This window comes from Psammomys obesus, unplaced genomic scaffold (assembly GCF_907164565.1).
Source record: "Psammomys obesus unplaced genomic scaffold, mPsaObe1.curated_primary_1811, whole genome shotgun sequence".
Lineage (NCBI taxonomy): Eukaryota > Metazoa > Chordata > Mammalia > Rodentia > Muridae > Psammomys > Psammomys obesus.
In genome coordinates this window covers 160,108-217,822 of record NW_026596125.1, presented here as the reverse complement: position 1 = coordinate 217,822, position 57,715 = coordinate 160,108, and the positions used below count along the sequence as shown (strand labels likewise).

At 38.6% G+C, this 57,715-nt stretch overlaps 1 protein-coding gene across 1 annotated transcript; it reads left to right on the top strand.

The window, feature by feature from the left end:
- Positions 1-11,791: 11,791 nt before the first annotated feature.
- LOC129665104 (cytochrome P450 2C70-like) lies at positions 11,792-48,863 on the top strand. The gene is made up of 9 exons (XM_055591628.1): positions 11,792-12,031; positions 24,335-24,497; positions 27,654-27,803; positions 29,793-29,953; positions 32,686-32,859; positions 34,712-34,853; positions 37,400-37,587; positions 45,980-46,121; positions 48,322-48,863. Exons 1-9 carry the CDS (start codon positions 11,864-11,866, stop codon positions 48,501-48,503), a joined length of 1,470 nt encoding a protein of 489 aa, XP_055447603.1. The 5' UTR covers positions 11,792-11,863; the 3' UTR covers positions 48,504-48,863.
- Positions 48,864-57,715: the final 8,852 nt, after the last annotated feature.

Below are 57,715 nucleotides of genomic sequence, written 5' to 3'. Positions count from 1 at the left end.
TATCTATCTATCTATCTATCTATCTATCTATCTATCTATCTATCTATTTATTTATTTTCATGTCACTATTTTTTCTTGGCAGAGGCAATTCTTTTTTTTTTTAATTTTATTTTTTTCTTATCAGTTACATTTTGTTAACTCTGTATCCCAGCCGTGTCCCACTCCCTCATTCCCTCCCACTCCCTCCCTCCATCATCTCCACTGTGCCCCTTTCCAAGTACACTGATGGGGGGACCTCCTCCCCATTCATCCGATCCTGTTTTATCAGGTATCTTCGGGACTGGCTGCAAAGCTCTCCTCTGTGGCCTAATAGGACTGCTCCTCCCTTGGGGGGTGGGGAGGCCAAAGAGCCAGTCATTGAGTTCCTGTTAGAAATAGTCCTTGTTCCCCTCACTATGGGAAACCAATTGGTTACTGAGCTACCACAGGCTACATCTGAGCAGAGGTTCTAGGTTATATCCATACATGGTCCTTGGTTGAATGTCAGTCTCAGAAAAGACCCTGTGCCCAGATATATTTGGTCCTTGTGGAGCTCCTATCCTTTCTCCATCAGACTAACTCCCCTTCTTTGTTATGATTCCCTGTACTCTGCCGAAGGTTTGGTCATGAGTCTTTGCTTTGAAAACACTGCTAGTTAGAGTCTTTCAGATGCGCTCAGTAGACTCCTGTCATACGTTCAATGCACATCCCATCTGTCTTTCTAAATGAGGATTGATAATCTTACCCCATGTCTGCTCTCTTGATTACCTTTTTTGGGTGTACAGATTTCATTATGTTTATCATATCTTATAGGTCTATATAAGTGAGTATATACCGTGTTTGTCTTTCTCCTTCTGGGATATTTCACTCAGGATGATCTTTTCTAGATCCCACCATTTGCTTGCAAATTTCATGATTTCCTCCTTTTTGATTGCTGAGTAGTATTCCATTGTGTAAAAATACCACAATTTCTGTACCCATTCCTCCGTTGATGGACATCTGGGTTGTTTCCAGGTTCTGGCTATTACTAATAAAGCTGCTATAAACATGGTTGAGCAAATATCCCTTTTGTGTACTTGAGCAAACTTTGGGTATAAACCTAGCAGTGGTATAGCTGGGTCTTGAGGAAGCACTATTCCTAATTGTCTTAGAAAGCGCCAGATAGATTTCCAGAGTGGTTGTACCAGTTTACATTCCCACCAAGAGTGGAGGAGGGTTCCCCTTTCTCCACAACCTCTCCAGCATGTGTTGTCCCTTGAGTTTTTCATCTTGGCCATTCTGATGGGTGTAAGGTGATATCTCAGGGTCGTTTTGATTTGCATTTCCCTGATGGCTAAGGATGTTGAGCATTTCTTTAAGTGTTTCTCTGCCATTCGATATCCTCTACAGAGAATTCTCTGTTTAGCTCTGTTCCCCATTTTTTAATTGGATTACTTGGTTTGCTGCTTTTCAGCTTCTTTAGTTCTTTGTATATACTGGATATGAGTCCTCTGTCAGATAAAGGGTTAGTGAAGATTCTTTCCCAATCTGTAGGCAGTCGTTTTGTTTTGATGACAGTGTCCTTTGCTTTACAGAAGCTTTTCAGTTTCATGAGGTCCCATTTATTGATTGTTGCTCTTAGAGTCTGTGCTGTTGGTGTTCTGTTCAGGAAGTTGTCTCCTGTGCCAATGAGTTCTAGGCTGTTCCCCACTTTTTCTTCTAACAGATTTAGAGTATCTGGTTTTATGTTGAGGTCTTTGATCCGCTTGGACTTTAGTTTTATGCAGGGTGATAAATATAGATCTATTTTCATTTTTCTGCATGTGGACATCCATTTGGACCAGCACCATTTGTTGAAGATGCTGTCTTTTTTCCACTGAATGGATTTGGCTTCTTTGTCAAAAATCGAGTATTCATAGGTGTGTGGGTTTATTTCTGGGTCTTTTATGTGGTTCCATTGATCCTCCTTTCTGTTTTTATGCCAATACCATGCAGTTTTTATTACTATTGCTCTGTAGTACAACTTGAGATCGGGGATGGAGATACCTCCAGATGATCTGTTGTTGTACAGGATTGTTTTGGAGATTCTGGGTTTTTTGTTTCTCCATATGAAGCTGAGAATCTTTTTCTCAAGGTCTGTAAAGAATTGAGTTGGTATTTTGATGGGAATTGCATTGAATCTATGATTGCTTTTGGCAGGATGGCCATTTTTACAACGTTAATCCTACCAATCCATGAGTATGGGAGATCTTTCCATCTTCTGAGATCTTCTTCAATTTCTTTCTTCAGAGACTTGAAGTTTTTCTCAAACAGGTCTTTCACTTGCTTGGTTAGTGTCACCCCAAGGTACTTTATGTTATTAGTGGCTATTGTGAAAGGTGTTGTTTCCCTAATATTTTTCTCGGCACTTTTGTCTTTGGTATACAGGAGGGCTTCTGATTTTTTTTGAGTTTATTTTGTATCCTGCCACTTTGCTGAAGGTGTTTATCAGCTGGAGGAGTTCTCTGGTTGAATTTTTGGGGTCGCTCATATATACTATCATATCATCTGCGAATAGTGACACTTTGACCTCTTCCTTTCTGATTTGTATCCCCTTGATCTCCTTCAACTGTCTTATTGCTCTGGCTAGGATTTCAAGTACTATGTTGAAGAGGTATGGAGAGAGTGGGCAGCTTTGTCTTGTCCCTGATTTTTTCAGTGGGATTGATTTAAGTTTCTCTCCATTGAGTTTGATGTTGGCTATAGGCTTGCTGTATATTGCCTTTACTATCTTTAGGTATGTGCCTTGTATCCCTGATCTCTCCAAGACTTTAAACATGAATGGGTGTTGGACTTTGTCAAATGCTTTTTCAGCATCTAAGGAGATGATCATGTGGTTTTTCTCCTTCAGTTTGTTTATGTGGTGGATTACATTGATGGATTTCCGTATGTTGAACCACCCATGCATGCCTGGGATGAAGCCTACTTGGTCATGTTGGATGATATCTTTGATGTGTTCTTGGATTCGGTTTGCAAGTATTTTATTGAGTATTTTTGTGTCAATGTTCATAAGAGAGATAGGTCTGAAGTTCTCTTTTTTTGTTGGGTCTTTGTGTGGTTTAGGTATCAGGGTGACTGTTGCTTCATAGAATGAGTTTGGTATTGTACCTTCTGTTTCTATTTTGTGGAATAGTTTGAGGAGAATTGGTGTGAGCACTTCTTTGTAGGTCTGGTAGAATTCTGCACTGAAACCATCTGGCCCAGGGCTTTTTTTGGAGGGGAGACTGTGAATGACTGCTTCAATTTCCTTGGGGGATATAGGGCTGTTCAGTCTTTCTACCTGATCTTGACTTAATGTTGGAAGATGGAATCTATCAAGAAAATTGTCCATTTCATTTAGGTTTTCAAATTTTGTGGCATATAGGCTTTTGTAGTATGACCTAATGATTGTTTGAATTTCCTCAGTGTCTGTAGTTATGTCACCCTTTTCATCTCTGATTTTGTTGATTTGGATAGATTCTCTCTGCTTTTTAGTTAGTTTGGCTAAGGGTTTGTCTATCTTGTTGATTTTCTCAAAGAACCAGCTTTTTGTTTCATTGATTCTTTGATTAGTTTTATTTGTTTGTAATTGATTGATTTTAGGCCTGAGTTTGATTATTTCCAGGCGTCTGCTCCTCTTGGGTGTATCTGCTTCTTCTTCTTCTTTTTTTTTTTTAGGGTTTTCAGTAGGGCCATTAAGTTGTTTGTATGTGATGTTATGAATTTCTTCTTGCAGGCACTTAGTGCTATAAATTTTCCCCTGAGCACTGTTTTCAATGTGTCCCATAAATTTGGGTATGTTGTGCCTTCATTTTCATTGAATTCTAGGAAGTTCTTAATTTCTTTCTTTATTTCTTCCTTAATCCAGCTGTCATTGAGTAACAAGTTGTTCAGTTTCCATGTGGGTGTAGGCTGTTTGTTATTTCTGTTGTTGTTCAGGTCCAGCTTAAGTCCATGGTGGTCAGATAGAATACAAGGGATTATTTCAATCTTTTTGTATCGGTTGAGGCTTGCTTTTTGACCAACTATATGGTCTATTTTGGAGAAGGTTCCATGTGGTGCTGAAAAGAAGGTATACTCTTTTGAGTTTGGATGAAAAGATCTGTAGACGTCTATTAGGTCCATTTGATTTAGGGTCTCTGTAAGTGTTTTTATTTCTATTTGTTTTCTGTCTAGTTGATCTGTCCCTTGGTGAGAGTGGAGTGTTGAAGTCTCCCACTATTAGGGTATTAGGATCAATGTGTGATTTAAGCTTTAATATTGTTTCATTTACAAATGTAGGTGCTCTTGTATTTGGGGCATAGATATTCAAAATTGTGATGTCTCTTGGTGGATTTTTCATTTGATGAGAATGTAGTGGCCCTCCTTATCTTTTTTGATTAACTTGGGTTGAAAGTCTATTTTATTAGATATTAGGATGGCTCCTCCAGCTTGTTTTCTGGAACCATTTGCTTGAAAAACATTTTTGCAGCCTTTTACTCTGAGGTAGTGTTTATCTTTGTTGCATAGGTGTGTTTCTTGGATGCAACAGAATGATGGATCCTGTTTCTGCAACCATTCTGTTAGTCTGTGTCTTTTATTGGGGAGTCGAGTTCGTTGATGTTGATAGAAACTAGGGACCAACAATTGTTACTTACTTTAGATGTGGTGTTGGTGGTGTCACTGAGTTTCATTGCTTGTATTCTTTTGTTTTTTTGTTGTATAGTTATCTATTTCCTCTGTTTCCTTAGATGTAGTTGTTTTCTTTGGTTTGGAGTTTCCCTTCTAGTAACTTCTGTAGAGCTGGGCTACTATGTAGATATTGTTTAAATTTGGTTTTGTCATGGAATATTTTGAATTCTTTGTCTATGTTGATTGAAAGTTTTGCTGGGTATAGTAGTCTGGGTTGGAATCTGTGGTCCCTTAAGGACTGTATGATTTCTGTCCAAGCCCTTCTGGCTTTCATAGTTTCTGTTGAGAAATCTGGTGTGATTCTGATAGGTCTACCTTCATATGTTACTTGGCCTTTTTATCTTGCTGCTTTTAGAATTTTTTATTTGTTTTGTAGGTTCAGTGTTTTGACTATGATGTGACGTGAAGAATTTCTTTTCTGGTCTAGTCTACTTGGTGTTCTGTAGGCCTCTTGTATGTTTATGGCCATCTCCTTCTTTAAGTTGGGAACGTTTTCTTCTATAATTTTCTTGAAAATATTTTCCGGACCTTTGAGCCTGATGTCTTCTTTTTCTTCTACTCCTATTATTCTTAGGTTTTGTCTTTTCATGGTGTCCTTGATTTCTTAGATGTTTTGTGTTTGGAACTTTTCTGATTTTATTTTTTCTTTGAGAGACATGTCAATTTCCGCAAGTGTATCTTCAGCTCCTGAGATTCTTTCTTCCATCTCTTGTATTCTGTTGGTGATGCTTACCTTTGTAGTTCCTGATCTTTTCTTTATGTTCTCTAGCTCCTGGTTTTTCTCTATTTGTGTTTTCTTTATTGATTCTAATTCTGTTTTCATGTCTTGCACCATTTCCTTCATCTGTTTGAATGTGGAGTCCTGCTTTTCAATGATAGCTTCTATTTTTCTCTCCGTTTCCTCTCTATGTATCACTAATTGTGCTTCTACTTCTTTGGCTATAATTGCCTGTATTTCTATGAGAGCTTTGTTTATTTCTTCTTTATTTGCCTTCATTTGTGTGGACATTTCTTTGAGAGCTTTGTGCATTTCTTCTCTGTTTGCCTCAATTTTCGTGGTCATTTCTCTGAGAGCTCGATTTGTTTCCTCTTGGTTAGTCTCGATTTCTTTGGCTATTTCTCTGAGGGCTTTGTTCATTTCATCTTTATGGGCCTCTAATAGCTGGAGAAACATAGTTTTGCGGTCGTTTTCTTTTATATCTAGTGAATTGAAGTGTCCATTGTTTTGTGGGGTTGCTGGTGAGGTCATTATGTCCTGATTTTTGTTGGGAGTGTTCTTACGTCTGCCTCTAGTCATCATGTTATTTATAATCCTCACTGTTTGTTCCTCGAGATTGTCGTTCGGGCTATGATCCTCTCTTTCTGTTTTCTGGACTGTTTTTTCAGGAAGATGAGAGAGGTTCACAGGTTTGGATTGTGCCCTGTGGTTTCAGTTTTGCCTAAGTAAGGAATGTGACACTGGCGCTATTCGCGTGCGCCTTTAGTGGGCGCAGTGTGCATGTGCTGATTCTCTGACTATTGCAGTGGCATGCAAGTCACTATTACACAGTTCTGTCTGAGATCCAGGGATTGTTTGCCTGGATTACACTGGTGGACCCACAAGGCAGAGGCTTCAATGTTGGGGTTGCTATCCCAAGAATCCCTATGATGCCCACACTAGGGGTGTGGGTGGCAGGGATCTCATCTGGTTGCTTCTGTGGAGAGGCCCTGGGTCTGGGGCAAAGTCTCCCTAGAAGGCTCACTCACTCTCTTGCAGGAGCAGTTGGAATGCACAGGGGTTCCCCTTGCTTACTACTCTCTGATTTGGTCCTGCTGCAGAAGTGCACTGGTAGGCTAACAGTCAGCTCTGTGACACTGTGGCCGCAGGACTCGGTGTCCACCTTTCCTGTGTTCTGCCTCTTTGTCCTTTTTCTCTGCCAGGAGGGGTTATGTTGACTGGTCCCTGGGTGGTGCGGGAAAGAGTTAGGTTGAGTGTACTCAATCACAGATCCCGGGCCCAGATCTCTCTGCCAGAAGCAGCCTGGCAGTAGAATATATGTTTGCTGATCCCAAGAGAGTACCAGGTAGGGTTGAGTGTCCTCAGATCCAGAGCTTGGGTTTCTCTGCTAGGGGCCACTGGGTGAGCTGCAGAGAGGGTGCTGTGTCCTTGGCAGGTTGCCTCTCTGTCCTTCCCCTCTGCTAGAACAAGCTTATGGAGGTGCTCTCAGGGGATTGCCAGCAGGGGTTGGGGCTTCTCAGTCAGATTCTGAGCCGGCGTTTCGGCAGAGGCAATTCTAAAGGCTTCCATTAAGCCTTTCCACCCACTATAGCCCCTACTCCACCGGTCAGGGAACCAATGTGAGAATTCTGCTAACTTCAAAGTATATCTGTCCCAATTACACATTCTGCGACTTAGGATGAGTTCATGGACCCAAGGGATCTACTGTGAGTCAGTCTTCAGTCAAAACTACATTAATCACCTGACCCCAATAAACCTCAACTTTAAATGGAGGGCCAGAAAATTTCATAAGATCTCCTGGAATCAGCACAAAGTCTCAACTAGTATTTATTAGGCCCTGGAAAGTTTTATTGTTTCTTTTCCCTCAGTATACAGTTACCCTTGTAAAAGACTATATAGTTTCCTCTGTGGAAGAACCTGAGAAAGACTAACAGTAAAACATTCAGGTATTTTCCTCAAGGGAACCTGACCACAACTTCATTCAAGGGGCTTGGAGGTCTGGAAACTATCTCAAGTCTGAAATTTGACTCACAGGCCAAGATTCCCTTTTGCCATGATCCAATGTAGCCTTTTGTTTGCTTGAGAATACTTCCACTTACTCAGATAAAAAAATATTCCAGTAAGCTTATCTATTCCATATTTCCATGTCTGGAAACATGATTGATTAAGCAGTACCGAAAGGCCATTCTGTTTTCTATTTCTAGGCAGTGTTTTAACAAAGGTCAAGTTGCTTCATATCATGTCAATATTTAATGTTATCATTTCCTGTAATTTTACTTCTTCTACTGACTAAATGTTTATAGAGGTTTAAAATTAAAATTTTCTGATGACTAATGATAAGTACCTTTCACATATGAATCAGACATACATTTCCTTTTGATATTAATAATTTTTAATTTTAAATTAATTAGCTTATTTATTTGCTTTACATCTTGATAATAGCCCCTTCCCTCCTCTTCTCCCAATCTCAACTTCTCTTCCTCTTCCCCCATTCCCTTTCCCATATTCCTCCGATAAGGGAAGTTCCCCCAACTACCCAGCCCAGCTCATTATGTTGCATCAGGACTGAGTACATCTTCCTCTGTGGCCTGGCGAGGCAGAGCCAACAAGCGTTAGTGATCAGAAAGCAGATAACAGAGACAGATTCCACTCCCCTTATTAGGGACCCACATGAAACCAGAGCTGCCCATTTGCTCCTCCCGAGGGAGGTGGGGAGGTCAAAGAGCTTGCCATTGAGTTCATGTCAGAAATAGTCCCTGTTCCCCTTACTAGGGAAAACCAGTTGGTTACTAAACTACCATGGGATACATCCGAGCAGAGGTTCTAGGTTATATCCATACTTGGTTCTTGGTTGAAGTATTGTTGACTCAGAAAAGACCCCTATGCCCAGGTATATTTGGTCCTTGTGGAGCTCCTATACTCTCCAGGTCACACTAACTCCCCTTTATTTCATATGATTCCCTGCACTCTGCCCAAGGTTTGGTTATGAGTCTTGGTATCTGCTTTGATATACTGCTAGGCAGAGTCTTTCAGAGGCCCTCTGTGGTAGGTTCCTGTCCTGTTACTTGTTTTCTCCTACGTCCAATGCACATCCCATTTGTCTTTCTAAGTGAGGATTGATCATCTAACATCGGGTCCTCCTTCCTGTTTATCTTCTTTAGGTGTATAGATTTTCATTATGTTTATCATATCTTACAGGTCTATATAAGTGAGTATATACTATGTGTGTCTTTCTCCTTCTGGGATAACTCACTCAGAATGATCTTTGTGTTATTTTGTTTATTGGTGCTTGATTTCTTGAGTTCATTATATATTTTGAATAGTAACTCTTTGTCTGATGTATGATTGGTGAAAATCTTTTCCCAGTCTGTAGACTGTTGTTTTGTTCTATTGACAGTGTCCTTTGCCTTACAGAAGCTTTTCAGTTGCAAGGGGTCCCATGTACTAATTGTTGATTTTAGAGCCTGAGCTGTTGGTGGTCTATTTAGAAAGTTATTTCCTGTGCCAATCACTTTGAGGTTCTTCCCCACTTTCTCTTCAAATATATTTTGCATATCTGGAGCTATATTGAGGTCTTTTGATCCACTTGGACTTGAGTTTTGTGCAGAGAAATAAATACACATGTATTTGCATTTTTCTACATGTAGATATCCAGTTAGATCAGCACCATTTGTTGAAAATGCTTTTTTGCATTGTATGGTTTTGGTTCTTTTCTCAAAAATCAATTGACCGTAGGTTTGTGGTTTTATTTCTGGGTCTTTGATTCAATTCCATTGATCAAGCAGTCTATTTCTATGAAAGTACGATACAGTTTTTATTACTATTGCTTTGTAGTATAGCTTGAAGTCAGGGATGGAGATACCTCCAGAAGTTCTTTTATTGTATAGGATTGCTTATCTAGTCTGTTTTTTTTTCTTTCATATGAAGTTTAGAATTGTTCTTTCTGTAAAGATCTGTGTTGGTAGTTTGATGAGAATTGTATCGAATCTGTTAATTACTTTTGGTAAGATGGTCATTTTTACTACATTATTCCTTCTTATCCACTAGTATGGGATATTTCCAGTTTTGGAGAGTGCCAACTCAACACTATAAACAATACTGTGCTAAAGTTGCCAACAGGAGCAGATAGACTTGTCCTCTGAGCAGCGCTACCCAGAACTACCTCAAAACAAATGTCAAGACTCACATCCAAACATTGGGTGAGGTGTAGGGAGTCTTATGGAAGAATGAGAAGAAATAGAAAAGGCCCTGGAGGTGACAGGAGCTCCACAAGAAGATCAACAGTGCCAACTAACCAGGGCTGAGAGGGCCTTGCTGAGACTAAGCATCAACCAAGGACCATGTAGGAACTGAACCCAGGCCCCCTACAAAGATTTAGTATATGGACAGCTTAAGCTTCCTGTGGGTCCTCTAGTAAGGGAAGTGGGGACTGCATCAGACATGGACTGACTTTCCAGCTTTGTAATCATTTTTCTCTGGTGGGACTGCCTTGCCAGGCCACAGTGGAAGAAGACAGCCTCATTCTTGAATCAACTTGATGAGCTGGGCTGGATGGGAAAGGGAGCTCCTTTTTCTTAGCAAAAGGGGAGGGGGGAATGTGAGGCAGGGAGAGAGGGACTGGAAGGGAAAAAAAGATGGGATTATAACAAGGATGTAAAGTGAATAAAAATAAAATAAAATAAAATAAAATCAGTAGCCCTCCTCTATAAATCTATAAAGGACTAAGAAATTGGGGGAAAACACCCTTCACAGTAGCCACATATAATATAAAATATCTTGATGTAACTATAACCACGCAAGTGAAAGACTCTTATGACAAGAACTTCAAGTCTTTGAAGAAATTGAAGACCCTATCAGAAGATGAAAAGACCTCCTATACTCATGGATCAGAAGAATTAACTTAATAAAAATGGCCATTTTACATATAGCAATCTACAGATTCAATGCAATTTCTGTAAAAATTTCAACATAATTCTTTACAAATATTAAAAGAACAATCTTTAACTTCATATAAAAAAAACCCAGGATAGTAAAAAATCCTCTGGAGGTATCATCAGCCCTGATTTCAAGCTGTACTACAGAACAATAGTAATAAAAACCTCATGGTATTGCATAAAAACAAACAGATTGATCAATAGAATCAAACTGAAGACCTAGAAATGAACCCAAACACCCAAGCACACCAGACTTTTGACAAAGAAACCAAAACAATACAATGGAATAAAGAAAGCATCTTCAAAAATTGGTGGTAGTGTAACTGGTTGTCTGCATGTAGAAGAATGCAAATAGATCCATATATGTCACTCTGCACAAAGTAAAGTTCCAGTGGATTGAAGACCTCAACATAAAACTGGATTCATTAAATCTAACAGAAGATAAAGTGGAGAATAGCCTTGAATGCATTGGTACAGGAGACAACTTTCTGAACAGAATACCAGCAGCCCAGGCAGTAAGATCAGTAATTAATAAATGGGACCTCATGAAATTGAAAAGCTTCTGTAAGGCAAAGGGCACTGTCAAAAGGACAAAATGACAGCTTACAGAATGAAAAAAGATCTTCACCAATCCTATATCTGACAGAGGGATAGTATCCAAAATACATAAAGAACTCAAGTATGTACCACAAAGATAATTATTAGTGCTTTAAATTATTAATGAACCCAGGAATAATGAGCACCCAAGGAATGCCTAATTAAATACAAATTTTGATGACAAAAATATGCACATCACAAGTTTCTCCTCTTTTCACCACACCTTTGAACTGGTTCCTCTTATGTTGAGCATGTTTTTGATCAGATGCTTAAGAAATTCTTAAGCTAAAAGGATCAAGATTGAACAAGAAGCCCTGGGAAGGAATGCAGATATAGATAATATGGAAGTGTCAGGGAACAAAGGGTAATGAGCAAGTCAAACACTATGAACATATGAAACCAAGACAAACCACTCACTTGTATGTCCTCCATTTTTGGATTTTGGTTAATTCCAGATTTAGTCAAGTTGACAATCAAGAATAGTCATAACCATCCCTCCCCCCATTGAGGGAGGAACAGTCTTGCTAGGCCATAGAGAAGGACATGTCAGCCAGTTTTGAAGATACCTGATAAGTTAGGGTCAGATGGAAGGGGAGGAGGACCTCCCCTAGCAGCGGACTTGGAAAGCAGCAGGGAGGAGATGAGGGAGGGAGGCTGAGATTGGGACGGAATGTGGGAGGGGGCTACGGCTGGAATACAAAGTAAATAACCTGTGATTAATATAAAAAATAAAAATTAATAAAAAATATAGCTATTCATGTTTCACTCTGAAGAATAAATGGTTATGTTGAAATGACAAACACATAGAAAAGTAATATTAGGAAACAGTCACTTTTGTTTATTCAGAGCAAAGTGTACTGAAGATAAAGGAGTCTCACTCAAAAGTACAAATACTGTGTATTTCTTTAGAGCTGCACTTGTGGACTCCTGGAGTGTAGGCTTTCCAGTGCATTTGTTTAGTGCATCAATGGCGCTCTTCATCTTCCTTGGGATTTGCCTTTCTTGTTTGATTTTTCTTTTTCTGTGGAATCAGCACCACGTCAAAAAGAAGCTCCCACCTGGACCCACTCCTTTACCAATTGTTGGAAATATTTTGCAAGTGGATATTAAAAATATCATCAAGTCTCTGAACCTAGTAAGTGTGATTAGCTTTCTTTTCTGTGGTTTTCAGTGTGTGAATGATACAGCTCCAGGATTATGTAGTTTGTGACCCCTGGGGAAAGACCATAGATTCACTCCAATTATAAGTAAAAGACTTAGTCTATCAGATCACATAGACTAAGATCAGAAGGAGGGAGAAGAGGACCTCCCCTATCAGTGGACTTGGGGAGGGGCATGCATGAAGAAGGGGGAGGAAGGGTGGAATCGGAAGGGGAGGAGGGAGGGGCTTATGGGGAGATACAAAGAGAATAAAGTGTAATTAATAATAAAAAATAATATATATATTGAATTAAAAAATAAGTAAAAGACTTACTGATCAGTGGCTAGTAGGATAACAACCTTAAAGCTGAATCCTGGGTATGTCATAAAGTAGGCCTATGGGAAAGAGTTTATTAACAGCAAAACCCCCAAAAGACCTTCACTATTTATGCAAGCAAGCAAAAACTGGTCTGCTCTGCCCAGGTGTGAAGGGTTAAGAAGACTCAAAACAGCGTTTGAGTATCTGCATAAGAAAGTTACAGAAGTGAAAAAGCAGTTAATAATTTCATAACAAGTAGATGGTCCTAAGTGTACACTTTTGGGGCGGTCACTCAGTGAAGGTTACTGGCAATTTGTCTTTGAGGGACTGGAGGCAGGCAAACAGCTAGTGGGTACCAAGAAGCATACCTAGCATAAAATGAAGTTTCTTCAGCCATTAAATTCCACAGTGGCTCTAGATCATATGAATCATATCACTGATTCACATTTATGTAGGGCTAAAGGTTAACATTTTAATTGTGTTGACTTTTTTATATATGTGCATAGCCAGTTTGTGACATTAAGACCTATATTAACATTCAGAAGTAACACAAGGAGGGGATTTTAGTCCATTACATTCTCCATTGGCTCTAGGAGAATGAGTTGGGGAATTTAATTTTAGAGCTCATTGTATCTACAGTGTTTGACACTGACATTTACAAATAATGAATAAAACAGTAGGACAGAGAAAACAAACATTTATTTTACCTAGGTGAAATTTGATAAGCATGAAGTAAACAATTTAATCAGATTCAAGTCCCCATCTCAAGTACCCCCACCTTTGTAAGTTTACATAACTCTCTGATTTTAACAGGTATTTGTAATACTAAAGATCCCGAAGGCTACCATGAGCTTTCGTAAGCTAATAGACACCATGGAGAGTAATTTGTCTCTTGACAAATGACACATTGACAGTGCTAGGGAAATGACTTCTTTTGTAGAGGGGAACTAGTTTCCTTTGGCCCCAATAATACTCCAGGCCGTTGTGGAGGATGAGGAATAAGGTGCTTTCTTCAGTAACTGCTTCTCCACTGAAAGTAAGATACTGTTGTCAGGGTACAGGAAGGTTAGAGTGCTGGTTAAAGGCCAGAACAGGGCAGGGTGCACCTTGTTTGCTGCCCGTTGGACCACCTGTGGCTACTGAAGTGCTGGTAACTTTGGAGAAATCTGGAATGCTGGTCCAACCTGGCAGAAAATTTCACCAGAAGCATCTGGTTTCTACTGGTTTTCAGCAAGTCCAGAACCTGCTGATTTCAAAGGAGTCCTGGAGGCTGGTGTGTTTGGAGCAGTTTGTAGACGTTAGTTGATTAAAATGCTGCTAGGACAGATACAGACTAAGGATAGAGACTTTATCTTGGGTGCACATTTAAAAGTTGCAGATTCGTGGTCCCAGTAGTTGGGGCCATGGAAGAAGTCCCAAGAGTAGGCTGAGGAGGTAGTTCACCCTCGGGAATAGGCGATAGATGGCAAAGTGTAGAGTGAAAGTAGGGTATTGTCGTCAGGGCACAGGGAGCCTGGAAGGATGGCTAATGGCCAGGACAGGGCAGGGTACATCTTGTTTGCTGCCCATGACTGACATGACAGGAGTACTTATCTGGAATATGTTTGACCTGAGATAGATCAAAGTTGTGATCCCCTGAATTTTATATGAATTTTTAAGATTACAAAAGGAGACAAAATTTTATATATATCAGTATTACCATTGTTTTTAATCTGTATTAAAATTCTCATTGTAAAATAAAACAAAACAGTTAACAAGTATCTGTAAACAGCTGGAGTAAACTCATGCCCGCAATTCATATTAAAAGCTTGGGGACCCAAAAACTTTTGGAGGATAAAATCATGAACATTCTTTCCTTTGTCTAGCGAGTTGGATGTATATAGATTGGACAAAGATGTTTTCAACATGAGTTCTTTTTTGTTTTGTTTTTTGTTTTTGTTTGTTTTATACTTCAAGACAGGGTTTCTCTGTGTAGCCTTGGCTTTCCTAGGCTTGCTTTGTGACTAGGCTCCCTCAAACTCACAGTGATCTGCCTGCCTCTGCAGAGATTAAAGACATATGCCATTACACCCAGCTTGTGACATATTTTTTCGAGTCTCTACTTAATAAACAACCAAAGGAAATGTACATTTTTGAGCTTTTGACTATGACAATTGTAGTTAGTGCTTTACCAGGACTAGATTAATAATTAACAGAATTCCATTGATTAATGTTAAAATTCTCAATATTTGAAGTCTTACCATAAAATACCATAGAGAAAGAAAGAAATTTGAAATTTTTAAATTTTTTTATGTATTTGTAAACTGCATTTACATATTTTAAATGATTTTAAACCCTTATAACTTATTTAAAATTTCATATCTTTAGATATTTTATAACCTTCATTTATACATTTTAATTTATTTTTCTTAGACCCTCATGGCTTACTTTTTAGACATTTACAACCTGCACATTTATGACTTATTTTTCTAGACCCTTTTAACTTTTAGAAATTTTAATATTTTATTTAATCACTTGTCATGAAACATAGGTCATTGATTACTGAGAGCAGTCATTAGAAAGCAAGATTGGTTTTGGTTGTTGTTTGTTTTTAAATAAAGGAATAATAAAAGCTACATTTAAACCTGTTTTGTGAGTTTATGTCATCTAGTGTGAAGCCTGTCAGCAAGGTAAACTGGGTCTGTCTTCTTTAGCCGAGGATCTAGTAGCTCTAAAAAGAAAGGCCAGATTTTTATGTATGCAATCACCTGATCAGATAGCTGACCAATAGGGAGAGGGGGATGCTGAGGACTTGCTGGTATTAAACAGATAAAGCTACAGACAGCCATCAACATCATCAGAGATCTGAGCAGAAAAAAAAATGAGCAGAAAGTATAATAGAAATGGCCTCTGTATCAATCAAAATGACAGAGACTTACCTAGGGCTTACTTGCCCTAGACAACTCCATGGTAATTTTCAAGGAAGAGAGCATCAGTCTTTGGCAGTCATGAAGGACAGCATTAAGAAAGTCAACAGAACAAAAAAAATCTGGGCAGAGAGGTCTTTTCTGAGACGGATACGCCAACCAAGGACCACGCATGGCCATAACCTAGAATCTTCATAGATGTAGCCCATGGCAGCTGTCTCCAAGTGGGTTCCCTAGTAATGGGAACAGGGGTTTTCTCTGAATGAACTCAGTGGGTCACTCTTTGATCACCTTCCCCTGAGGGGCGGGGCAGCTTTACCAGGCCATGGAAGAAGACAATGCAGACAGTCCTGATGAGAATTGATAGGCTAGGGTCAGATGGAAGGTGGGGAGGACTTCCCCTATCAGTAGACTGGGGAAGGGGCATGGGAAGAGAAGAGGGAGGGAGGGTAGAATTGGGTAGGGATGAGAGAGGGGGCTATAGCTGGGATACAAAGAGAATAAATTGTAATAAAAAGTTTTTCATCACCATGTAGGACAGCATTAGTTAGTGTTCAGCTACCAGATCCAGAAGATCTAAGAGACTTTCTGTAGAGACTTTCTGTAGATAAGGTACTCGAGAGACTGCCCAACTTGGTAGAGCAGAGGGGTTGTCAGTTCTCCAGTGACCTGCCTGTTCAGAGTTAGGGCATGGTCCTGGTAGAGAGTTGAGGCATGGGGCAGTTCCTTGCCCAGTGGAAAGAGTTGCCACAATTAAGGTATCCCATTGTCTTCTTTGGAGGAGACCTTAGGGCTACCACTAGTATCTGGTAGTTTTGTTTATCATGGGAAGATTTAAAAAAAAATATTTTACTTCCCAACCACAGTTTATCCTTCCTTCTCTCCTTCCATTTCTTTCCTCCCTCTTCATCTCCATTTACTTCTCCTCCCTTTCTCTTCAGAAAAGGGGAGGTTTCCCATGGATATCAATCAGCCTTGGCATATCAAGTTGCAGTAAGGCTAGGCACATTCTTCTCCCACTGAGGTTAGGTGAGGCAGCCCAGTTAGTGGAAAGGGTTCTAAAGTCAGGCAACAGAGTCAAAGACAACCCCTGGTCTCACTGTTAGGAGTCCCAAATAAAAACCAACTACACAACTGCTACATATATGCAGAGGGTCTAGGTCAGTCCAATGCATGTTTTTTGATTGGCTGTTCAGACTCTGTGAGCCCCTATAGGCCCAGGTTAGTTGATTCTGTAGGTTTTCCTATGGCATCCTTGACCCCTCTGGTACCTATAATCCCCCTCCATAGCATTTTCCTTGTTCTGCCTAATATTTGTCTTCTATCTCTGAATCTGTTTCCATCAGTTACTGGGTGAATCCTCAATGATGATGGTTATACTAGGCTCCTGTCTGCAAGTAAAGCAGAGTATCATCAGGGTATCAGGGCTAGGCTCCCTCTAATGGCATGCATCTAAAGCTAGACCAGTCAATAGTTGTCAATTCTGCTCCATCTTTACCACCACATATCTGGTAGGCAGAACAAATTGTAGGTCCAAGGTTTTGTGGCTGGGTTTGTGTCCCAATACCTCCATCCACAGGATTTCTTGCCAGGTTAGAGAAGATGCCTGGTTCAGACTCTCTTCAGACTCATAGATTCCTTGCAGTTTCCATTGCCTTGGGTTTCTAGCTCATCTTAGACATGACCCTGTCATGCCAGTTGGCTCTCCCTGTACTCTGTTTCTCTGTCCTCTCTCCACCTGGTCCCTTCTGTTCCTATCTCCCAGCCCTTCCCCTACTCTATTTTCCCTTCTCAGTGAGATTCAGTGTCCCCTTCCCTGAATCCTCTTTGTTGGTTTAGCTTCTTTATGTTGTAGCATAACTATCCTGTAATTTTTGGCTAATATCCACTTATAGGTGAGTATATACCATGTTTACCTTTCTGGGTCTGGGTTAGCTTACTTTGGTTGATTTTTTTTAGTTCCATCCATTTGCCACCAAATTACATGATGTCATTTTTTTTAAATGGATGATGAGTAATGTTCCATTCTCCATATTTTCTTTATTCATTCTTCAGATGAAGAACATCTAGATCATATACATTTTTTTTTGGTTATTATGAATAAAGTTTCTATGAACATAGTTTAACAAGTATCCTTATGGTATGGTGGATCCTTTGGGTATATGCCCAGGAGTGGTATAGCTGGGTCTTGAGGTATTCCCAAATTTCTGAAAAACCATCAAATGGATTTCCAAAGTGGCTGTACAAGTTTGAACTCCCACCAGCTGTGGAGGAGTATTCACCTTGTTCTACATCCTTGTCAGCATGAGCTGTCACTTGAGTTTTTGGTGTTAGCCATTCTGACAGGTGTAGGATGGAATCTCAGAGTCATTTTGATTTGTATTTCTGTGATGGTAAGGATGCAAAACATTTCTTTAAGTGCTTCTTGGCCATTTGAGATTCCTCTGTCTAGAAGCCATTTTGAAATGTAACCCATGTTTAATTGAGTTATTTGGTTTGTTGATTTTTAGTTTTTCAGGTTCTTTATATACTTTATATATTTTGGATATCAGCCCTCTGTCATATGTGGGTTTGGTGAAGATCTTTTATCATTCTGTAAGCTTCTGCTTTTTCCTTTTGAGAGTCTTTATTGCCTTACAAAGCTTCTCAGTCTCGAGAGGTCTGATTTATTAATTTTTGATCTCATTACCTGAGCTATTGTTATTTTGCTTAGGAAGATATCTCCTATGCCAATGCATTGAATGCTATTCCTCACTTCCTATTCTATCAGGTTCAGTGTATCTGGTTTTATGTTTATGTTCTTGATATGCTTGGACTTGAATTTTGTGCAGGGTGATAGATATGAAGAAATTTGCATTATTCTCCATGCAGACATCCAGTTACACCAGCACCATCTATGGAAGGTGTGTTCTTTTTCTATTGTATAATTTTAGCTTCTTCGTCAAAAATCAAGTGTCCATAAGAATATGGATTTACTTCTGGTTCTTTGATATTACATTGATCAACCTGTCTTATATTATACCGATACCACATAATTTTTTTTAATCACCATTGCTCTGTAGTACAGCATGAAATCAGAGGTGGTGTTATCTCCAGATGTTCTTTTATTGTACAGGATTTTATTTTTTAGCTCTCTGGAGTGTTTTTTTTTTTTATTAAGTAGAATATTGTTCTTTCAAGGTCTATAAAGAGTTGTGAGTTGTTACAAATGTAAAGGGGCTGTTGGGCTACATATCATTTATTAGTTGCCATATAATGGTTACTGTGATATTACTTAAACTGCTATCACATTAATAAAGCACAGACTCCTGTTAAAGTTTATAATTGCCTTGTTTACCTTGGGCTGGGCAGTTATTTTACCTATGCTGTCTCAGTAACCTCACCGTCCACTTCTCAGCCACCATCCAATGCCATCCTCCTTAACCATCCTCACCTGGGCTATCTTCCATTCATAACCTTATAACACTTGCGCTTATTCTTTATCTGGGCCATCCCATGCCATTGCTGGAGGCCTTCCTCCAGTTCTACATATTTCCTTCTCTATGCTAACCCATCATGGAATCTTCTTTCCTCTTCTTGTTTTTCTCTCTCCCATGATTCTCCTGTTTCCAAGCCTGGGAACCTTAGCCACACCTACCCCATTCTGCCCTGCTTAGGTTTTAGGCCTTTAATCAACCAATCAGGTATGTCTTAGGCAGGCTTATACAAGGATAACTGTATCCAGGCAGTAACCAGATCTTGAGGGCCAGTAATTAGCATCAAAATACAAGCGTCCCCCAACAATTGTGTTAAAATTTTGATGGGAATTGCATTGAATCTTTAGATTGCATTTGATAAAATGGCTGTTTTTACTATGTTAATCCTACTGTTCCGTGTGAGATCTTACCATCTTCTGATAGTTTTTCAATTTCTTTCTTTAAAGATGTCAAGTTCTTGACATACAAGTCTTTTACTTGCTTGGTTAGTATTACACCAGATATTTTATATTATTTGATTTATTTCTCAGCCCATTTATCATTTGTATAAAGGAGGACTACTGACTTTTTGAGTTAATTTGTATTCAGCCACTTTGCCAAATGTATTTATCAGCTGCAGGAGTTTCCCAGTAAAATTTTTGGGGACAGTTATGTATAATATCTTGCCATGTGCAAATAGTGATTCTTTGACTTCTTCCTTTCCAATTTGTATCCGGTTGGTTTTCTTTAATTGTCTTATTGCTCTAGATAAATCTTTAAGTACTATATTGAATAGATATGGAGAGAATATTCAACCTTCTCTTGTTGCTGATTTTAGTGGAATTTCTTTACTTTTTCTCTACATTAAATTTGATGTTGACTATTGCTTGCTGTATGTTGTCTTTATTATGTCTATGTATGTAGCTTGTATCCCTGACCTCAGAAAGACCTTTATCATAAAGTTAGCTCATTTTAATGAGGTGGCTGGTACCAGCAGCAGTAGAAACTTGGAGTTTTGAAGCCAAGGTGGCAATGATACTACAGTTACAACCTGTTGATCAAACTGACCTCGTAATGGCAGAGGGTGAGGGAAAATGCCCGTGACTGATCTTCTGATCACTAAAATGCTGGTTCTGGGGTTGAGCCAAGCAATGGAGCTCAGGCCTCCAGGAAGTCTAAGCTGACTCAGGTGAATCAAGCAACTGCCTTGCTGCTGGATGAGCTCCAGCAGACTCACAAACTGAAGCAGTTCTGCTATGGCTGTGTGGCCAGTAGTCAAGCTTGGAGGCCCACTGGACAAATTCTTCAGAGAGGAGGGAAGTCCTAATTTTCCAGAATAAACAAGCCTTAGATGATCTTTGATTAAACAGATGGTGTGTTTTAGTTTGTGAACAGGGAAATTATAAACCTTGGGCAGTGGTGAGGGGCTTGGAGGATGAATGCATCTGATTGGCTGGACTGGCGCTAGAATGCTGTTGATGCCCTGTTTACACAGGGAAGGATAACAGGTGACAACGTACATGACTGACCACCTGTGACCACTTGGAGGTTGTGTTGTGTGCTCCTGACACAGGCACTGGAAATAAGGAGGGAGCTTCATTCCACATCTTTGGTTCTCAGGATAAGATTTTAAGTCTCAAATTTGAGATTTCGGGGATTTGAACATGTTCCATCGCTGTGCCATGCCAGTTCCTCTGGAGACATGGTCCACAAGCCCAACAACTACTTCTTTTTGCTTTATACAGGAGAGGTGTCATTGCAGTCATTGCCTCCTCTACTGGGAATGGCTTGGTACCGAACCAGAACCTGACTGGCAGTGACCTTAACTTTATTGCTCATCTGCTGATTTCGAAATTGAATGAGGCAGAGTGCAAGCATCAAACTAAAACACAGCATTATCAGATAGCTAATAAAGGGCAGGGGTCAGGAACACAAGGGTTTACTGAACCAACTTAACTGCTTAGTGGGTTGACATCTCAAGGGCAGGTTTGTACAGAGTTTCTTTTTTATCTATCTATCTATCTATCTATCTATCTATCTATCTATCTATCTATCTATTCATTAATTTGTTTATTTTTTTATTATTATTAGTCACATTTTATTAACTCTGTATCCCAGCTGTATCCTGCTCCCTCATTCCCTCCCAATCCCGCCCTCCCTCCCTTTTCTCCTCCCTGTGCCTTTCCAAGTCCATTGATTGAGGAGGACCTCCTCCCCTTTCATCTGGCCCTGTTTTATCAGGTTTCTTCAGGACTGGCTGCAAAGTCCTCCTCTGTGGTCTAGCAGGACTGCTCCTCCCTTGGGGGGTGGGGAGTTTAAAGAGCCTGCCATTGAGTTCATGTCAGAAATAGTACCTGTTCCCCTTACTAGGGAAACCCACTTGGTTACTGAGTTACCACGGACTACATCCGAGCAGAGGTTCTAGGTTATATCAATACATGGTCCTTGGTGGAGTATCAGGCTCAGAAAAGACCCCTGTATAGAGTTTCTTGAGGGTATTAACGATGATTTCAAATAACATTTAATACATTTACATAGACAAAGCATTTCTTCAATACTATCCAAGTCCCCCCGTGTGTGGTAGTCATTAGGTCTAGTTTTCCTATTTTGGATCAGGACCTAGCAAGAAAGTTCATATATTGCTGGAGGAATTGAAGGCTTGTCAGCAGTGGATATCATTGCCTGATCAAGCTCCTCTTGGAAGTCTTCAGCCAGGTGTATGTGGACAATAGCTGCTATTGTGGTCCAAGCAGATCCAAGGGAGCTGGGAGGTGTGGAGAGGAATCTTTCCTCTCTGCCTGGGGTGTAGTAATTTCCTCTTCCACATAGAGATAGACCTGTGGAATAATAAAAAAGGGGCAAAGTTCTCTGGCAGCATTGGGTATCTATGCAGAAGGATATTTTTTACACCATAGCAAGAAACCAGAGAGAACAAAGGAGGCTTAGATAAAAAAAAAAATCTTAGTATAAGCCAGCTACAAAGTACAGAGAGCAGCAGAAACCCTCTAGGGTTACACATTCAGGGTACCTTCATTGCCCCAGCCTGGTAGCATTGGGAGTAGCAGCAGCCAGAGCTCCATGGTCACAGACAGGAGCCATCTTGGAGACAGAGCAAACAGGGCATAGGTATTGCCAGATGTACAGTTAGGACTTAAACAGCAGGCTGCAGCAAGTCAATGAGAAAGACACATACAGATACTCACTACACACACACACACACACACACACACACACACACACACACACACATACACACATGCATGCACGCACATACACACACAGAGAGAGGGAGGGGCAGAGAGATATGGAAGAGGATGGAAAAGGAGATGGAGGGGGGGTCCACAGAGAGATACAGCATGAAGGCATCCATGAACAGTCTGCCGCATGGAAATCTTGAAAATGTTGTAGCGTACAGCTCAGGGGTGATTTGGCTGTATTTAGTCTGACTGTCATCTATGTAAAATAATTGAAAACATAAGTCCAACAGACAAAAGATAACAACATGAAAATATAATAAAACAACACAATAGGGGAGGACCAAATGAACTCAAACATATGGTAGGCAATTTCCTTCATGTATCCAAGTCAGAACAATAGGAAGGCATCTCTCTGTCCTGGAGACTATGTCTATGATTTTGTCTATTCTCTCATTTTTCTCTCCAAATGTCTGGAATCCAAGAGTCACTTATCTGTCATAGCTTCAGAAGCATGTTGGTTGGCAATTCTTACTTCTGTTTTGCATATTTGAGGCAGTGGCAGTGTGGGCTCCCTGGGACTTACCAAGCCCACCTTGGGCTTACTCCCTCTGGGATCTATCTCCTACTAGTGACATTTAATTTGTGGCAGCCTTGTAGTCTGAACTCCCTGGACATGCAAGTCCACTGAGGCCTATCCCAAACCATGGGCATGAGTCTAGAGTCTCCTAAGGATCTTGCTGGGATCTCCAAATATTATGGAATTCTTGACCCCTGAAAAAAGGCTATCAACTCAATCAACTTATAATTAAAAGATTTATTGATTGGCCATTATTAGGGCAACAGCCTTAAAGCTGAATCTCAGGAATATTGTGAAGAAAGGTATGAGGAAGAGTTTGTTTGTTTATTTGTTTTTAAGATGAACCCGCAATGAGACTTTTAATATGTATGCAAGGAAGCAAAAACTGGTCTGTTCTAACAAGTTAAGAGGTTGAGGTTACTCAAAACAGTCTTTGGGTATCAGAGTAAGCAGGTTACAAAACTCTAAAAAGAAGTTAGTCCTATCATAAGAAATGGGTGGCTATGGCTGCATATTTCTGGGTGGTGGTAGCTGACTCATGGTTACTGGAAACTTGATTCAGGGACTGGAATGAGACACAAATGGTAGTGGAAACCAAGATGGTTGGCTAGCATGCAGTGGACTTTCTTTAGATGTTACACTTATTACTAAATAATATGTGGTCCTAGATTTTATGCAGATGTTATCAGGGGAGAAGAAGAAAAACCTAACACTTGGAGTCCCAACTGACTAGTTTTGGTCACTTGTCTTAAAAGAAGTGTTTGAATAAAAGTTAAAAGTACAGCAAGGAAAGGTATTTTAATTTCATGGTGGCCACTTGATAGAGAAAGATACAGAGACTTTCTTTGGGTTGACACCTGTATAAAGCCACCCAGAAATATAATAATAAATAATAAATAAAGAGGATGGACATCAGAAGAAGGAGAAAACAGGAAACAAGTTAGGATCCTGCCACAGAGGGCCTCTGAAAGGCTCTGCCCTGCAGACTATTAAAGCAGATGTTGAGACTTATGGCCAGCTGTTGGGCAGAGTGCATGGAACCTTGTGAAAGAAGTGGGAAATAGTAAGATCTGGAGAAGTGATTTTTGGCACTTATGAGAATTGTCTCTATTCATGTCTTGTTCTCAGTCCCTTTTCAGTACAGCAATTGTTCTCTGATGAATTGCAGTGAAGATAGAATTGTGTTCAGTTACTAAAATATCTATTGCCTTATGAGTTTTCAAGTCTACATTTTACTAGATAATATATTAATTTAAACTTAAGGACATAACTAAGAATTCAGAAATTCTGAGAGTTATTATACCATTTTCTGGACAATGAGTCAATGACTTCTCTTCATTGATTTACATGGCAGCCATTTCCCAAAGGCTGAAGGGATGGCCAGAAATCTATCTTTTCCCTGACACAGCCTCAGCCCAAAGATGATATGGAGAATGGATGGCAGGAGATAATTGTTAGTGTACAGTGAGGTGACTGGAAGAAATGTCCTGTCCTCATGAAGCTTATTATATTGTTTATTAAATAAACAATGTAATTAAATAAACAATTATTATAAATAAACAATTATTATAATAATGTAGTAGACTGGAAGAGAAATCTGATGCAAATATGGGTTTATCAGGAAAATGTTGAAGTGAAATTCGAACACGTATGTATCACATTTTCTGTTGTTGTGTAGAAGAAAAATAACAGCAATGTTGTCAAGGTCATAATTATAATGGCTGTTTAAATGTCATTACTTATTATACTGATGGGTTTAAAGTCAATGAGTGGGTGAATATTAAAATATCTCTTTGGTATTAATGAAATTATTCCCCTCACTGTTCACCTGGCTCCATTTTCAGCTAGCGAAAGAGTATGGCCCTGTGTTCACCGTGTACCTGGGCATGAAGCCCACTGTGGTGTTGTATGGATACGAAGCACTGAAGGAAGCTCTGATTGACCGTGGAGATGAGTTTTCTGGCAAAATGCAATCATCATTACTCAGTAAAGACAGTCAAGAGTTAGGTATGATCCTTTGTGGGGCACATCCAGGATTAAACAAGAGATAACAAAGCTAAATAGGGAAGAAAACTAAGAAAATAGAAGTACTTATGAGTCCATGAATAATTTTGTAAAACATTTGTAAAAATTGAAAATAATTTAATGACCACATACAAAACACATTTTTAATGTCATGTTAGTGCAATCTTAACTCAAAATTTTAATATCCCTACTGCTTTTTCCCTTCCTGTTCCTCTTACCAATTCCCCTACCCTTCCAATAGCCCCACCTCTTCTTTCATATATTATCTTTTCTTTGTAATCTCTCCTTTTTGATATCTTCTTCCTCTTTCATGGTCTTTCTTCTTTTATTCCCTGTAGATATAAACACATGTGCACATACACACACACACACACACACTCACACACACACACACTGTGAGGTTCTCCATAACAGAGAGAAATGTGGCATTTGTCTTTAAGGTTCTGGATTCTTTTACTTGTAATAATAATTTACTGTTTCTTCCATTTTCCTGTAAAAATGATTCATTTTTTAAATGTTTGGATAATTTTTTATCAAAATATATTAGATTTTAATGGCATTTCGTGTTGTATTTGATTACACAGACACAGTGTCCACTGCCCACTGAATAATCAGGCTCCTTTTTCTTACTTTTTAACATTTTCTCATTATCTCTAGTGGTCACTAAAAGAGTGTATTGCTTATAGGGGATCTTTAACCCATTTTTCTGAATGGGTTAATTTTCTGATTAACATTACAACATTACATCACAGCGTCCCCATCAAACATTAAGTTTGAACTTTTGACTAAGGAATACTCATATTTTATCCAGTAAACATAGCAAGAAAGATACTGAGACAAAAGAATAGAAAAGCAAAGTGACAAAATATCTGAGTCACTAAGTATTAGGCTTCATGGACTGTGGTATGGCTGTAGATGACATTAAAAGTGTGCACAGTGCGGAAACCAGCAGGATAGGAATATTTCATGGGCTGAGGTATGATGGATCGATATCAGTGGTTTTCAACCTTTGGTGGTCGAATGTCAGATATCCCACTTATCAGATATTTACATTACAATTCAGAACAGTAGCAAAATTGCAGTTATGAAGTAGCAATGAAATAATTTTATGGTTGGGGGCCACTACTACATGAGGAATGGTACTAAAGGGTTTCAGCATTAGGAAGGTTGAGAACCGTTTGTCTATTATTATTTTAAGAGTGTATAGAGTATGAGAACCAGTGTAGAAATGAATATTTACAGACTTCTATTCATTCTTTTACTTTTAAAAGAAATATTTTAGTATAGTGGAAACTGGATAAAACACAGCAATTCTTGTCTAAGAGAAAACCATAGGAATACTTGGTGTTTATGTGGTGCATTGATATTGAAAACATTTTTATTTCTTTTAAATTGTTTTATTTTTTATTTAAATTGTTTTTGAGATTACAATAATATAATTATATTTCTCCTTTCCCTTTCCTCCCTCCAAACCCTCTCATGTACCCCTTTGATTTTTTAATTTATGACATCTTTTTCATTAATTGTTATTGTATGCATATATGTATATGCATGTATGATGCACAGTATGTATAATGCTACTTGTATGTATGGGATGACTATGTGGTATTGGATAACCAATTAGTGCAGGGTTGTGGAGCCCAGTCCCAACGGATACATCTACAACAGATTCTTGCACTTATGGCTTAGGCAACATTGAGGAACAAGTGTGGCAGAAAGACTGTAACAGACAGAAGACTGGGTGTTTGCTGTGAGAGTGTGTCTCTTAATACGCTCAGAAGCTATACCCATGAAGTCTCATCAATTGAATTCCCAAATGTGAGGTGAACAAGAATGACACCTATATACATGCCAAAATGGATGGAGAGAATGCTATGAGGCCTCAACCCTATTACACATAGAACTACAGTCAACTGAGGAATTCTAGGAGTGAGAGAAATAGTTTCTCCCTGCGGAAATTATTGCCCCTAATTGGAAATGCTTTTAAAAATTAAGTGTAGATGTCTATCAAGTCATGATTAGATCACATCCTTGCAAACCCATCAAAGCAAAAACTAGTCTAAGGTGAAAATGTAATTACCATAGTTAATCTACCAAACACTATCACCTCACATGGCGTTTTAGAATATGGGTTACTGTCTTCCATGGTTGCATGCATGACTGGGAAATTTAGCTTACTGTTCAATATTAGGAGGGCGTACTATAATATGTCAATAACCTAAGAACAGAGAAATATTTAATATTCATATTATGGTTTACACTGATCATTTAACTGTTTTTCAGTAATTCATAGGAAAGAAGTCATAAGCTGAATACTCATATAAAAAAACCAATTGTATGTTAATCATTGGTTTTTCAAACTGATGTAAAGCTGTTCTGTTGTCTGATGGAGCAATGAGTGATGGTAAATCTAATAATGGACCTTTTGTTCCTCTGTATTGTTCTCTAAGACTCCTCCTTGACAAGCTTTTTTTTTTTTTTATGGGCTTATTTTTTACCCTGGTCATCTTTAAAGATTTTTTTTAATGTATTGTGTGATCCTTGCATTTAGAAAGCAAGGAGTAAATGAATGTTAAAATGCAAAGAGTAACACCTCAATTACTATACACCTTTTCTGAGGAATATGGTGATGTGAAGTTCCTTCTAATGCAGAATTCTCTGCATCCATATGCAATCTCCGCTCCATGCTAGGCAATCACGTCACCACCCAATCATATTTCAGTATTCACTTCTCTGAAGAATTGCCTCTTGAGTTTTCTAAAATTTATACACAATCAGAAAATCTAGCACTGATTTGGTCTCACCACAGTTTTTAGTTTGTGTGATCGTAAAGGAAGTATTTTGCTTTCATGGTCTTCAACATTGTTGTCGGCAAATGGAGGAGACCAAAGATACACTGAATTACTTTAAGGTTTTGAGAAGTTAAAGGAAACAAGCTCATCAGTATGTGAAATCTGGTGTCAGATTTGCATTTTGGTTGCATTAAATACTAGATTGCATTCAGAAAGGTGTCAGATAAGGTGTGATTGATACAACCATGTCTTTTATGCCTGTGTAGGACTGAGTATTATTTCCTGAACTGAATACTGTCAACTAGAATTCATGAATTCTTTTTTTTTTTTTTTTTTGCTTTAACAGGAATCATTTTCAGCAATGGAGAAACATGGAAGCAAACACGGCGTTTCTCCCTCATGGTTTTAAGGTCTATGGGAATGGGAAAGAAGTCTATTGAACATCGAATTCAGGAGGAAGCACTTTGTCTGGTGGAAGAATTGAGAAAAACCAATGGTGCATATATATTTCTATATTTGATAGGGAAGATGAATTTTTATTACAAATAGGTTTTTTAAATAAAAAGTCATGAATTCAGAAGTATAACTAGAAGTTACTTGGCTCTCATGACAACAGTAAGAAATGAAGCAACTATAATGCCAGCGTTATCAAGACCCAAGCTGACTAGCTTTTGCCCAGTTAATTTTCAGTATTCTCTATGGTTCTTGTGTTCATGTGATTACGGAAGGAGATATAACCACAGAAAATAAGAAACGCTTTTTAAATTAGATATGGAAGTAGTATAGAAAACCAACCTGATATTGGCAGGGTTTATCTAGCAACAGGACCACACCGAATGGCAGAAGGTTGGAAAAGTGACTAGCTATGGCTGAAGGAGGAAAGATATGCAGTTTGGTTGCATTAATTTTGAAAAATAAGAAAATTGTCCAGTAACTTCTTGAGAAATATTACAAGGCGACAAAATTATCTAATGTGTCAAGTAAATTGTTCACATGGGAGGAAAGGAAATTATGGACCTCCCTCAGTATAAATCTCCATGCATGAGTGTGTGTGCGCTGCAGGTGTGGGACACAGCAGAGGAGAAAGAGTGGGCAGGAGCACAGGAAGAGCAAGGTGAGGGTCACAAAATATGTGACGTTCTAGAACACCAATATTTAAATGTTTTTAAGAACATAATTAGCATAACTGTATTTTATTTTCTAGGTTGAATCATTGTGTTTTAAACCAATATCATATGAAGTTTGAAAACATCATTTTTAACAGTTTCTTGGCATTTTATAAAACATAATTATTAAAGACAATATTTGCATAATCTTGTTGATCTGAGGATAAATTAGTCAGAATGAAGTGTGTAAACAGGCATTAAATGTGTGATATATAGTACCAACATATGTATCAGTTATTTGCAGAAACAGAAAAGAGCATGCTACATGCATTGTGTGTGTGACTGTTGTGAGTATATTTTCAAATGTAATGTGCTGATATTTTCATGTGTTTAACTTCTGATGGATTCTAGAATGTTAAGGTGTGAGTAATAGTATTCTATTGATTTAGGTGCAGTGTAGTGCATTCAATCTCTCTACTTCTGCCTGATAGACTTATCTCAGTCTTTGATGTAGTAACATAAAAGCGTACAGTGTCTGAAAGTCATTGCAGATCTTTGAGATCTCTGTCAACTTTGTAGAATAATATTTTGAAGTTTGAATAGGTAAAACAATGTGTTGGGGTTTATACATATATGGGAACTGATTTTTGCATATATAATATAATAAATATAACATAATAATGTAATATAATGAAAAACAATACAAACCTTGTCTGAAAATGTTGTGAAAGAACAGGGATATTTACACTTGATTATGACTTTCCCTTGTCTCCTGACCCATGTTTATTCATAATTATCTTCATCCAACCTCTCCATTGAACCTCACACTCTTAGTGAGGTCCACTCTTTCCTTATTGCATAACTCAAAACACTGAAAGTTTCTTTTTAGGTGAGTAGGCCTGTTGTCCTTGTAACTTTCATCTTTAGATCAAGCTGTCTTTTTTCTTTTGAGGTTGTGGTATGATGGTTGACAGTGCCAGAGGCAGTGTGCAGATGTCACACATGTGACAGCAAATGGATACTTTCATTAGTACATAATGATATTTTCTGGAAAGCAGGGTAAAGCCCCTTTTGGCCTGAAAATGGTGTGAAAGATCAAGGAAGGGCTAGTGCTTTAAAAATTTCAAATTGATTAAGAGCGGTAAGTGTAGGACTTAAGGAGCCTGTTTAAAAAAAAAAAAAGAATATCTGTAGACTACAAATTAGATGGAGCACACAGGATAGTTTATTTGGAAGACACAGAATACAGTGTCTTTCAGGACTGTGGAGATTATAGTGATGATTCCTCTCTAGGTAGCACACACTCCCAACTCTTTAAATTTGAAAATTTAAGATCTGTATAAGAATTGTATATCAACTTCTAACTTCCTTTGTTCTAGGGTCTCCCTGTGACCCTAACTTTCTGTTAGCCTGTGTTCCCTGCAATGTGATCTCTGCTGTCATTTTCCAGCATCGCTTTGACTACAATGATGATACATTCCTAGGCTTCGTGAAGAATTTTCAAAGAATTATTGAAATTTTGACATCTCCTTGGGTCCAGGTGGGTTGGGTTCTATTTATATGTGAAATGTTGTATGACTCCTGTCTGTGTCCTCACTTTCCAAATGCAAATTTGGCTATGAGATTTGTGGTCCTGAAATCAGATTTCTCAAAGGACTGGCATTCTGAGGGGATGTGGGTGGTTATCAACTTCAAAAAAGTACGGACTTGTCAACTGTTTACAAGGTGTGGAGGGCAGTAAGAAGCTATGAGCTGCCTTGTAAATTCTGTCCTATAACTGTCCCCTTTATTGGAGAATCTTTTCTTTTCCTGTTGATTTTTCCCCTTCCTTTCTTCACTTCCTTCCTCACTTCTTTCAGTTTTGTTTTTGTTAGAATATACTTGAGAAAATCTAATTTCCATCCGCTAGGTAATTTAGCCAAACACATTCCCCAATTAGTTCTACATTTAAATACTTTAGCAGTTCTTTGTTCACATATTATCACGCAGTTAGTCGGGGATTGATAATATCAGGCTGCATAACCTGAAGATTTTTCTTTGTATTGTCATTTTCTGTAAGTTTTACTATACAGCCCAGGTTAGTCTTGAAGTCATGATATTTGTGATTCAGCCTCCTGAGTTGCTGAAATTGTGTTGGTATGTCTAATATTAAAGTTTTCTTTATGATTTAAATTTTTTTTAAATTATGTGTCAGTTGTGTCTGTTTGTGAGTATGTGCGTATCTGAGAGCGGGTGCCCTCTAAGTCCACAAGAAGGTAGTGTATTTCCTGAAACTGGAGTCATAAGTGGTTGTGGGATGCCTGACTAAAGTCCTGTGAATTGAACCTCTAGCCTCTGCAAGAACAACATATCTTCTCAACCCCTGAATCTTCTCTTTAAGGGCAATATTGGTTTACAGTATTTTAGAGGCAACTAAATTGATGGGTACAGTGATATAGCATTGGCTACATAGTAAGACTGAGCCTTACCTGGGCTACATAGTGATACCTTATCACAAACATTTTCAAACAACAAAGAAAAATCCAACCAAAAGTATGTGAAGATGATTTAAATGGTTTTAGGTTCCTCTTATTTACAAAATTTCTACAAAATTTGTTCCACAAAACAAAGCCAATGGAGAGCAAATAAAACTATTGCCCTTTAGTACTGGAACAAGAAGCCATTGTCCAGCCATATGAAGTATACTGCCCAAAGAAGCTTCAGCTTTCTTTCTTGTTTAAAAGAAAAGGTTATAATTAATATTTTATTGTTATTTATAATAAGATGGAAGTATTGGATGTCCCTAATTCATACTAATTCCAAATTTAAAAAAGGACAGATTTTAAATAGCTAGCCACTGGGTATATTAAAAAAAGTTTTTGAGATTATAATCACATCATTTACCCCTTCTCTTTCCTTCCTCCAAGTCCTCCCATGTAACTCTCTGTTTCCTGCTCTCATTCAAATTCAAGATTTCTTTTTTATTGTATGTATATGTCTGTTTATATACATATACAATTAATTATTACACAAAAATTATTATATAAAATATTAAATATATGTAAATATAAATGAACACACATTATACATGTATGTATATATTTATATATGTATACACACATATGCATATATATCCATTTTAAAAGCATGAATATTTGGCAGGCATTTACATCATTGTCTTGGAAGTCATATATTTGGAACACTACATTGGAATACTTTCCAAGAAGAAATGAAAGAAGGGTCTTTGGTTGGGCCAGGCATTGGTCAGGCATTCCCTCAGTCTCTGTTCTATCTTTATCCCTACACATGTTGTGCGCAAGGTAAATTTTGGGTCAAAGTTTTTGTGGGTTGGTTGGTGTTTCCTCCCTTTACTAGAGAGTAGTCAGAGGATGTCCTTGCTCTTGGCTGGCTGCACCATTTTAGATGCTTGAGGTGGGAAAAGACTATTTAATCCTGAAGGAACAGATGGTAATGAACTTCAGATACTGTACTGAGCTTTTGATGCACTGTTTCTTAATTGCAGCAAGTGCTGAATGCTTGATGACTTAGCTATTAATTTAAATTAAATATAATTACATAATTTTCTTGCATTTTATCCCATCAAGTTTATGTCCTCTCTCTCCAAATTGTCCCAGGCCCCACCCCATTTACTCTTTTACAAGTTTATGACCTCTTTAAAAATTGTTAGATACACACACACACATACACACACACAAATATATATAAATGCAACTTGCGGAGTATGTTTACTGTTGCTTGTATGTATAGGACTTCAGAACTGACCACTTTGTTTTCTGCAACATATTAGGAGACATTCTCAGAGAAGACTTCTGGGTCTGTCAGCAGTCCTTAGTAGGGGTTAGGACCAATGTTTTTCCTTCTGCCTTAGCACGCCCATTGGTGTTGCCATTTTTAGGTGACTGGTAAACTATGTGCAGGGTCAACTGGGGTAAAGACTGCTTCTACCCCTGCTATCACTAGTTTGTTGTCTCAGAATTTCTGACTAGTAATTCTGCATCTCAGTGTTCTCAGTAGGACAGAGGGAACGGTGGGATTAGCCCGCACACCCCTTTGGAGATCTGTTGTCAGGAACTGAACATGATCTGGGGTTGCTGCACAAGCTGTGAAGGTGGCAGTTCCGATCAGCTGATCCACGCTGTGCCTGCTTCTCCGAATGCCAGGCATGCAGGAGCACAGGAGGCACATGGAGCTCACCTTTATGTAGTGCTGTATGGCCAAGTATGGCCTGGAAGGTTTGCTGACTGCACTAATGCAAGTTTGCTTATCTTCCAGCTGTGCAGTGCCTACCCTGCTTTATGCCATCTCCCAGGAAGCCATAATGAATACTTGAAGATTCTGACTGAAATTAAAGCATTCATATTGAGGGAAATAAAAAGGCATCAAGAATCTCTGAACCTCAGTAGCCCTCAGGACTTTATTGACCATTTCCTGATTAAAATGGAAAAGGTACAGGTGACCCTGACTTGCTACTTTACATTTGTGGGTTTCTGACTCAGCTTTCTTTTTCTTGGTGAAGGTGGATGTTTAAACTAGTGTTCCTTCTGGCCATATTCATTGTCTGTAGAACAGACTTCTTGGGCAAATCATATAGAATAGTTAGGGATCGATAAACTTCTCAGTTTGTTTAGACTAAGAAAGTTTATGTTTACCGTGTCCTATGTTAGTTTTTTACTTTGAGGCAAATGAAAACACATACATGCCCATTCAAGAGTGATGAGAAAATGTCATTATATGCAAATAAGTCTTCAAGAACAGCAAGTGTAATGACCTAGGGAACACAGGACTTTTCTTTAAAGAGGCTCTATGAAGTTTTTGCAGTAGAGCTTAGCTTTGTGGAAGCTCCAGTTTAGATTAACAGGAAGGTAAGCTAAAGGATGATAGTTGTAAAGTGAGATTACTTTGAGGAGTTCACTGTTGGTGGAGGGGGCAGGGCTTCTTCAGCTGAGAGTCAGGGCTCCAAAGGAGTTGTAGAAGTGATAAGGAGTTCTGGAGATTGAGTCAGTCACAATAGTTGAGTCCCAATAGTCAGGGGAATTGGGAAGCCTAGCAATCAGTTGCTTCTTTATTTGTACAGACTTCACAAAACAAAGAGAGACTAACCACTATCCAAGTTTTACAGGTTACATGTTTGATTTTTCATTACATGTCTGGGGTTACAAGTTCAGTGACAATTAGAAAATGCAAACAAAGCAGACTTTATTATTATTATTAACCCTATAACTCCAACTTAAAGACTCTAAAGAATGTCTTCTCCAAAGTAAACACATGGCAGTCTGCTTTTAGGTTGGCTGTTTGTAGTTTGAGAGCTCTCCAGAAAAAGAAAACGTCTGAACTAGTCTTTTTATGAATAGCACACACTAATACCTAACTTCTTTAATATATGTTTCATCATCTATGCTATAAAGTAGAAAAAGTTTATTTTGGGCAATCTATCTTATTTACTGAATGTTTTTTCTTCAGGAGTGTATCTTGTATGACCCCCTAATTTTAAACTACAGTTTCAGAGAATTCTATGCATAGAATAGAAAGAGACCTTGAATCTGTAACCTATTCTCCTGGCCAGTTAGACTTTGTCAATTGTCTCTGTTCACCTTGTACCAATTATACAGTTTGAGTTAGCTCACGGGCAGAGTTACCCCAAGAAGATTCTTTGAGTAAGGGCCTCATCTAGCTCTGTGTTTATCTCTGCTTAATGATCTCTAGGGCAAACACTTCCAAATAATGGCCAGAAAAAGTTAATTAAAAAAATATTTTTTTTCCTGAAAAGAGTCAGACATAGTTTTCTCAGGAAAAGACAGAAAATGACTCATAATGCAGTCCCCAAGAATGTGACACTCAGAGACCAAACCCCAAAGTTATCGATATAGTGATAGCGTTTGCAGCAATCACTCAGCTCTGATGGTAATGTGTCAAGCAGCTGTGCCAGCTTTATGATTTGTATGTGTTTAGTCCAGAGACTTTAAATGTAATCAAGAGCCAGCAGGTGCCAGAACTGATAGCATTTGTTAAATATTTCGATATGCATTAAATCCATAAAAGATCACTGAGGAATTTATGGTCTCCAATGGGTTAGAAGTGAAAAACGAGAAAAAAAAACTTGGAACTTTGTAACTTCTATTATGTTTTAACTGCATGAAGGAATCCTAAGGGTTCCAAATATCTACTTTTATCTTCAGGTAGAGCACTTTCTAATGTCTAGCTTACCTACAAAATGTTTGGGTCATATTGAATGATTTTGTTACCTGTAAAACTTTAAAAGGAACAAAGAAAACTAATTCCTCTCACCTGCAATTGTTAGGAAAAACACAATAGGAAGTTTGAATTCACCATGGACAACCTGATCGTCACCGTATCTGATCTGTTTCATGCGGGAACAGAGACCACAAGCTCCACAATGAAATATGGCCTTTTCCTTTTACTGAAGCACCCAGAGGTCACAGGTATGACCACAGATGGGTGGGCAAAGTATCTGGGTAGAAATGGGCAGATACCACTAGAAACTACCTCGCTCTTTCTTGAAGGGGCCGTACTGGCAGCCTTTGCATGATTAGCACACTTAACTCCAACTAGAAGAACCCAATTAAAACTAGATCACAGTAGAGAAAGGATGAAATATTTAAGCCACAGCAGGGAATGGAATGGCAGCGGCCATTACTTACCCTGCTATGGTGCAGAATCTTTGATTTGGGTTGTGACAAACGCGTAACAGTTTTGTTAGGTTCCAACTAGAACTGGACTTCCTTTCACACTTTTTTCTACAACTTGCTAAATACTTTATTTCTTTTCCAGAAGCCATACATCATCTAAACTTTTGTTAGCATACATTAATTATAGAGAATTGTGTGTTTCATTACAACACTTTCATACATATATATTAGTTTGAGTATACCCCATAACTTTTTCTTTCTTCCTTTCCCTCCCCATAACTTCCTTCTCTTACCAACTGGTCCCTTTTATACTTTTATGTCTGTTTTTCTCTTTCAATAAAACAATAGTTTAATTGGGTTTATTTTCCTGATCACTGGTGATAGGTTATTTACTGGATTATCAGCAATTCATCAGTGTCTTTATTACTCAATAGAATCTCTCTCTACATCATGAGAACTATTAACTCCTTATAGATACTCAGAAAGGTTTTGGGCTTCATGAATTCCTCCCCTCACAATAAGGAAAGGTTGAAAGGACCAGCCTTGTACAGATGTTTTGTGACTAATCATAGCTGCTGATCATTCAAGAGAGCAATGGCTATGTGTTACTTTCATTGTGTGCCCTCCTCTGAGATGCTTTCTGAGCCTTGAAGGGGCTAATATAGATTTCCCATTTATAGCTGAACATTCAAACATCACTTATTTTCTTTGAGCAGCCTCTTAAATAACTATCACCTACTATAAAAAGAAGCTTTTCCACCAAATTTGGAGGAGCACCAACCTATAGATATAATAATAAAAAATTCTTAGAAGGCAATTGGATGTGTGCCAAATTCATTTAGCCAAACAAAAGCAATAGCTTTCCCTTGTAAGCCTGTAACATTGTTAAAATAGGTATTTTACCAGCTTTGCAGTACCAGAAATAAATGTTGTCCTAAGAAGAGTGACTTAAATCTAATCATTTTAGGTTATAAGTGAACATATGGCATTTGTCTTTCTGGACTTTTATTTTTTCACTCAGGATAAGATTTCCTAGTTCCATCAACTTACCTTCAAATTTTAAAATTTCATTTTACCCACAGTCAAATAAAATACCAATGTGTATATGTACAATATTTTAATTCTCCATTTATCTATTAACGTACATCTATTAGGCATGGAATATTAGGCTTATTCTAGTTCCTAGATATTGTGAATAGAGCAACAGTGAACCAGAATGAGCAAATATCTCTATAGTAAGATATAAAGTCTTTTGGGGCAGTACCTAAGAGTGGTGTATTTGGGTCATTACTGATCCTATTTCTAGCTTTTTGAGAAATCTTCACTCTAATTTTCAGAATTGTTGGACCAGTTTGTCCTCCCACAAACAGCAATTAATGGTTGGTCTTTGACCATACTCTCAGTAGCATTTGATGTTGTGTTTCTTTGTGTTAGCCATTCTCAATCAAGTGAGATAGAATCTTCAAGGAGTTTTAATTTGTATTTCCATGATGATCAACGATGTTGAATAGTTTAAAAAATATTTATTAGTCACTTATGCTTTAGTTTTAAGAACTCCATTCATGGCTGTAGCTCGTTCTTTGATTGGATTATTTGTTTTGTGTTCATTGTATATTCTAGATATAAATCTATCCTGTCAGCTCCCTCTTCACTCAACTGACCATTTCCTTTCTTTTGAAAAGGCCTTTTAAATTCATAATATTCTTATCAATAATTGACTTTATTTCATGAGTTTCTGGAGTTCTATTTACTAAATCACCCCTCCCATAGCATTACCCAGAACTCCTCTCCTCCTTCATGCCCATATGGTCCTTTTACCTATATGCCAATCCTTCCTCATCACTGGATGCTACTCTCCCTTGGTCTCCACACTTAAAATTGTTTATATATATGCACATAGACAGAATATTAGGGTCCACCTATGAGGGAGGACATGCAGTTTTTCTCTTTCTGAGTTCGGTTTGCCTAAATATTATATTTTCATTACCTACTCCTGTTACTGAACAATTATATGTGTATGATGTTGCTATTAATGTGTTTGTTTTACCAATTCATTTCTCAGCATGTTTGCAATTGGTATATGGGAAAGTTTTGGTTTTATATGTTAACTTCATATCTTCTTACTTTGCTAAAAATGTTTATAATCTCTAGGAGTTTTATATTGGCTTCAATTGAGTCACATATATAGAAATGTGTCATCTTTGTATTAGGTTTTCTCCTCTTAAAGAGATGGAGGAACTTTAGTTTTATAACTCTACTTTCTACCACAACTTGAACATGATCAATAATCATATGAAAGATAATTCTTTTCATAAAAACTATGATTTCTGATCTTGAAGCTAAAATTCAGGAAGAAATTGCACGTGTAATTGGCAACCACCGGAGCCCCTGCATGCAGGACAGGAACCAAATGCCCTACACAGATGCTGTGTTGCATGAGATCCAGAGATACATTGATCTTATTCCTATTCCTTTGCCTCGTAAAACAACACAGGATGTGGAGTTTAGAGGATACCACATTCCCAAGGTGAGACGTGTTTCATCTATTTCCTCACTAGGGATCTTTTCCTGTCAACAATCAAATAATGTCATTGCAGGTGCCCTGACCTTGCGTAAGGGTTCTAGAATCATCACACAAACTTCTTACTCCTCATTTTATGCTACTTTTGTCTGTCATTTGTTGATATTCTTTTAAATGTCACATGCTACATCAAGATCCAGCTATACCACTCCTAGGCATATAGCCAAAAGATGCTCAAGTACACAAAAAGGACATTTGCTCAACCATGTTCATAGCAGCTTTATGTGTAACAGCCAGAAGCTGGAAACAACCCAGATGTCCCTCAATCAAGGAATGGATACAAAAATTGTGGTGCATTTGCACAATGGACTACTACTTAGCAATTAAAAACAAGAAAATCATGAAATTTGCTGGCAAATGGATGGATCTAGAAAAGATCATCCTGAGTGAGGTATCCCAGAAGCAAAAAGACACATATAGTATATACTCACTTATAAGTGGATATTAGACTTATAATATAGGATAAACATATTAAAATCTGTACACCTAAAGATGCTAAGCAAGAAGGAGGACCCTGAGCAAGATGCTCAATCTTCATTCAGAAAGGCAAACAGGACAGACATAGGAAGAGGCAGAAAACAAGAAATAGGACAGGAGCCTACCACAGAGGACCTCTGAAAGACTCTACCCAGTAGGGTATCAAAATATATGCTGAGACTCAGAGCCAAACTTTGGGTAGAGTACAGGGAAGGGGGAGATAGAAAGACCTGGAGGGGACAGGAGCTCCACAAGGAGAGCAACAGAACCAAAAAATCTGGGCACAGGGGTCTTTTGTGAGACTGATACTCCAAACAAGGACCATGCATGGAGATAACCTAGAATCCCTGCACAGATGTAGCCCATGGCAGCTCAGTGTCCAAGAGGGTTCCCCAGTAATAGGAACAGGGACTGTCTCTTACATGAATTCATGGGCTGGTTTTTTGGTCACCTTCACCTAGGGAGGAGCAGCTTTACCAGTCCACAGAGGAAGACAATGAAGCCAGTCCTGATGAGACCTGATAGGCTAGGGTCAGATGGAAGGGGAGGAGGACTTCCCCTATCATTGGACTGGGGAAGAGGCATAGGTGAAGGAGAGGAAGGTTGGGGAGGGGTCTACAGCTGGAATACAAAGTGAATAAACTGTAACTAATAAAACTAAAATTAAAATAAAAAATCTTTTAGTACATTGATATGTCCATACCCTTTTTATCTGTTACTGCAATTTGCTGTCCACATGATTACTTTTAATAGGTTTTACTGCTCTGGTCAATTGCCCATACTTCTGTGTTTCCATTTCTCTCTATACTTACATTTCCCTCCATAGTTTCCATTTCACTTACATAGAAGAAGTCCAATATAATGTTGTCCTCTTTCTTGCTTTGGAGGAACTCATCTATGCAGCTCAGTAAACTGATATGATATCAAACACTTTGGTATCATTTACATACACATATTTAATACATACATACACACACACACACACACACACACACACACACACATATATATATATATATATATATATAATTTAATTTGAAACTTTATTTTATTCTGAACTAGCCCCCTGAGCACCGGAGTTTATAGGCTTCTGCCACTTTTTCCTACTTAGTTTTACTAACATTGTTTATAGTAAATAAAATCAGTTTATTCTACTTGACTCACAGGTTTAAACATCACATAGCTAGTTTAAGGATTCCACTCAAACATCGGTCCAGTTCTCACACTTGTTTGGCAAGCATGTTCTCCAGTGAGCATCTCCCTGGGCCCTGCACTATTAATATTATTGAATATCAATTAATATTAATAGAATTCTAAGTTTTCTGAAGGCAAAGTCAGAACTTCTCTTTGTCTGAAGATGTCTTTGCATTATGTAGGTGGTCACAGGAAATGTTTTGAGTATTTTATAACATATGTTAACATTTGGTCTAAACATGCCTAATTCATGAAATCTCCAGATATGTTATCGATATCACCCAGCAAGTTTTGGGACCTTTATCTCTGGCCTTTCTGTTTCTAGGATGTATTCCTTTCCTTTTTGGCTTCTGTGTGGACTTTACACAGGAAGGTTGATACTGGTTCTTTAAGTAGGAGACTAGAGCTATATAGCCAAGATGTAGTCATTCAGTCCTTTCCCCTAGAAGCTCTTCTCTGGACAATACCATGAGAATTGAAACCACATTTTGTACTATTTTCAATTTTCTTTTGTGCCTTTTTTTATTATTGTTTATTATTATTAGTTACATTTTATTAACTCTGTATCCCAGCTGTATCCCGCTCCCTTATTCCCTCCCAACCCCACCCTCTCTCCCTCAGCTTCTCCCTGCGCCTTTCCAAGTCCATGGATTGGGGAGGACCTCCTCCCCTTTCGTCTTCATTTTTCAAGCACCTTTCAGATTCCACAATATCTGTAGTTTTGCCCAAGTTCTACTCTAAGTGTGTGTGTGTGTTTCGAATGGAGATCATCATGTGGAATATCTCAGCTGGTTCCCTATTTATAGATCTCTAAGTTCACCAATGTCTTATGTTTGATCTTTTTCTTATTTACCATTTATTCACTTTTTATTCCAGTTATAGCACCTTCCCTCATCTCCTCCCAGCCCCACCCTCCCTCTCTCTTCTTCTCCTATTCTTCTCAAGTCCACTGATAAGGGAAGTCTTCCCCCCTACTGTCTAATCCTAGCCTATCAGGTTCCATCGGGACTGCCAGGATACTCTTCCACTGTGGGCTGGCTAGGTCACCCCACCAGGAAGAAGTGATCAAGCAGCAGGCAACCAAGAGTTTATGTCAGAAACTGTGTTATCTCCCCCTATTAGGGACCCATACTGAAACTGAGCTGTCTTTGAACAACATCTGGCAAGGGGGTCTAGATCCTCTCTTTGAATCGTCTTTGGTTGATGCATCAGTCTTAGCAGTCCCCCCTGGGCCCAGCTTTTTTTTTTTTTGTCTTTGTTGGTCTACTTGTGTGGCTCTGTCCCCTCCACATGCTTTTATATCCCCCTTCTTCCACAAGACTCCCTGTCCTCTGTCTAAAGTCTGGATGATTTCTAATACTTCTAATTTCATCTAGTAAAATCTTAATCTGCTTATTTACTAATATTCTATACTTTGTAGTACTTGTTTATATTAATTACAAATCCCTTCATTTAGAAATGCAGTGCCTCCTCTACATTTGGTTACAACTGTTACATTTGTATTTGGCTGTATTTTGAAGTTTTATATGATCACTCTAAATCTAGACAATAATACAGGTCATTCATATTAATTGATAGTTTCCCATTCATTAAGGCTTACAGTTCTTTCTTTCTTGTACCTACTATATTTTTTTAAACCTTGTTAAGCATTTGAATGCTGTTTTGAAGGGAGTTTGTTATACTATCTTCCTGTAAAGGTGTTGCTTGTTATTTTCAAAGGAACTTAAAAGAGCTGACAGATTATTTTCATTGTATTAGTCTAAGCAGTATTCTTGCCATTGTGGTTTAGCCTTTTTCATGGATATTATCTCAGGTAGAGTTCCTTTGTCAACTTTTTTTCTGGAAGAATATGGGGTTATCATATAATATCTAATGTTCTAATCATGACCTTTTCCCCCTGGACATACAGGGACTTCAGCTTCTCCTTTCTAGGTGTATTACTCAATAGTAGTGTATGTATCTCAGCTCTCACCCTCCTGATGGTAGTTCTGTTATCATGTCATGGGATTGCCTCCCTCATGTAAGCTGTCAATCCCCTAGCCAGAGCCTTACAGAAGATAGTCTAGTATGCTTTCGGAGCTCTTAGTTACTTCTAAGTCCTCTTTTCTCTCTCTACCCTCTTTACCATAGGTATTGTTATGTTAGGGACACTCTAGCTACAGCTCTAACCCTCTCAGAAATCAGGGTATATGCCCAGATAGAGAGTTGGTAAGCAAAGGCTGCTGTGCCTTGCAACACCTTTCCTTTGCATCATCAGGCAAAATGCCCTGATGGGCAGCCCATGCGACCTTACATTGTGTTCTTATTTCTTATCGAATGCTTCCAAATCACACATTCCTTTTACCCAAAACCATGTATCTTGTCAGAACACCCACTCTCTTTCTAAACTGATATAGGAAGGATGTCAGATCTGAAGGCATTTTACCTTCATGGTCCAATCATGGCGGGCTATGGTTATGATGCCATAACTGTCATAATGGTTTTAGCATGTGAATGTGCTTACATGTAACCTCTAACACTAAAGATAAAAACATTTCATATATTGTTATTTTATATTTGCTGTGGTAGGATACACATATGATAATTTTTGTGTGATTAAAATAAACCACTGATCCCCATTTTTTAAGTGGATTACTTGGTTTGTTGCTTTTCAGCTTGTTTAGTTCTTTATATATATTGGATATGAGTCCTCTGTCAGATAGAGGGTTGGTGATGATTCTTTCCCAGTCTGTAGGCAGTCGCTTTGTTTTGATGACGGTGTCCTTTGCTTTACAGAAGCTTTTCAATTTCATGAGGTCCCATTTATTGATTGTTGCTCTTAGAGCCTGTGCTGTTGGTGTTCTGTTCAGGAAGTTTTCTCCTGTACCAATGAGTTCTAGGGTATTCCCCACTTTTTTTTCTAGCCGATTTAATGTGTCTGGTTTTATGTTGAGGCCTTTGATCCACTTGGACTTCAGTTTTGTGCAGGGTGATAAGTATGGATCTATTTTCATTTTTCTACATGTAGACATCCAGTTGGACCAGCACCATTTGTTAAAGATGCTATCTTTTTTCCATTGTATGGTTTTGGCATCTTTGTCAAAAATCAGGTGTCCGTAAGTGTGTGGGTTTATTTCTGGGTCTTCTGTTCGATTCCATTGATCCACCATTCTGTTTCTATGCCAGTACCATGCAGTTTTTATAACTGTTGCTCTATAGTACAGCTTGAGATCAGGGATGGAGATACCTCCAGAAGATCTTTTATTGTAGAGGATTGTTTTAGCAATTCTCGGTTTCTTGTTATTCCATACAAAGTTGAGAATTTTTCTTTCCAGGTCTGTAAAGAATTGTGTTGGCAATTTGATGGGAATTGCATTAAATCTGTAGATTGCTTTTGGTAAGATGGCCATTTTTACTATGTTAATCCTGCCAAGCCATGAGCATGGGAGATCTTTCCATCTTCTCATATCTTCCTCTAATTCTTTCTTCAGAGACTTGAAATTTTTTTCATACAAGTCTTTGACTTCCTTGGTTAGGGTTACGCCAAGGTACTTTATGTCATTTGTGGCTATTGTGAATGGTGTTGTTTCTCTAATTTCTTTCTCAGCCCTTTTGTCTTTTGTATACAGGAGTGTTACTGATTTTTTTGAGTTAATTTTATATCCGGCCACTTTGCTGAAGGTGTTTATCAGCTGTAGGAGTTCCCTGGTAGAGTTTTTGGGGTCACTCATATATACTATCATATCATCTGCAAATAGTGATAATTTGACTTCTTCCTTTCCCATCTGTATCCCCTTGATCTCCTTCAACTGTCTTATTGCTCTAGCAAGGACTTCCAGCACTATGTTGAAGAGATATGGAGACAGTGGGCAGCCTTGTCTTGTCTCTGATTTTAGTGGGATTGCTTTAAGTTTCTCTCCGTTTAGTTTGATGTTGGCTATAGGCTTCCTGTATATCGCGTTTGCTATGTTTAGATATGTGCCTTGTATCCCTGCAGAGGAATATCGAATGGCAGAGAAGCACTTAAAGAAATGCTCAACCTCTTTAGCCATTAGGGAAATGCAAATCAAAACAACCCTGAGATTTCACCTTACACCCATCAGAATGGCCAAGATGAAAATCTCAAGGGACAACACAAGCTGGAGAGGTTGTGGAGAAAGGGGAACCCTTCTCCACTGCTGGTGGGAATGTAAACTGGTACAACCACTCTGGAAATCAATCTGGCGCTTTCTCAGACAACTAGGAATAGCGCTTCCTCAAGATCCAGCCATACCACTCCTAGGCATTTACCCAAAAGAGGCGCAAGTACACAACAAGGACATTTGTTCAACCATGTTTGTAGCAGCTTTATTTGTAATAGCCAGAAGCTGGAAACAACCCAGATGCCCCTCAACTGAAGAATGGATGCAGAAACTGTGGTACATCTATACAATGGAGTATTACTCAGCAATGAAAAATAAGGAAATCATGAAATTTGCAGGTAAATGGTGGGACCTGGAAAGGATCATCCTGAGTGAGTTGACCCAGAAGCAAAAAGACACTCACGGTATATACTCACTCATATAAACATACAATATAGAATAAACCCACTAAAAGCTGTACATCTAAACAAACTAAGCAAAAGAGAGGACCCTAACTAAAATGTTCAATCCCCATCCTGAAAGGCAAAGAGGATGGACATCAGAAGAAAACGAAAATAGGAAACAACCTCGGAACCCGCTACAGAGGGCCTCTGAAAGCCAGAAGAAAACAGGAAACAACCTTGAAACCTGCCACAGAGGGCCTCTGAAAGCTTCTGCAGTATAGACTGTCAAAGCAGATGCTGAGCCTGATGGCCAACTGATGGGCAGAGTGAATGGAATTTTATGTAAGAAGTGGGAAATAGCAAGAGCTGGAGGGAACGGAAACTCCACAAGCAGAGCAACAGAACAAGATAATTTGAACACAGGGAACTTCCCAGAGACTCATACTCCAACCAAGGACTATTTGTGGAGACGACCTGGAACCCCTGCACAGGTGTAGCCCATGGCAGTTCAGTGTCCAAGTGGATTACATAGTAATGGGAAGAGGGACTGCCTCTGACATAATCTGATTGGCCTGCTCGTTGATCACTTCCCCCTGAGGGGGGAGCAGCCTTACCAGGCCACAGTAGAGGACAATGCAGCCACTTTTGATGAGAACTGATAGACTAAGATCAGAAAGAAGGAGAGGAGGACCTCCCCTATCAGTGGACTTGGGGAGTGGCATACATGCAGAAAGGGGAGGGAGGGTGGGATCGGCAGGGGAGGAGGGAGGGGCTTATGGGGGGATACAAAATGAATAAAGTGTAATTAATAAAAAAAATAAAAGATTTAAAAAAAATAAAATAAAATAAACCACTGAAATGTTGGCCTCTGTATGGTTACAGAGCTCAAGGCTAAGACATAGGCTAAGACTCCATTAATTTTGTAAAGTAAACTCTAATTAATTATATTAGCTTATAATTCTACTTCTCTCAATAATCTAATAATCTTGAAATTAGAAGTTTTTGCCTCTATCTATCAGAATCTTACAATTCTCCTGAAAGAACACAGCTTTTAGGAGGGGAGGTTGTTTCTGCTGTTTTTCTGATTCATAGATTGAAGGTTTTGGAAGAAAATAACAACGTGGTTTTATAAAATGACTAATACTTTGTTCTAAAGTCAATGAGATGGATTTTCTTTTTTGTTGAAATAAAAATGTTTTTAAGTATTTTCATAGAGTATGTTCTGATCATGGTTTCTTTTCCCCCAATTCCTCTCAGACCCTCTCTACCTCCCTAATCACCCAACTCTACACACTTTCTTTTTCTCTTTCATTAGGAAATAGGCAACTAAAGAAACAAACAACAAACAAAAACACCAACAACAAAACAAACAAGAATAGAACCAAAAAATGAAAAAAAAAGGGAGATAAAGAAAAAGTACATGAAAGACATACAGATACAGAGGCACACACAGAAATCCCAGAAACCATAATAGATAAACAAAAGACATGTAAATTGAAAAAAAAAAAAGCCTGACAGTGCATTATGTGAGTAAATCCTCCAAAACATAGCATTCAGTCAGTTTTATGTTGGGTATCTACTGCTGGGCAATGTTGCCTGCTATAAAGTGTGCTTGTTTGTGTCCCCAGAGAAACTGCTGGAGAAACCATTTATCTAGGTGAGTAGTTATTAATTTGGGATAGCTGCTGGGTTAAGATTGGGGCAATGTATCCATATCTCTTCTCAGAGCTGGGACTCCATCTGCCTTACGTCTTTGAAGGTTCTGTGTATGCTGCCACGGTATTGGTGAGTTCATATAGCTTACCAGCCCTGTTGTGTCTAGAAGGCCTTGATTCCTCCAGCTCCACTGGCTTTTATAATCTTTCTACCTCCTCTTCCACCAACTTGAGATGAATTTTCAATGGCATTGCCCTGGGAGATGATACTGCTGAAGGTATATCAAGACTGCTTCACTCTACAGTACTTCTTTAATTCGGCAAGCTACTGGCATCAAACTACAAACTAGTGACAGTGACTGTGAGGTCAATGAGCAAAAACATGGAATGCAAATTATAGTATTTAAGACCTGTTAGGCCTACGATTGATGTGGTCTTTCACATGGAACATATGACTTTTCATTTCTATGACTTCCTTCAAAACCAATTTTGGTATTCTTTCTTTCAGGACACAAGTGTAATGATATGTCTGACTTCTGTTCTGAATGATGACAAAGAGTTTCCCAATCCAGAGAAGTTTGACCCTGGCCACTTTCTGGATGAGCGAGGCAATTTCAAGAAGAGTGACTACTTTATGGCTTTTTCAGCAGGCAAGTAAGCTTTGTATTCATATGTGTTAAGGCCTAGGTGACATGAAGAGGATGTACATGAAGAATCCTGTGGGTGGTATTAATAGCTATATTCATGAGGCCAGAGGCATGAATCTCAATTTGAATCTGTTTCTCATTGATCTAGAGGCTCCACTACTGATTCTGCTGAGCTTCTCAAGAGCTCCTTCTGGGAGCTCTGATTCTACTGAGGCTTTTCTCTCTAACCAGAGGAGTCAGGTCACTGTAAATCCAAAGAACATTTTACATGTACTGTCTCAGTCATTGTTCTGTTATGTGAAGAGATACCATGACCATGACAAATCTTATAAAAGAAAGCATTTAACTTGGACTGGCTTACTATTTCAGAAGTTTTAGTCCATTAATTTCATGGTAGGAAGTATGGCAGCATGCAGACAGTCATGGTGATGGAGAGGTACCTGGGAGTTCTACATCTGAACTGGTAGGCAGCAAAGAGAGATACTGGTATTGGTTTGAACATTTGAAATCCTAAAGCCCATCCCAAGTGGCATACTTTCTCTAAAAATGTCTTACAACTCCAACAAGGCCACACCTTCTAATCCTTGTCAAGTAATGCCATGCCCTAATATATAAGCCTATGAAAGTTATTCTTTTTCAAACAATTACATCCTACTTCTTGGCTCCCATAGGCTTGTGTCTATCTCATAATGCAAAAATACATTCAGAACAACTTTAAAAGTCCCAATAGTCTATAATGATCTCAATATTGTTTGAAAGTCCAAAGTTCAGTCTTTTTGGAGACTCAAGTGTAATCTCCTGTAAAGTCAAAATCAAAAGAGATCACACACTTCCAACATACGGTGGCACAGGATACCCATTACCGTCCCAAATGAGAGGAAAGGGAGCATAGTAAGGAAGTATTGGACCAAAGCAAGACCAAAAATAAGCTTGTTAAACTCCAAATTCTGTATCTCCATGTCTGGTCTCAAAGTGCTCTTCAGATCTCCAACTCTTTACAACTTTGTTGCCCAAAGCATACTTTTCTCTCTTGAGATGGTTCCACAATGTTAACAGCTTTTCTTGGTAGGTATCCCATGATTCTGGACCTCCTATATGTTGGGGTATCTAGTAAAATCTAGGAGTCACATTTATAAATTTACACAGTGGCCTTTCAGGGCTTCTATGCAGTACTCCCAGACACATACCTGGCCTCAGCCCCTTTCCTTTGCTGCAGAAAGATTCCACCACCTGTTTCTTACATGCCTGACTCTAATACCAGATAGCTGAAGTTGGCAAGTTCTTCTGCTTGATAAGACTGAAACATGGCTCCCTTATTTAAATACAATTTTTCAGCTTCTTGTTTTCAATAGTTTTGTTCACTGCTTAAGTTTGGTTATCCTGTAATTAGCTCTGTAGACCAAGCTGGTCTTGAAATCAGAAATCTGACTCCTGAGTACTGGATTAAAGACATGAGCCTCCATGCCCAGATGTAACATATTTTTCAATACATTTTTTTTTTAATTTGAGGCTTAGTAGAGTGAGATCTTGCCCTGTGAAATTTGGGAAGTGTGTGTAGAAAATAAGTGTAATCAGAATTTATTATACCTATGCATGAAACTGTCAATTAAATTAGTAATAAGATATAGGAATACTCTGAGACTAAGACATATAAATATGAATGACACTAAATGCACTCAGTAGGTTCTTGCTCGGTATACATACTACACATATTTGTATATATTTGACAAGAATAATCAACCAGGCATGGTAGTATATGCCTTTATTTGAACTACTCCAGAAGCAGAAGCAGGTGGATCTCCGTGAGTTCAAGGCCAGCATGTTCTATATAGCAAGTTCCAGGACAGCTAAGACTGTTACATGAAGAAACTCTGTTTTGGAAAAAAATTAAAAGAATAATTAAAGTAGTCATGAATTTGAGAATGCATGGTGTGTGATACAGAAGGTCTAGGAGTCAGGAAAGGAAGGGGTAATAATGATGTAACAACATTACTCGTTTGTGAAATAAAGGAATATTAAAATTTAAAAAGGAAAAGAAATTTGTACTGAGAAATGGAAGGAAAGGAAGAAATCAATACAGTGCAAAAATACAGTCAGTTGCTGGGTAATTAAGTTAGTAATTAGTCATTGGTTAACATATATCCAAAGTGTGTCAACACAGAATCAGAATTAAAAGACTTGTCAGTCGCCATGTCTTTTTCAGGAAGAAGAGCTTGTATTGGAGAAGGTCTGGCCCGCATGGAGATGTTTTTAATCCTGACCAACATCTTACAGCATTTTACTCTAAAACCTTTGGTCAATCCAGAGGACATTGACACCACCCCAGTTCAAACTGGTCTCTTGTCTCTGCCTCCATCCTATGAGCTCTGTTTCATTCCAGTCTGAAGCTGGGTAGTCTTTCACCTGGATGCCTGAGTCCCTGTTTCTACTTGGGAGCAAACAGGACTTTTCTGTCCTATGCACCTGCATCCTGCAGTCCTTCTTAATGGCAAGCATGCTACCTCTGAACTGTCCTAAATTTTTCTCAGTTTCTTTATGAATCAGTTCCTGTTTTCACATATGAAAAAAATCTCACTATTTTAGCATTAAATTTTTGCTGCAGTGTGTGTCAGATCATTAGCTACATTTTCATTTGAGTTCATTCCAAATGGAAAGTGTGTTATCAATCTCATGTTTTATAAAAGGTAGCAATCATTACTTATTAAGTGATTTTCAAGAAAATTAATTAAATATGGAACAAACTGATCACTCATTCCTGTGTCATTCATTATCTGGGAGAATAATCTCTCAACAATGTGTCATGTAATCATTTTGTTTTTCTCCATAACTTACTGAAGTATTATTATATGTACATTTCCTTATAAGTGATATGCATATTTTTATATGTAAACATATAGGCAGATGCATGCATATGCACACAAAGAAGATCATGCCTGCCAACGGAAGTAACATGAGAAAAAACTTGAATTTCCAAGTTTTCAAGGCTACCCTTCCCTTATCTTCCTCCAGAGGTACCTCTCCACACTGCATGCATTATTCCATATAACCTCATTTATACAAATAGAAATATCTGCATATGTGGGTTTAAAATTAACTCTGACTTGGAAGTGCTATTTATATAATAGATCATAAAATTTTATAAACACAAACATAACTCAATACCTTAATGCTTGGCTATTCCATAATCTTCAAACTTGCTTCCCATCTAAGTACATATCTCTATGTAATTAGATTACTTTGAAATGTTAACCTTCATATGTTACTGTGTCCACATATCTTTCATAACTTCATACTGTTTTTTAAGAGTGGCTTGTTTGCTTTGCAATGACCTTTCAGAAATGTTAAAATTATTATATTAAATCTTATGTAATTGTTCACATAATGTTTTTATCAATATATTTAATTACTGACTATTGGATCAAACACATGTACATGTGGAATATTGAATTCTTTAGTAGATTACTTAATGTTGGTTGCCTTTCAGTGACACTTTATAGTGCAAAATCCAATCATCTGCAAATTATTTCATTTTAATTTCTAGATACAGTATTTATACATATGCCTATATTTATTATGATTCTCTGTTCTGTCTTCTTGAGCAAATATATCTCCATGTACACACACACACACACACACACACACACACACACACACACACACACTATTTCTGTGTGCATATGCCAATGAAAAGTGTTTTAAATCCTTGTGTTGGGAAGTTCAATATCTGATCTAATTTTAGATTTGAAATGAGTGCTAACTTGAGATGAGGAGTTGAGAAGCTGACTGTAAAATGTCATTCTGAAGTGTTAAGACAGAAAGGATGCTTGTCAGGTTCTCAGATCTAGACTAAAAAGATAAAATCAAAACTGGAGTGCCTCTGTAAAAAGACAAAATAAAGAACCTGACTTCAGTAAGTCTACAGAGGTCACCATGAACTGCTACAGCTAAAGATTAAGACTATACTTGAAGAGTTTTTTCCTAAGACCAGAGTCTTTATTTAAATAACTGTTCTTGTGTTACATTGTTCCACTCATGCATACTTTCTGATATCTAAGTACATAGTCATGGATGGAGAAATGTATAATCACCATAAGCCTCAAATTACCATTGCACTGTTTGGTGTACAATGAGTACCAAATAAGAGACAAGTTTCAATCCACTTGGTTATCATTCCAAAAAGTTCCATTAGCCCTTTGGAAATTTCTGCAAAGCTTATATAAGACCAACACCCTTAATAAAGTAAGAACAAATGAGGAGACTTCCAGATTTTAAAAAGAAGACTCCCCTAGAATTTTATGACTTATGGTGAAATAGTGAATGCTTCATAAAATTGAGAAGTGAGCATATTCACTCTATTACATAAATTTCTTTTCTTTATTTCTCCCCCTTTTTGGATACAAGGTTTTTCTGTGTAGCTTTGGCTGTCCTGGACTCCCTTTGTAAACCAGACTTGCCACGAACTCACAGTGATCTACCTGCCTCTTCCTCCCAGAGTTCTGGGATAATAGGTATGTGCCACCATGCTCAGATAATTTATTTTCTTTATTGGGAATGTTTCTTTTCTTCTACATTCTATTTTTTATTCTTTTTAAAAATTTTAGTTTATTTACTTTACATCCCAAAGCTGCCCCTCTTCCTCTCCTCCCCTTCCTTTCCATTTTCCTTCTCCTCTCCCTTTCCCCTCAGAAAAGGGTAACCCTCTCCCTCAATATCAACCCTCCCAGCAACCCTCTCAGTCACATCAGGACTGAGCATATCCTCATCCCCTGAGGCCAGGCAAGGCAGTCCTGCCAGAAGTAAGTGATCCAAAAGCAGGCAATAGAGTTCATGTTAGGAACAGCCCCTCTCCTCCGAGTGTGAGTGAGTGACCCATATGAAGATCAAGTTGCCCTTGACCACATATGTGCCAGGGGCCTAGGTCCAGACCACGCATGCTCCTTAGTTGAGGTCTCAGTCTCTGTAAGTCCCCATGGGACTGGGTTAGTTGTCTCTGTTGGTCTTCTTGTGGGCTTTCTGTCCCCTCTAGGTCCTTCCATCTTTTCCTCAACACTTCCCCAGGACTCTTTGAGCTCAGCCACATGCTTAGCTGCAAGTCCCAGCATCTGTCTCAATCCACTGCTGGCTGGAGACTTCCAGGTGACAGTCAAGTTAGGCTCCTGTCAGCAAGCATAGCAGAACATCGTTAATAGTGCCAGGGGCTGGCTCTCTACCATGGGATGGGATGGGTCTCAGTTTGGGCCAGTCATTGGTTGGACATTCCCTCAATCTCTGTTTCTTCTTTATCCCTGAACTTCTTGTAGGCAAGGTAATTTTTGGATCGAAGATTTTGTGGGTGGATTGTTGTTGCCCTCCTTCCACTAGTCTTGCCTAGAGGTGGTCACTTCAGTCTCATGTCCTCCCCTTCATTAGGAGTCTCAGCTAGAGTCACACCCATATTCTCCTAGGAGCCTACCTTGTCATAGGTCTCCAGCTTGACAAAGAGATGTTCCCCTCAGTTTCACTTCTTGTTTCCAGCTCTCTCATGTCCCACCCCAGGTTTCCCCATATTCGATTCCCTCTCTTACTTCCCTCCCCATCCATCTCCTGCCCAGTTTCCTCTCTTTATCCACTTCTGCTCTCTATTCTTTTTCCCCTTCTGAGTGACATTCTGGCACCCTCCCTTGGGCCCAGACCCATAAAGATGCTTATGGTATGAACTCACTAGTCTGTAAGTGTTTATTCATCACAGTAGAAGCTTGTATTGTTTTCACTTGGCTCATTGCCTTCTTCCTTCTCCATAGCACCAAGGTAGCCTTGGAAGCCCTAAGATCACAGTTATAGTAGCAAAACAAAACAAAACAACAACAAAAAACTGCAGCCCCAGATTCACTTTAAGCATGGAAGAAGGCTAGCATATCAGTTAATACTTCATTGTTCTGCGATTCTTTGAGTGATACCATATGCTAGACTTATCTCTATTTAAGCTGATTCTGAGCTTTCCCACTACAATAGTCTTTTCTTCAGAGGTGTATGTTGTAGTCAATCAGAGGTAGTTTTGAAACTGTGAGTGTTTGAAGTCATGGGCAACAGTTGATGTTCCTAGGATAACTAAATGTCTTCAAAGGAAAAGCTTGAAATGAAATGCTCATAGGGGCCAGGGTCATTAGAAGGCTATTCACAGTCAAGAAAAATTTAAGATATCAGAAGGCCCTATGCCCTCACCTACAGGTAAACTTGAGGCTTTGTGCAAGCAGTGAGTAAAATAACTAATACTAAACTGTAAAGCAACTGCATGAATGTTGCAGATAATCCCAGTATGCACACATAGTCTCTTGTAATACTAGAATTTGTTTGGAGCAAGTAAGAAAAATACCTGTCCAACAGTGGGTGAAATGAAGTCTAACTGAGTAAATCTTTTAGTAGATGGACATAATGTAAAATAGAGAATTTATAGAATTCATTCAGAGAAATCATCAAATAAACATCAAACCAAGAAACTCAGTAAGGGTGCCTAATTCACATCTTGAAAGTATAAATGCACCACTGAAACAAAAACACGCTGTTATTGCTAAGCAAAGTGGACATAAAAGTTGGATTCAAGGTTATATAGAAATATAAACTTTCTGTTTGCCCTTCTGAATGAGAATTAAGCCTTTTTCCCTAGGGTACTCCTTGTAGTTTAGCTTCTTTAGGTCTGTAGATTTTAGTATGTTTATCCTATAGTATATAACTAATATCCACTTATAAGTGAGTATATACCATGTGTATCTTTCTGTTTCTGGGACACCTCACTCAGGATGATCTTTTCTAATTCCCACCACTTGCATGCAAATTTCATGATTTCCTTGTTTTTAGTTGCTGAGTAAATATACCACAGTTTCTGTATCCATTCCTCCATTGAAGGGCATCTAGGTTGTTTCCAGATTCTGGCTATTACAAATAAAGCTGCTATGAACATAGTTGCACAAATGTCCTTGTTGTATGGTTGAGCATCTTTCAGATACATGTCCAGGAGTGGTATAGCTGGATCTTGAGGTAACACTATTCCAAGTTTTCTGAGAAAGTGCCAGATTGATTTCCAAAGTGGTTGTACAAGTTCACATTTCCACCAACAATGGAGGAGGGATCCCCTTTCTCTACATCTTCTCCAGCATGTGTTGTCATTTGAGTTTTTGATCTTAACCTTTGTGAGGGAATCTCAGAGTGCAGGAGTCTTATGGAAGAAGGGGGATATAGAAGGACCTGGAAGGGACAGGAATCACATAAGTATACCAACAAAGTAAAAAAAAAAAAAAAAAAAAAAAAAAAAAAACCCCCCCCCCCAAAAAAAAACAAAAAACTGAGCCCATAGGGGACTTCAGAGACTGATACATCAACCAAAGACTATGCACAAAGAGGACCTAGATCCCCTGCTCAGATGTAGCCCATAAACAGCTCAATCTCTATGTTGGTCTCCAAGTATGGAGAGAAGAGACAGTCTCTGATGTGAACTCAGTTGCCTGCTCCTTGATTACTTCTCCCTTGTAGGGTGACCTAGCTAACTCACAGAGGAAGAGAATCCAGGCATTCTTGATGGGACCTGCTAAGCTAGTGTCAGACAGTAGGGGAGGAGGACTTCCTCTATCAGTGGACTAGGGGAGAGGGACAGGTGAGGAAGAGGCAGGGAGGGTGGGACCAGGAGGAGATGAGGAGGGGACACAACCGGGATACAAAATGTAGAAATTGTAAAAAGTAAAAAAGGAAATAAAAGAAATATAAACTTTATTTCTTTATCTTAAAATAAATGACCCTATGATATAGACATACCTTTAGTATACACCTTTAATCCCAAGTAATGATCTCTCATTGAGGGACAAAGTGACAGATTAGAGAAAGATTTGACAGAATGAGTCATAAATAGGATATGCCTAATTCTCAGGAGAACAGACAGGATACTGAAGCTGCTGAAGAGCAACACACACACACACACACACACACACACACACACACACACACAGAGAGAGAGAGAGAGAGAGAGAGAAGGAGAGTTTGTGGAGATGGGCAGTACAGTTTGTTGCTCTTAGTGCAGTTCAGTTCATGCAGTTCAGTTCATGGAGTTCAGAGGCAGTTTTTCCAAGCAGAGCAGGAGAAGTCAGTTTGAATCTGTCAGGTTAGAGAAGAGTCTTGAGCTAGCAACGTTGAGTTGAACCAGCCAGTCATAGTTCAGAAAGAACAAGAAAGAGTGAGGTTATTCAGCAGTAAGTTTTCAAGGCTGAAAATATTCTAAGCCTAGGTTAGAATCCTAGACGGAGGTCCATGCTTGCAGAAGATTAGATTGTTTGAAAGCTAGAAGCTTTCAGGCCTAGGCTTAGGGGTATTTAGATAGAAACATGATGGCTCACCCAAGCCATGTATTAGTAGATATTGAGCATGACTCTCATCTCTTACCCTCTTCTGAGGAAATAGAAACAATACATTTAAGCCATTTTAAACTTTCTTTTACCTGGGATATAGTTCCACCTCCTTGAAATTGGATATCTACCTTCTGAAGAGGCCAATCTAGACAGACAGATTATGGTTACAGCAGCTCCAGTGTCTACTATGTCTTCAATTTCAATATTTATAGAACCCTTAGTTTTGGCCTCTGATCATCTATAGAAGTTTGCCAAATACTCATTTTTTGGCCTCTTCTGGGTTTTCCGTTTTATCCATAGAAGCTGTTCTGATTTGATATCTGGGTTTTTAATGTCTATGTTTGGAGCAGTAGTGTTTAATTGTTTTGTGGAAGACTATTTCCACTATTTAGAATTATAACCTGTGAGATGCCCCAACTAGGCATTTGTTTGTTTTGATAAGGGGTTATCCCATTTTTGTGTAGTTGGTCTACCCTCATTAGTCCAATGCCAGCCTTTGGCATATCTTTTGTATATTCCAGAAGGCATAGGTTCTTTTTTTTTGGCATTAGTTACAGTTTGGTTTTATTTGAAATTCTTTTTGAAATGACCTTGCCACCACAATTAAGACATTTGAGAGTTTAGGTTTTCTCAAAACCTTTAGTGATTGCTTTTCCTACTATGGTCATATCAGGTGAATGAGATCTAATGTCAGCTGAATTTCTCATCCGTTTATCTATTGGTGCTGATCTTTCACTTAAAGGTCTGGTTACCACTTTGCATTCAACGTTAGCATTCGACTAGCTTCTACTAGCGGATCTGATATCTTCCTATACACAGATGAAGTCACTCAGTAAAAAGTCGGTGAACATTTTTTTTTTTTTACTTCGCATAACCTGAGTAAATTGTTCAAGTCCTTTTCCTGGTTCTTTAACCGTGTCCCTGGCATTTCAGGCTGCCATATGGCATAATGCCAAGGTTTCTTTGTTATATTTGACTTGCATCTCTACCTCAGCACATTGACTATCACCAAGGAGCTGATCTTTAGAAATATTGATATCTCTGACTCTATCTGTGCTATCTCCCTAGCTTTTTCTCTCCACCATGAAAGCCACTGCGACTTTAGTCCAGGTTCTAATATTGCTCTTGTCATATCTCTCCAGTGCTGGAGGATGACTATTTTTGATTGTCCAAGAAGCTGGGATTTGTTTTATAAACAATGAATGCATTCCAAAATTAGTGATGCTTTTCTTTAAATTTTCTCAAATCCAGCATATCCACAGAATGCCATTCATATTCTTTAAAACTTGTTGATGGTCATCAAGTGCTGGCCTTTGTGGTATGCTAACTGGAAAAGCTAAAGTTTCTTTTCTAACAACCTTTGGTTGACTTCTTTTATTTTTATCTTCTGTCTCTATCTGAATATATTCTTTATTCTTATTTATTAATATTTTAGACTCTTCTTTTAAAGCTTGTATCTATTTTTCATACCTCTCTTGTGCTTATATCTCTGCCATCCTAATACTTTATTTATTCTGATTCATAAATTTTTGTAATTTCTCCTCTAAAGCCTGTATCCATGTCTCATTTCTCTCTAGCTGCTGTTTATTCTGATCTATAAATTTTTGTACCATCTGCTCTAAGCCTTGCTTCCAATATATTAGGATATTCTTTTATCTGATTATTAGTTTTTGTAATTTCTTTGTTAAGCCTTGTCTCCATGTTTCATTTTCCCCCCTGCTATTTTTCTAAAGCTTTCTTGTTTGAGAAGGTAAAAAAAGTTAATAAAAGTACCAAGACTAGGATTACCAGAAGAGTAATAATCATAATTGGTAATGTGCCTTTAGGTTAGATGATTTTTTTCTTCTCTTTTTCCTATCATTGAACCATTTAAAGGAATATTATATAAGTTCCAAAAGCTTTCTGCTTCTCTGTGTACAAAGGTTTTGTGTTTCTCATCTTTAAACGCCTTATTTCTTTAAAATTATCCATTTCAAAGTATTTATATCTATCTACGAATTTTATATATTCAGTTATTTTTTCCTCTTTAACCTTAAAATATAATTTTAAGCCCTTTTTACCTGGTGAGAAGTTTTGGTGTGCTTCAGATTTCTTCCTTATATCTCTCTGCTTCCCTGCTGGTCAGCTCAGGACATTGCAGTGGTTGGCCCTGTCCTGTATTTCAGCTTTGGTGTTTTGGCAGCCACTGTCCTGGACCTTTGTGTGCGACCTCCCTTCTTTCTGGGAAAACTTGTGAGGATGGGGCCATTTGCGCTCTCTCTTCCATCCTTCTGTGTAGAGTTTTGCTCGCAGCAGCTAAGCCTCAGATGCAGGAGGCTGCCTGGGCAGGTTAGTTCAGAAGTGCTGATTTTAGTTGGTTGTTCCATTCTGCAAGCTTCTTGCTAAGGCAGATTTCTCTCTGTGGGAGCTGTAGCTAGGGGAGCCAAATAGCTGACCTCTTGTGATCTTCCGCTAAAAAGCCAAGTCTGGGCCCTAGTTCCTGCCCCCGTGTGGGCTTAATTTCTCAGTTCTTTTCTTCTGGCAATATGAGATTGCTAAGCAACCTCAAGAGTCGCCAAATCCTGGCTGCTAATCTTTGTGGAAACTGCATCTGGCCTTGATTATTCCTGCATCTCTGTCAGCCCTAGTAGTGGCCAGTGCAAATTGCTAGGGAGAGCCTGATGAGTCCTCTGCTACCAACCTGTGATAGCCCAGTCTGACATTCAAGGTCAGTGCCTGGGTGCCATGCCACTGAAAGGCAGCTAATGCTCCTGTGGTCTTGTGGGCTGCGGTGTTTTTGGGAATCTCAGTGACTTTGCACTCACTTCCCAGCCACTTTCTGGCCCCCCAAAGGATCAGTTTTAAAGGCAATGTCTGTGTAGTCCATTTTTTTCTTAAAAGAGACAGTGAGCTTTTTACCTAGGACCATTTTTTAATATAATCTGTATTCTGTTTAAAATTCTCACTCCACCCAAGGGTGCCATAATGTTGAATAAAGTCTAGAGTGTTTTTCTGTGACCCAGCTAGCTATCCCCAATAATTGAGACAGAGACATGTTGGTTTATTTAAACAGCCTTAAGGACAATAACTGGGCAGGCATGATTTAAACTAATTTTCTAAGCTAGTCTGGCAACCTCCCATCTTCATCCCCCAAGTTACTTGTCAATATGTCATCCTGTCTGGGCTAGATCTGCTTCATCGGGGCAGGTCCTCGTCCTCTCCATCTTTTCTCTTCTTCTCTTCTCT

Excerpts from the sequence above, each read along its gene's own strand:
- LOC129665104 (XM_055591628.1), top strand. The coding sequence starts at position 11,864 with ATGGCGCTCTTCATCTTCCTTGGGATTTGCCTTTCTTGTTTGATTTTT. Across the intron at positions 34,854-37,399 it reads GAAGCACCCAGAGGTCACAG|CTAAAATTCAGGAAGAAATT; the intron begins GTATGACCACAG and ends CTGATCTTGAAG. Across the intron at positions 46,122-48,321 it reads CTTTATGGCTTTTTCAGCAG|GAAGAAGAGCTTGTATTGGA; the intron begins GCAAGTAAGCTT and ends TGTCTTTTTCAG.